Below are 72,089 nucleotides of genomic sequence, written 5' to 3'. Positions count from 1 at the left end.
TCTACACACCTACACGGAAGTCCTTTGCGGCTTATTAGCTCGTTACCAAACTGTTACCCGAAAGGTCCATTGTCGTCATACTCGTAAACAGGCGTCAGTGAGACAAACCCCAATTATTTGCACCCGCCGGCAGAAGCAACTAACAATCACTTCCCTAGACTCTGTATGCCTTCTGCCTGCAATAAAAAATTAATCACAAGACGAGGCAAACTGCGGCTAAAACGTCCCAAAAATAACGCTGAATGTGTGGAACGCAGCCCAACCTCATTATCTCGGGGATGGCAGCTCTAGCTAATGTGCTAATGTGCAATTTCGAAAGGTGCTTACGTTGTCAAGTAGTGTGAAGATGAAGATGGGCTCTCCCTTTTGCTCTCCATTTCTACATTCTCCCATTGCTGCCCCTTCATGCCAATTGGCCATTTTCACAATGAATCAGAAAACGGACAACATATGGTACACACAATACTTGCCACAGGGGCACAGTTCAGTCTTCTGCACTAAGAAAAAATATATAACCTCGGGCTTCGATATCGGCATCAAATCAAAATTGCCCTGGAAACAGAAATATTGTAATTAAATTTCGAAAAGTAGAAATGCATGCCAAAAATGGACAATTCCAAAAATATATTGTTAATTTTTAGTTTCAAATATGGCCAATATATACAAACCTAAATCTATCTTGTTGTTAGGGTTGATAAGTTGAATTTCCACTTTTTAAAGATTAAGGTGATTCCAAGACATTTATTTTTCCAAGTGTGCCTCCGTGAACGGGCGATTGGCTCTTTGAACTTAGCCAGGCTTATTTGTTGGCAGCGCCCGTGGCGAAGCCTGGCAAAAACTGCAATTAATTCCCAAGCTTAGAATGAAATCTAATTGCTCGTTAGCGGACTGCGTTGTCCTTCGCTCCGCCACCCGCGCCCAAGACATGAATCCTTTGTATGTAAGTGTGTGTGCCCTGATGTCCTTTTTTGTTTTTATATTTTGTTAACTGCTGATTACAGCAGTTGTTCAGTTGTTGTTGGTTGCTTCAGCGGGGCAGCTTAACACGCCTCCCCACCACAGCCTTTGTGTTCAACCTTGAATGCAGGATGTTTATCTTGTGTCTAAGTTGTATTTTCTTAATGCTCCTTATACCCTAAACACGATAAGTCAATGGGTACATTACCGAATATCAAGATTCGATTAATAATAACAATTAAAAATAATAATAATCCAAGTTAATACTTTCTAGTAACTCATTTTACCATACCATACTACTTAACTTGCCAATATGTATGGGATTCATGTCGAAGCCGTTGAAACTTTTCACATTTTTCCTGGAGAGTTTTGTTTCACGCTCTTTCTTTCTGGTGTATGACAGACTAATATAATTCTGTGATTTATATGAAGCCTATTGATCGTTTTGTACAGTTATTGTATACTTATTATCATATTTAGCTACAGGATATATGCTAGTCGTTCACTCGAGTTTTTATAATAGAGTTTTTTTTTGGTTTTTTCTTAAGTTTTTCTTCATTCTTCCATTGTGTTTTTGTTTTTGCCGCCTGCAGCATTACGGAAAATGTTTCCCAGCAGGTTTATAAAGAGAAATTAACGGCACTTTTTCTTCTTTACTTTTGCGTTTGCTTTCCCCACTTCGTTTTCCTTATGCTCGAGGCTGAAAATCATTTAATGGGCATGTAACAGTAACTGTGACTGTGACTGTAAGTGTGACTGCGTAACAGTTGCTTAGACAATCAAATGTGCTGATGTGGCCCAAAACGCTACTAGCCATAATATGTGCATGTTGGCCTTTTTCATTTTCGTCGCGTCATCCGATTGATATAATAGTATATCATTTCATGGAATTGTTCAGAATGGACATGGAAATGGAGTCGGGATAAGTTTCCCATAAGCTTTCTCAATTGCCATTTGGCTGTGTGTGGCGGCCTCTGGCGTAACGTTTCAAATTAATTGAGTTGTTTTGTCGGCTGCTTAAATATTTAACTTTGGCCATGGCCTTTTGTTGCTCGACTGCCTGAATGGTTAGTGGTTGATCCCTTTGCTGCTTAGTTGGTCACTTGGGAGCGCACATAGACACATACACAGCTCCTGCTTATAGCCACATATTCACCTGTGCGAAACTTTTGGCATTTTGGTATTTATGGCTCATGGGCCGCTGTTGCATAAATCACTGACAATGTAAGCATGCGTCTCTGCCCCCAACCACTCAATCAGCCCCTTACCTGGCCAAGAATTTGTGTATGTATGTGTATGGTCAGGCCAGAAATGGCCAAAAGTGTTGACCACAATTAATGTTATGAGATAAGTTTATAAAAGCGCACGGCTCGCTGCGCTTGAAACCTTGTCAAGAGACAGAGAAAGAGAGAGAGAGAGAGAGAGAGAGAAAGAGAGAGAGAGAGAGAGATCCTGACTGTCCTGTTAATAAAATGCAAGACAAACAACATTGAGGGCTGCTTTGTGGGGCCGGGAGGAAACCGGCACTGCCAGCCACCCTTAACTCAATAGAAAGTACAACTCGCCACTCGCAACTCGCAAAATACAACGGAAATTAGGTATCGCTTACATGGACGCCGTTACCTTTTGTTGCCTCCTTTGCAGCACATTTATCGGCCACACTCACACCCAAGCCCACACTCAGACATTCACATCGACATCCACATCAACAGCCATCATGCACCTTTTTAGTGTCTGACCTTTCGTACTTTCGCTGCTCACAAAGGCGCATAATAACTGGTAGATTTGTCAAAATGGCTCAGCGACTGCCATTTTAAACCGGATGTTTTTTATTTTCTTCTCCCTCTCACACTCAATTTTAAATTTTTTTTCTTTTGTATGTTGTTTTGAAATATTGTCCATGTCAATTTTGGCTAGAACATGGGCTAATAGACTCGTCTGACATTAGTGTGGTGGGAGAGGGAGAGGGGGAGGGGGGTAAGGTGGTGAAATGATAAATACTCTATAAGAATTCCAAATGTAGTTAAGTGAACAATCTTCAAGGGATGTGCAAAAAAAAGCATTTGTACTGTGCAACAGTTTTTTATAGTAGATTCAATGAATATAAAACTATTCAAGACAACCTCATTAAACTCAAGTGACAAGACGACTCAGTTCACGGTAGCGAAAGTTTCGTTTACTTCTGACGAGGCTTGTCTATTAAAAGGTATTTATACAATTTTAAGAACAAAGTAAGCAATTTAATTGATCCTAGCAACTATTTCGACTGGTATTCAAAAATATAGTCAAATTTGCGTTAATTTGATGCAATGACACTTTAAATTGTTGCGACAAGTGCAGTAAGGCACACAGCCCTCAATAAACACCCCCTTCCCCTTCCCCTTCCCCTTCACTGAGCCACTCACATAAAACCCAAAATTCATATGGTATACCAAAAATGTGCCGACAAAATTGTGGCAGCAGCTTCCACTGCGTTGGCGGCGGCAGTCAAACAAACAAAGCATGGCCAGAAATGGAGATGCGAAATGTTGGAAATGTTGTGGTGGAAACTAACTACATACATGCAGGCGTAGCAAAATAGGATGCTAAATAAAGCTGTCTGCTAACACACAAATACACACACACACACAGTCGCGAGTCCTTGTTGCCGGTCTCGGATGACTCGATGGCTGTGTGACTAATGTCATTTTGGCATGCCAAACGCGCACAAGCACGCAACAATATCAAAAGCTATAGCGATACAACTAAAGCAGGCATATGCCAAGCATACATATTATTTGGGATGGAGGTTGGGGGTTGGCAGTTGGGGATTGCGGATAACTTGAGACATCACCCACGACATGCTAAAAATTTACAGCCAAAAATGATACGCTTGCCACATTGCCGCTCATTAGAGAAAACTATGAATGAGCTGCGCGCTTGTGTGTGATCTGGGTTAGGGGTAGAACTCCACGGTTGGCATATTAAAAGCTATGCCCTCAGGATGGGGGTCGTGGGTACGGAGAAAGATTGCCGACTGTATTTACCTTTTGCCAATGATAAAGTAAATGCGATTGGTGAATATGCTCTTATGCTAAGGAGTTGGAGATAATGCGTCCAGGGCCTGGGTGGGGTGGTGATGGGTGTGTGGTGAACATGTAGGAAAATGATGTTTAAGCTTCACGCAAAAAGTTTTTGCTCAGAATGAAAGTGAGTCAAGTGAGGGGCAGGCAAAAATTTGATTTAATTATGAGTGGCATTTATTGCTAAGAGCAGCTATCAGTTAACGCAAACACACTCACACACGCACTCTCACACATCTGGAAAGGTGTTAGTCTGTTGATAATGCAAACAAAACGCCAACAAATAAAACGGGAAAAACTTTAGCAAGCAACAAGTCCACGAAGTTCAAATGCTCTATGAAATTGCTTGGTGGGTTACGTAAAACATACGTACAAGAAATAGTGAAAGATTAAAAGATTAAGTAAACAATGGTTATACAACGGAAAGTCTAACTTATTATCTAGGGCAGTTTAAATCAGATAAATAGTGAGAGAGATTTCCTAGTTTGTGAATTACGTCTTTTAAATATGTATGATTGTTAAATATAGCTTGACAAGTTTTTAGCTTTTGTTCTTAATAAATGTAATAAATAAAAAAAAAATGATTATATATTAATGACGGCTATGGTTTTCGATGTATTTTGAAGTTTTTTCATTCGAAAACTCCATATTTAATTATTTTTTATTTGAAATGAGTTTGAGAACCATTGAATGAAAAACAAAAATTGTACAGTTTTTCAAAATTTTCTCACGGTCGGGAATTTTTTACTTTGTTAGTTTACTAAGCGGTTGGCAAGTTGGATATAATGGTTGTCAGATCCTCAGGAAGAGCACTCAAAGAAGTCAAAAGTTGAGTGAGTGGATCTAGCTATCTGTGACTGCTTGTCAAACACAAACTGACAGTTGCCTAAGTGGCAACTTAATTTCTTAATTGTCAACTCGAAACTTTTATCGTGCACCTGCCAGTAAAGCAAGCCCTCCCCTAGAAAACTATTTGGATTCAGAGTGAAAATGTCAACTTCTTAGCCGTCAACTTTTGGCGCTTTTGGCTTCACCTGCGGTTTGCCTTTGAGCTTGTCAAGTTACTGCGTATGGATAGTTTATCAAGTTGGCAGTTAATTTCTGGCCAAACACATATATATATATATATATATATATATGTATATATGCATCGCCTTTCTTTGACAGCCCACAAGAAGAAGTCACAAACTGGCAAAGTGACATGCAGCCAGAAAAGTTTACCATTTCTGTTTCAGTTTCAGTTTCAGTTCTTGTTTCAGTTTCTGTTTCAGTTTCGATTCTTGGCTTTAGTTTGTGTTCCGCCACTGAATAATTGAGGAGCATCAGTGTTGGGCGTTGGTTCATTGTGCCCGGGAAATGTAGTCTTTGGCAAGCACTTAAAAGCCGCCCTTATCTTTGTGCCTCTTGCGGAAGTTCTCGCCCCATTGCCCGTTTAATGCCTGTATAATTTAACGCCAGTTTAAATTTTAATTGTTTTAATGAAAATGTCGCTTGCGCCTTGTCATTTTCATAAAGTTTTCCACTGTCGCGTCGTGGATTTTACACATTTTAATTGCAAAGCTACCACTCACCTACCCCTCCCCTAACATCCCATTTCCTCGTAACCCCGTTGACAGCCCTCGAGCCGCCCATTTCCCAACAATTTGTTACAAATAATTATCATAACCTGATTAACATGAGCTCAGCAAGTGTTTCAGCGTTTGATGGCGGACGGGGACTGCTGTGGGGGTTGCAGACGGAAATAGTCATTGGCAGAGGCAAAGCCCCTTCCTCCCCTCACCATCGCTCACCGCTCACACTTCGCATGTCTTAATTTGTAAAACTTTTAAAATGCCGTTGCCGTTGTCGCTGTTACTTATTTTTTATGCATGTTAAGAGTGACAATCTCAGCAACACACACAGTTGCCCACACCCACACACACACACACACACACACACACACAGACACACTCTTAATTATGCCGAGTGCCAGTCGAGTTGTTGTTGCTGCTGCTGCAATTTGTTGTAATTTGGCGGTAGACGCGGCTGCATAATTAGAATTGTAAAAACATATTTAACATTTTTGTTAATGCCAAAAACAGGACAGGCAACTTAGCAGACAAGTCGCCAGAGAGACAGAGAGAGACGCGTTGAGGCAGCTTTAAATGCATCACTTACGTGTATTTGTAGACAAGAGCCAATTTTCGACCTGCCGAAAACTTCACACCTTTCAGACCTAGTACAACTGTGCACATTTAATTTAAAATTATAGCTAGATAAAACTTTATATGATAAAGTCGAGCGGTGTTGATAATATGTTCCTTTGTTGAAATGATTTTTTGTGCGGTTCTCACTTTAAAATGGGGTTGATAATTCTTGAATACATTTTTATATTTTTTAATAAAAGAATGAAATATCAGACATGTTCTAATTTGAATTTAAGCAAAATTTGTTTTATTTAGGCTAAAAGTTCTGGACTCTCTTCACAAACTAGTAATAACGATAGCAATGTATTTGCAACAGGCTATATCAGTTAGCTTAGGTTTAATGGCTGTCGACCAAGGTCGACACACTTAAGCCATTTACCCGTTGTGATACCGTGTGGAATCTACTTCCTTTCTTATGCAATCATGCGGGCATGAATCACAGGGTAGATCAGCCAGATGCGTTTATGAATTTCGACAAGATTGTGATAAGAAATAGGTTCCCATTGTGGTGAATCTTTTCCTTGCAAGTACAGGGCAGAAGAGTTGAAAATATTCAGAAGATCTTACCTTCTCCTCATCTCTACAACTCCTGCAGAAATCATTGTAGTCATTGTGCTTGAAGCCTTTTGGTATGAACACCCACTAGCCAATATCCGGTTAATGTACGTATTACTAAGGAGCAATTTGTGCGGCTTAGTCTACACAGTTTAAATTAGGCCAGGTTTTGCGTGCTATTCGACCACAGTTGTCACTTAGCCATTTGTCGTTTGACTTGAGTCTATTTTTTCATTAATTTTGAGTTTGCAGGCAGCCAGTGGCATACCTTCCTTGTCAGGGAGAAGGCGTAGTAGAGTGCATCTCTTGGCTAGCTCATCAGCTTTGCAGTTGCCATCTATATTGTATACTGTGGTGCCCAGGCACCCAAATTAGGCCAATAACATGCTGATTTGCCACGTCGTGTAGAGATTTACAACAGCTTGTTACAGACATAGAGTTTGACAAAATCGTACTGATAGATTTGATTGCCGCTTGGCTATCAATATATATGTTGATGTTGCACGAACTAATTTTAGACCTCTTTAGGCAATTAAGTGCCTCCTCTAAGGCTATTACCTCTACCTGGAAGACACTACTAAGCTGTGCGGAGTATACGCCTCCACTCCACGCTTGGCGGTGGACCGGGAGTTCCGTAAATCCATTCCTTCCTCTGGGGGAAGTATGTGCTAATGGATGTATGGAGTTGTCCTACTGGCACACAGTAGTATAGTTTTGTGGGAATCATTACATTACCCACTAGAATGGGGGCATGATCCTTGTTCTGATTGACCCATACTGCGGGTTCTCTTAGTCCTATGACCGTAAGTGTAGCCTATTCAATGCCTCCTGATTCTAGACATGGAATGTCTAAGAATGTCTAGCGTCTCATTGGGCGTGGTGCGAAAAGCACTTGAGATGCATAGTTTAGCCATCCGCTGATCCTTGTTAGGTGTTTCTGTCAGCATTCTTAGCCCGTAGTTAGGTATTAAGATGCCAGTCTAATTTCCTGTCCAGTGTCAGTCCCAAAAAGTTGGCACTGCTACAGAAGGAAAGGTTTGTGCTGTTTAGTCCGGGAGGGACTATAGTAGGAGTTGTATCTTTCTTGAGAAGGGAATTAGCTCTGGTTTGGTGGGGCCTACATACAATAACCCACAGTTATTGGCCGAGGATGATAATATTTTTAACTTACATATCATTTGGTCACATAAGGTTTGGGTGTCCTCTGAAGATAGCAGCAACATCCGCATATGCGACAGTCTGGTAGCCGCTTCCCTCCATGTCCTGCAGCAATTCATTGACAGCTATGTTCCATAAGAGGGGTGACGTACCTGAAGAGTGTTGAGGACCCAAGCGTAGACTTCACAATCCTGCAAGTGAGCAATTGACTGATCAGTCCCACTAATCCGGCGTCAACCCTCAGGTCCGGCAGGGCTCCAGCTATCACGTCTAAGATGATATTGTTGAAGGCACCCTCGATGTATAGGAAAGCAACAAAGATATATTCCTTGGAGTATAATGATGTTTCTATTGCATTGACCACGGAATGCAGGGTAGTAAGGAAGGGTTTCATTGATGTGATCTCTTCAAACCTCATAAAATGTTGGGTTGTAGGTAGCTTTGAGCACCCTGGGAAGTGAGTATTTAGGAGGATATCTAGTGAGACTTCACTGCAGTCGGATTAAGTGTTGTCATCTCATTTCATTTTCATTTTTTTCCGCATTTCAGAAGTCTTTCCAGGACTTCCCCCGCCAGACTAGCCTTATACTGAGACTAGTGAAAGGTCGTTATTCTGCAATTTCGGATCTACATGGAGCGGGAGCGCCAAGTTGTGGTGTCCACCATGGTGGCTTCTTCTTAGGCTTTGATCTGCCAATGGGACAAGCTGCCTTGAAGGCACTTTCGCACGCCCTTGTGAAGGTGTCTGTGAGTTTGCACAGATGCTCAAGAGAATGTAGATCCGTCGGAGGATTCTCCGACAGGATTCGATTCAGATTCCGTTTATAAGCATCCTAGTTAGCATTCTATTGATTCAAGAAGTGAACCGGTTTTGGGGGCTTAGAGAAATCTTATACTCAACATATCTATGATCAGAGAAGGAGGGTTCGTCGGCGACTCTTCATCCTTTTAATTTATCACTAATGATATGTGAAACGAGGGTTAGGTCTATAACCTCTCTACGATTTTTGATAATACAAGTTGGATCATTTTCCGTATTGTAGAATAGTATTAACGCCAGCCAGGAGGAGCATGAGGGCAGGCTATATCAGAATAGTCTGACTTACACTAAACTATGACTACATTGATGTCATTCATTTCTTCAAATAAATATCAGATATATTAAAATCTAAGACCTATACCAATGAAAGGAAATCTGAAAGTCACACTCTAAAGTTGAATACCTTAACTCATTCTCAATCCAATAATATATCTGCACATCTGTTTGGTCCCTTCCATTTACTCACTTCCTCTCCGCATCTCCCCTCGATGTCCTTCATTGCATGTCGTGGGCTTTCCCACAGCTGTCGCCAGCAATTTACAATAAAATGTGGCAACTTTAAAGCGAAACATTCACCCACTGAACGAAAACTCGTTTTCAGCAGCACCCACATTCATAAAGAGTGGTCGGGTGGGGGTGGATCGGAGTCATGACGTCGACAATCGAAGTCATTTAACCAAAAAGCGATTAATCTATAAACACATAAACTACATGCGCTGCATCGGCTGAAACACAAAAAAAATAGCTGAAAATAAAAATCAAAAGCTCGACACTGAAAAATGTGCAAAATCAGTGAGAAAAATCGAAAATCAAGCCTTGTCCTGCTGCTGGCTGCAGGGTGCTGGATACAGGCCAGTTTCATTGGCAGCTCGTTTGGCAGACGTAGTGGCCGTTGCGGCTCCGTTCTGGCATTTTATGCAAATGTTTGGCCTCATGCAGTGTCGGAGCCGATTTCCGGCCATGTGTGACAGTGGCCAATGGACAGTGGCCAGAACTCAGATCCTGCCAGCGGCCAAGCAATAAAAGTAACGGCCGCCGCATCAAGCGTCGTAAACAAAAAGACAACAACATGGAGTCGGCTACCAACAGCTATCGATATGATTAACAATTTTTGTATACCCTTAAAGAAGATGATTCAAATTAATGAATACGAATGTATACAAATAATACAAATGAATTCGTATCAAAAAATAAACCTATATGTTTTACTGTTTCAAGCCTTTACAAGTTACAGTTGCCATTTTCACTCTGTTCAAGCTTTTGAGGATGTGAATTAAAATTTAATATTTAATTTTTACCTTTTCATATTAATCAATAATAAATTGTTATTGCTGGGCTATAAATGTAATCAGGAATATAATAAAAATTTTCCATTTTACGATTTTTAAAAAAATTCTATGCTTTTTCATTAATATATTTTTTTCTTATATTATTAATATTACTTTCCTGTTCCATCCCATTGGCGATGGAACTCTTTCGAACTCTTTCATTTGTATTTTCCATGTTGCAATCGTTGTTGCTGTTGCTGTTGCTGCTGCTGTTTTTGGGGCCGGTGACCATTAAACGGTATTTGGCCATTTGCAATTTATGAGCACCCAACAATGACTACACATCCGGGCATGTAGTGCAGCGCCGAAACGTTCGAATCGGTATCGAGGGAGTACTCTACTATGGACAAAAAAAAAACAAGTCGGCTGTAACCGACTGGGAATACTCTCATGCGAGTGTAATACCAACTGACAACAGGGGAGACAGCACCGTTTAGGGGTGGGGTTGTCTGGGTGGCGGTGGTTGATAACCCTTGCTCTAAAACTTTCTGAGAAATTGGTTTTCGAGAATTCTAAAAATTCTTACAATATAACTCCCAAATTTGGAAGCCTTACCTCTAGCATTATGGAAGATAAAGACTTTCTCGATTTTTATAGGCGGCGAAATACCAGAATTTTTTTTTACCAATATCAGAGGAGCTTCTTAATAATAAGTTTGGCAACTTTGCCTCTTAAATGCCTGCTTTTCAATCATGGTTTGATCTCTATATAAATATAAATCTATGCAAGTCTAACAAACCAAAGCAGAAATAATTTAAACATCAACGGGCTCAAAATAAGTTTGTTTTGCACTTTGCATATGAAATATTAATACTTGATTATCCTTTATACCTTCAATTATGTCAAGCAAAGCTTGAATGTGTCTTTTTGAACTTTGTCATACTCTACTCTTCACACTTTGTGGGCTTGATACGACACTAAACTTCTTGATTTTTTCTCCCTGTGTAATATACAACATATAAAGAATTCGAGCTTAGCGCTAAGTAACAATTTAAGTACGAATTTCATGCATTCATGGAAATCAAGGGCTCAGGCAAATTCAGCGACTATGACAACGACATCGTCATCGTCGTCGCCGTCGTCGTTATCGTCGTCGTCGTCGTCGTCGTCAGCCATCGTCATGTGGATGGCTCATGGTCCATTTCATATGCGCGCGATTATTGTTAAATGACTTCGGATAACAACAATGCGACTATGAGTCCTGTATCTGTTGCTGACCGAATGAAGCGCAACGGTCATATTTATACTCTGACGTCGAAGAGAGAGTATATTGGTTTTTGTACGATGTCTGTCCAGCTGTTTGTCTGTTGCCAGAGTTAAAATTGGAGTGGTACGCCCACTGGGGTACTGGTAAATCGGTAATATCGATGAGTGCTAATCGATAAAAACACATATCGCCCACATTTTCTAAGCCAGAGTCACCAAACTGAAAAGATAGATTGATTGATTACAGTGGTCGAGACACACGCAAGGAGTTTCTCTACCGCCAGTTATCAATTGGTCTGGCAGTGGTACCAGAGTATTCCGAAGCCGGTTACGCCCGACTGCAATGTTCGTACTTGTTTTATATGCATGCTCTCCTCATGTAAATGTTCTTCTGCAGACAACAACAACCACAACACGAGCAGCTGCTGCAACCACCACAAACATTTTTAAATACATTTATATGTATGCATTTTATTATACTCTGATACCGAAGGTATCATAGTATCTTGCTTTTGTGCAATGTTCGTCATACTGTCTGTCCGTCTGTATGAACGCAACTTTTTTCGACACCGTTAGAGATGGAGACCAGAAACTTGTGGCATTACTAGGAACCTTATCTCATAATTGTTTTTCAGCCTCGTCCACTACCCCCTCTAAAATTCCCAATGTCCATATCCCCCGTAATTTAAGAGTTACAGCTAAGCCCACGCCCAAAAATTGCACAACACAACATCTACCGCAATTTTAATGGGAAACTTGGACGGTAGACTACTAAAAATCTCCTTTAAAGATCAGTGTTTCTTGGTTACACCCACCCTGTTCTGTAGCACCGGCTATCAGATGGTATTACTTATGGTATCAGAGTATTTCGCAGTCGGTTACGCCCGACTAAACGTTCTCACTTGTTTTTTTATTTAGAATTTGTGTAAAATTAAATGTGATAAAAGTGGACGAAGGAAGCGTTTAATGTGCCAAAAGGATTTAAGAATCTGTAAGGAAGCAAAAACAAACTAGCAATAAAGAAGAAAACAGAATAAATAAAAAAAATAAGAATGGGCAGACAGGGAGCAAGTCAAATGCCGGAAATATTTGGCCCGCTTGGGGTAGGCAAACGGAAATCACAAAATAAGCAAATTGTCTGGCAAAATAAAAATTACTTCCGCAACGCACGGACGCTCCACGTCTGCGATGTCCTGCGAAGGACAACAGCTTAGCAGCCGGCATACTTGTTGCACAAAACCAACAAATGGGAATCGCAGTAAATGAAGACTGCAAAGCCGAAGATCAAATATACTATGTATTTAAGGCTATAGATTCGACAAAGAAAGTAATTGATATAGCAAAGAAATTTAGACCGAAATACTTAAAAAGAGAAAAAGAAAAATATTATTGCATAAGCCGAAAGTGGTGGAAGTAAAATAAAGCATCTAAAGTTAACAGAGTCTTTTATGTAAACATAGAATAAACTTTGTTTTATGTCAAACATTATAATTAGTATAATAATACATTTAAATTGAAGCCTTGTACTCCAACTCGGGCTTATTCTCTATTTTGATGGACATAATAACTATACATAAGGAACAGTAACTTCATCTGATTTTAAAGCTGGTTACTTTCTCAACATTCGTCACTCAGATTAAAATTGTTTGTTTGTTTCTGTTCAGGTTGTGGGCCCTGGAGGCGTTCTCTCTGCCTCCCTCGCCCTCTCTGCATGCAGCTTTTTGTACGGGCCATAAATTATACTACAAATATAAAAATGGCAAAAGATAATGGAATCAGACAGACTAAGGCACCTTTAAACTATCTATCTATAGAAATGTTATACATAGGTACTATTGAAAAGTTATTTGTTAGAGGTTTTCAAGTTTGAAGGGCGTTATGGCCTTGTATCTTTATTATTATTGGGATATCTGCACTGTTATCTATTTGCCCCTTCTGAGACTATAGCTCCTCCATCAACCTCAGCTCCCACACGAATGCGAGAATCTTTACTAGGTTGAGGGCTTTAATGCTTTGAAACTCACAACATGCATCTCAAGGTTGCTGTATCTTCTTCTAGTTAAGGCGACAAACTCTGCTGGGATGTATATTGAGGATTGAGGATTCTTCCTCGGTTGCACAAAACCTGCACAGTTTGTTACTACAAATACCTAGTTTAGTTAGGTGACTTCTAAGTCTACAGTGTCCTGCAGGAGACCGGTGAGTATCCTAAGCCTGTTCCTCTTGGTTATTACTTGCATAAATCGACATCTTGCTTGTCAGAGTCCTTCTGTCTCTGCCAAGCTCCGTTGCCGCCTCTGCCTTTTTATTTCTAGGCTGCAGTCGTATTGTGTGCCTTCCTATGCTACAAAACGGCTCTGGCCCTTTTAGGGGCGCTCTGTACCCATTCTCGCTTGCTCATCAGCCGCTTCGTTCCCCACTATGTTCCTGTGGCCCGGGATCCATCTTAGGGTATGTCTATTGTGAGTCCCAAGTTGGTCAAGCTTGGATCGTACCTCATGGACTACTTTAGATGTTATCTTCGATAGGATGGATATATCTGTATTCCGATGAAATATGCTGGTGTGCGTCCCCAGGGATTCATGGTTTGATATCCTGGGGCCCACCTCTCCAAGGCCTATGCTCTGATTGGTGAGTGATCCATCGGTGAACCATTTTATGGTGTGCGGATTCATGGGACGTCATCTAGAGTCGTCCATTCCCATTTGCTAATCATATGAACTAAGAAATTTTGCTGGAATATGTATTCAGCTAACATTTCATCGCTAAGTTGCATCAGTAGGGGAAGATAATCTGAAAGAAGTTGGGCATCTCTCTGGCTTAGGGTATGATTGCCCCAACTCCCCAGCTATACTTCATGCGATCGGGATATATCCGAGGGCTAGGCCGCTTAGTAGTGTTTTCCTAATACGGCAGAGGAGAATGTCCTGACCTATTTGAAGGAAAAATGGCAGTCGTCAATCGACGGTCTATATCTACTCTTACTTTCGATAGCACCTTCCTGTAGGGGGATACTACATGCAAAGTGCATTTCAAAAAGGAGTTCTAGTTTCTGCATATTTTTTCTCGGAATGGAGTTAACCCCACATTTCAGTGTTAAATTTGCATCCGGCACTCGTTTTGCCAGTGCTCTATGGAGCCTGACGCCTTCACTTTTTGCTCACTATGCTTTTGCAGAAATATGTAATTCTTCCGATTGGCCTTCTAATCTCCTTATTATAGGAGGTGAGACTTTCACGGTACTGTTCCCATACTCCGTCTCTCTTTGTTTTATTGAAGAGGCGACATTTGAACATGCGCAGCCTTTCCAGGCTATCGTTCCACCAGTCGACATCCTTCTCCATAGACTTTTTCCCTTCGGGGCACTCATGCTTTTATTAATATTACCTACGGCCCTCTCTAGTTCCAGTGGGTTTTCGGGGTATACCAGATGTTCCAATGACCAAGTTGGGCTCTAAGGTCGACTTGAATCTTTCCCAGTATGTTTTCCTGGGTTGGTGGCTTGGTATACTGTTATCCGTATTTAATTGCAGCTTCAATGGTCAGACATAGATTCTTCTGAAGAAACATGCCAGTCCCTAAGATGAGGTTTTAGGGACCGACCGATCAAGGTGATCCGACATTACCGAGTTCCAGATTATATTTACATCTAAAATCTGTGAGGCACGTATTCCTCATGTTGAGGTCGCTGCTGTCCCATATCAGCGGCATCTTCTCTTTCCTGCAATACTCCACCATTTTCTTTATTTCTAGTGATGGGCAGGCTCACCTCCTGCGAAGGTTGCAACCTTGCTCCAAGATTCTTCTTCAATCCACTTACGGGAATGATCGCGTATCGAAAGGAGATCTGGTGCCCCTTTCCACAGTCACATTCTTGGATAGCTCGTCTATCCCGATAAGTAGGAGGGCTCTATCACCTTCATTTCTCTTAGATATCATCTTCCATGTGTCGGTCTCGATTGTTCTGGTTCCTCAGCAGAATCAACAGGGATTCGGGTAGTTCAATCCACGCTTCTCGGGCGGAATATCATTATGCAGTGGCGCTACGGTACATCGTCTCACCCTTTTTAACTTTAGCATACGCCTATACAACTATATATCTCCAAAATTCATTCGAAAAATTGTGTGTGACCTTTAGAAAAACCCTCTCATAAAAATCGAAGAAAAAAAACAATAGCTCCCAAACTTAGAGAGCTAAAGTTAATAAAATGTAAATGTGGTACTGGTAACAAATTTTATTGATTCATATGTCGAGCTAATATCTTGTAGACATTTAGTTGATCTGCGACAAAGTAACTGGAAGTGTTATCCTCGTCAAAGATGAGAGTCATATTAATTATTTCAAGTCAGAGAATATTGCAGTTAGCTTCGCAAACCCCCAACTGTCTATCATCGACTGATAATGAAACCTTAGCACTGTTGCTTTGATCTAACAAGCAAATTGGCACACATGTGCAGGTGTAACCAGAACACATACGGTAAACAGAAATACAATTGAAACTGGTCGTCAACAAATGACAACAACTCAAACAGCGTCCCACAAAATACAGAACCCACAAAATTATCGCCTCCAATTATGCTAGGGCGTGTTGTGTTGAATGGGAAAGGGGGTAAGGAAATAGAAGGTAGTGGGTATGGGGAAGGTGGAGGTGTTGGGTAACTGGGACTATTAGCGCCCTGTGGAAGCCAACATTCTAATGAGTTGCCTGGCAGCCGTTTGGCCATTGAAATGCGAGTGCTGAAATGTTTGTTTCCTTCTCTGTTATTTTGACGCCTCTCTCCTGGCTGGAGGGTTGTCGGCTGCTGACTTGCGTGGGGCTGAGGGTGAGGATGGGGATTGGAGTCGAGGTAGCGCTTGTGCGGTATGCGTTTGTTTTGCATGTGTGTGGGTGTGTGTGTTGTTGTCTTGTTTTTCTGGTTTATTGGGCTAATTCAATAACCAACAACAGCGTCAGGCAAGCAGTAAAAAAAAAAATGCCAACAAGGACAACGTTGCCACTGAGGTTTTTTGGGGGTTCTGCCGGTTGTAGCTAAATGGCACACACACACACACACAAACACACGCACACACATTTACAGGGTTGGGAGCTTGCCTTAATACATGGCAGTTATCTGCCCACAGGATTTCCGTTTTAGATCATCGCACAAAAAACATACACACAAGCAAACACAAACACACATTCATACAGCTAAAGAGAGAGACACATACATGCATATGCAGTGAGTGAAGCATCCTGGCCATGTCCTGGCTGCTTGACTGCTAACTGGGAGTGTTGAGACCATTGGCAGTTCGCACTCAATCAGATAACTTTCTCCTGCCGCAACCACAAATATGATAGGTGTGCGTTTACATATGTGAGTGAGTGTATATGCTTGTCAGCATGAGTATGAGTTGCTGTTGTTTTTGTTATTGTTGTTGTTGTTCAAGCTGCTCAAGGTTTCACTACCTCCGAAAATCAGACACATCCCCAAGCAAATGTTTTGATTATTTTTTTTGGTAATTTAAAGAAAAGAATTGTTAAAATTCAAGTAAAATAATTTTGAAAATAAGCCAAATTTATACATTTTTTTATAAGGATTCTAACATGTTGCACTTTGAAATAAAATCACATAAAATATAAAATTTGGCAAAAGATAAAACAATAATATTACATAATTCTATTTGATATTAATATTTTTGAACCAATAACGAAAGAACCTGCATGAAAAAATTTGGTAATCAAATCGTGCATATTTTTAAACCGAAATGTAAAAATAAAGCATGGCTCGTACCTAATTGAGATAAGCTCAATTCGTATTTTAATTTATGTGTAGAATTTTTATAAGCAAAAGGAATCGAGAGGTTGAAACGGTTTAGAGCTGCCAAAAACCGGTTCATTTATCCACCCCCTGCCCTCCAACCCCATCCACATAATTTGAGAATGTGTGTGTTGTGTGGAAATTTGGAAGGCAGTAAATCAATTCGATAGGCAGTAAAAGGACAACCCTCGCTGCCAGCACATACGAGTTTATAACTTTATCAGGCATAACGAGTACATTATCCTGGCGCAGGCTGGCACACGTTCGTCCTGGCAAACTTCTGCCTCCCAGCCAGTCAGCCAGCCAGCCAGCCAGTCAGTCAGCTAGTCAGACTCCTGTCTTGTTTTTTGCGGCATTTAAAAATAACTTTAATGGAAAATTTATCGATCAGGACACGCCAGGGAGCAGGACTAAAGCTGCTGCCCTCGCTCCTGCTGCTACTACTGCTGATCCCTGCATTGAGATAAGCAACGCACAAGCACAAAGCCAGCCAACAATAGCAACAAGAACAACAACCACAAACAACAGCAATAAGAGAACACAACACAACGCAACGTGTGTAGGCAGTAAATCGCCCGAAAAGAAATCAACAAGGATATTATGTGCCAGGCTTGTCCTTGTGTGCAAACCGTTTACCATTTTACAGGTTGCCCCGTTTACGTCGAAAACATATTAAGACATTTTAGTGCCGTTTTCACTTCATTAGTTTTGATTTTGATTTGGATTTGCTTTTGCTTTTGAATTTTGAATAGTACGCAACACAACACAACAACAAAGCAAATAGTCATAAATACTACATTGCAATAGATACAGATACATGTAAACGGTTAAAACCTACGAACGATGAGCTTGAAGGTTCTGGTTTATGTGTACAACTTTGAGCGACTCAGCATTGAAAGTATTTGTGTGTGTTAAGCAAAAATAATATTCTTAATATGGGTGTTTTATTGGATGTGTGGATTTCATAATTTGTTCGATTTTTTAGTTTATAGATTCCATTATTATATTTATATTAAAATTTTGATGGATAGGTTTTATAAGAACATTCTTATTGGGTTAAGGGTTTCTATATCTTTCAAGCTAATAACATATTTCCCTAGCACTTCCCAAACTTGAGTATATACATGATATAAAACTTTACTTTTCAGAGAGAAGGTTTAATAAACAAAATTACATTTTTAACTGCTCTTGTTTCCAAAGACAATTATTACAACTTGGATATGTCCAAGAACTTTATTATTATGTCAAATTAATAATTAATAATGAACTCATATGTATTTACATATTTCTAAAAAAAAATTAAGAAATGAATCGCTACACTTCAATTTATTGCTCAGTTCTTCAAATATTCATAAAGATGAGGTCAAGCTTTCAAATAAATTTTTTTTCGTTAATAACAATTTTGCCGGAGCTGTGTGTGATTTTTGCCCACCTCAGACTTATAGCTTTTCTGCTTAGTATAAACGCTCGTTGAAGTTTCAGCGCTTACGTAAACCCAGTTAAGAAAGCAAGAGAAATAGAAACAGAGAGAGAGAGAGAGAGAGTGAGAGAGAGGGAGGGGGAGTGAGTAACAAGTTTCATGCTTCCGCACCAACGCGCATCTTTAGTTCCCCACCGGCCCCACATAATCAGTTAATTATGCGACCGCCATCTTGAGAGAGCCACTGCAACAACTTGCAAAAACTTTTCCCAAAGAAAAACTCAAAGCTCAACTCTCCGCTTACCTCTCTCCGTTCTCCTCTATTCCTTTGGGTTGGGCACTTAATCATGGCGCGGGAATTATGAAATGTGCTGCGTAACATCGTCAACATCATGCCATCAGGCTATGCAATTTCTTTTGCACAGTTCATTCTCCTCGCTCTCTTTCCCTCTCTTTGTCTCTATTTCTCTCTCATCTCATCCTGTTTACTGTGGCAAAATCATTAAGCTAATGTACTGTTACTGTAACGGTTACTCCTTACTCGAAACAGACGCCGCGACGTCAGTGATAAGTTGAACTGTTTGCAAAACTGTTGTCTGCGTTCACGGCGCAGCACTGTGAATGAATAAATGGAATGAATGAATGGAATAACTTGATGGAATGTTTGAGTGCATTGAATCAGGCATCCAGCTATTGGTCATATTTGACAGTGCATAAGATTCACTATATATGTATATATATACACATATATAAGGTGCAAATGTGTAATGTACTCGAGTGTGGTTCTTTTATTTTTACATAAGCTATTCCCACCGGACTAACCTTAAATGGTCGGGTCTAGAGATACGCGGATAGATTTGCCAATCTAAGAGATCTGTGTATTGTTCAGGTTCGGATTGCACACAATCACAATGGTCGGTCTTAGCTCGCCAGATTCTCGGGGTTATTTCTTGCCCAAAGAATATAATTGTCACTGACACATTTAAATAGTACGCGGTAATAAAACAAAATAACAACCTGTGTTACTGGAACTAAATATTCCAATCTTACTGACGCCGACCCGCCATATAAACTATCCTGAGCTACTAGTTCTATTCGAGGAAACATAGACGGTGGTTGTCCCACTTCTCACCCTACCATGATAATGATATTACTTTTCTTCATTATCCCTACAAGTCTCTTTAAATCTAATCACATTTTCTAATATCTTAGCGTGGATACTCGACAGACAAAAGATTCATTACAAGCTTCATGTATTATTCTTCATTAAATATCTACTAAGTTCCAACATGATTAAATTCTACGATCCATTAAATAATCAAGATTTGACTTATAAGTACATTGTTAAATCTAAATCTGAGTTAGGGATTTTTTTTATCAACTTGATTTGCTAATAATTCATTTCAAAATACATTGCTTCCTTCAACAACCAATTCATATTCAAATTTCTGTTCATGTTTAAATGTGGTTACATTACGTTAATATAGGAATGTCACGTCCAGAGCAGTGAACTTTTATGTAGTAAATACATAGTAGTAAATCATTTATGCATTAGGAGATATATACATATATATATATCATTTAAATTGACCATCCACGTATCCATCCCCAGTACGTATAATCCAAAATATTCTATCACATAGTCATGATGAATACGCAGTTCAGAACTATGAGTCTGTTATGGTCAACCACTCCAAATTTCAGAATTCTAAATATAGATTCAAGGCGTGAACTGATACTGTCATGACTTTGTGAAAACTGGAATAAAAAAAAATGTAAGTTAGCTATTTGGATGGATCAGTGGATGAGCTGGGGAACCAATGCAAACTTTGTAACTAATTACTAAAAATCCAACTTTAATAGTATTGTTCTACAAATGTGGTCTAGAATTTACAACTAAGCTGCCTGGTCCCTCATAAGCCTATGGAAATTATTAATGATTGTAACAAAAATTTTTTAGAAATTTAAATTTTGTATAAACTCTACTATTTCTGCAATTTGCATTTGGCGAAAAAATATAATATTATTAAAATAATATGTGCCAATGTTAATGCAAAGATATTATATTCTTGTCTTTTTAAATATGGTCGAAACTTCTTTCTATAGACTCCTGAGAGTTATAGATGCGAAAACAGCTAAAACAAGGAACAGGAGCAGGAGCAGAAGCCGAAACAATGGCAGGACAAAGCACTTAACCTAATAACGAATCTCATTGGCCGAGTGCAAGACGTTAAGTAAACGCCATTTGGGCGTAAAGTTTTGAAGAACTCGCATAAAAATGACAAACGCAAACAAGTTGGCTGAGGAAGGCAGGGGCGCGGCTCGAGTACTGAAGACGCTTGGGCGTCATTGTCTAATTTTATGAAGACATGGCCAAAAGTAAACAAACAAGTTGCAACCAGCCAACAAACAAAAAAAAATTGAAATTTTTTGACAACCAACAAGACAAAGACATTCTTCTCCCAGGCAGGGGCACAAGAATACCGAGCAAAGATGCAAATCCGCGTAAGTATCCGGCAATGATTGCCGTCAACTGCCCGCATAGGGTTGAAGGGCAGGCAAAATCGTAAAAGTATAAAAAAGTACGCGCGAACCACTTAAAGCGATCATGAAGGATTCACAGTTTGTAAAATGGAATTTTATGGCTTAGTTAAGGATGGGCCAAAAAAATCTCTTTTTACTGGCGGCGGCGCGCGGCCAAAAAGGCAAAGCCAAAGACAGCAACAAGAAGAAAACGAAGAAGATGGAAAACAACAAGGGAGCAACAACAGCGAGGAAAAGTGTGCAAATCACACCCCATTACAAGATACGGAGTGCCGGGAGGGGGGCACATCTCAGGACACACATAGAGCGCCTTTTCAAAAATTCCACAGCATAGGCACAGACTTGTGGCAAGAATGCCAGCACAAGGACACAGCCTTTAAGCGCAGAGGGGGGTGGCAGTTTTTCCAAGATTTGGAGTCGGCTTATCGCGCGACTTCATTTGAATATTTGCTGTCCTCAAGGAATCTGCTTGTATTTTTTTTCTCTCGCTTCTTCAGAGCTTAAGTCTTGGCATTTTTTCTCCTCACTGTTGCTGTTGTTATTGTTGTTGTCCTCTGTCTTCAGATTGTTCGTTTGGCGCTTTGTTTGTGCGTTTGTTAATGTTGTATCGGAGATTTTTACGAGTGGAGCTCTCGGCATAATAACAATAATGAAAAGCTATTATGAGCCATGAGGATAAGCAGTAACAAGGGCCGTGAAAAATGGCACGCCCAGTCGACTAAACAGGGCCCAGCAGCCAGCCACAGTTCTGGGAACGTGCCTCGTGTCATTTGGCCATATTAGGCGAATTAGAGCAGCTAAAGGAAAGTGGAAAGTGCGATAAGCGGACAAACAACAACAACAGCAACGGCAACAATTCAAATGGGAGGTGGCACACTCCAAACATCACTGCACGAGGGGACGGTGTGGGAAAAGTGGTACAACTTCATAATTTGCCTTTATAGCGCTAATGGCAAATTAGGCGACACATTATGCATTTGCTACGGTTCTTTTTGGCATTCTCGCGAAATTCCGAAATGATGCAAAAAATTACGCCTGTGGGTATGAAATGCTTATGAATGGGAACATATATAATTTTTATATCGTTTCAAGTAATCATATACAATGTATCACGTAAATTCATATATTTTCATTAGAAACCGCTGGAAGGTAACGACAAAAAACGTATATTCCAACAGCAGACTGTATTTAGATTTAAATCAACTCTGCTGTTGATGATAATCGAGAAAATATACTTTATGCGATCAGAGATGATTTCTTCTTATTCTTTTTTCGTGGTTTAGTGTGTAGGGTTAATCATACGATTCCATTGAAGCAACTATACCTGTATTTTGTATGGGAAATACAATATAATAATGCGCAGCATCGCAACGCAGTTTTAAATTGAATTTCTGATCAGCTTAAAAATAAATATAATATGAATTTCATTTATTTGAGTTGGCTTGTCTCAAATCGTTCTCTAATAATCCCAGGCAAGTTGCTTTCAACACATCTCTTTGAAGCAGTAAGTTGTTTGTGAGTGCTTTTAACATTACACATCCTTTGCTCGTTCTCATTTTTCATTTGTATTTATTGCATTTTAAGTATGTCTCCTGGCAAGCGCCTTGCTTAGACCCAGCTGGAGCCAGGTGACGTTGTCTTTCCTTTGGCTCTGACCATTGTTTTATCTGCGCATAAATAAAATTAACTTCATGGCGTTGCTTTTGCCGTTTCCATTTCCGTTTCCGCTCGCGTCGACTTGGGCACTTGAAGCCCTCCAGGTCCGGGTCTGGGGAGGTCTCGACTCTGCCAGCTGAAAGTGAAGTGCGCATAAAAAGCCACTTGAATGCCATAAGAATCATTAAAAACAACAACAGCAGCAGAAAAAAGCAGGCAAAGCAGTAAAAGAAAAAAAAAACACATTTGTTTTTGTTGATTCAGTGCGGCAGGGAGTCAAGAGTGGATTTTGTGGTAATGAGAACAACAACAACAAATAATACGGAACAACAGGAACAAGTGCCAAAGAAGTAAAAAATATCAACAAAAGCCGAAATGAATTAGACAACTTAATTATAAATGAACTCGGCTCAGTACAAAAGGATTTTGTTTTACTTTCTTTCATTCACTCATTGTTACTGAAATCAAAGACTCGGCTGATGAGTTCCCGCCGAAAATGTACCGAATTTACAAAATTTGACTGTTTACTCACTCATTAGACGGAGTCTCGAGACACCAACTGCGATGGAGACGAACACGGGGAGGAAGAAGTGGGTGGATAACCCGGCTAGAGACGTCTGCAGACGACTCCAAAAGAACAACAATAAAATTAACAAGTTAAATAGTCGACAAGCAGAATCTGAGCCGCAAATCCAATTACCAATTATGCACCACAAGAACAAAAAAAAAAAAAACAACAAGCGGAAAAAGTGAGCACTTTTGTCTTTAATTGAATTTCTTCGATTGTTTTTGACGAGACGCTCGCAAATTGCATTAAACGGGCAGTAAAATTGTTTCTTCTATTTATTTGGATCTAAATTTAATAATATTTTGAATTTGTCAGTCGTTGAGTTGAACTGTTTCCTTCCATAACTTGAATCGGTCCATACTATTTAAAATATTTTCCCAAAAATTAAAAAGAAATTCGATGCATTTTAAATCCTCTTTACAGAATACATATGTATATACAGATATATACAGATGTTTAGATATTAAAAAATGTAATAATTATCATCTGATTCAAATTCGGAGGGCCATACATTTTACATATTTGGCTTTAATAATTAAAAATATATAAATATATTAAAAAACATTGTCATATTAAGTACGCGCTTTAAAGTCAAAGACTTTTTACATCATTTCTTGCACATTTTTTTTAAAACTTTAAGATTGAAACGAAATTGAAGTAAAACTATTTGTGTGTATTTGTTTTAATTTTCTAATAACATAGTTAGTGCTTCAGATGGCTACAGTTGTGCACGCAAATGAGAATTCGTAAAATATAAATTATTTACTATTCGAAATGAAATTGAGTGAAGAGAAGAAACGAAAAAAAAAGCACTACGATTATTTGCACAGTACATAGCTGCAAAGTAAATGGTATATCTGCTAAGTATATATATATATATATATATATGGTATATCTGCTATAATATACATATCCAGAGTTGAGTGGCTATGTAAATGTGTGTACATAATGTGCATGTTTGAGCTTTGTTTGTAGTATTTGTATACTAGTAAAATGGGTGGAGCCAACAGCAGCGCAGTATACAAAATGGCGACGCCCCTACAGCAGGAGCAGCAGGAGCAACAACAAGTGGAAAACGCTCGGCTCTCATTGTCGTAGCCTTTGGTGTATTTGTTGTAATTGTTGCTGCTGGTTTTTGTCATAAAAATCCCCAAAGCTAAAGCGGCGACATAGCACATAAATGTAGGAGGAGCTTTTGCCGAGAGAGCCAGCTGGCGAAACAGAGAGAGGAAGAGCACGCGAGCGCAAGCGAACGCCAAATGGGGAATGAGAGTGAGAGCACTCGTAAGAGATGGAGACAGAGAGAGTGAGAGAGAGAGAGAGAGAGGGAGAGAGGGAGAGAGAAGGGAGAGTGAGAAAAACTATGCACACTACGACAAACAAAGAAATGCAATCTAGTTGTTAAAGCTTTTGATTTTGCTAGAAAGTTGACTAGCAGCTTGGCAACTGACATATCGAGAAGCAACCAAATTGAAAAGTCAGTTGCAAAAGTTTTCAGCCTTCTGTTTGCATAAATGTTTTTTAACAATGGCAAATACAGCATATAAGCACATCATCTATATGGGCGCAAGAGGAAGACGAAGAAGAAGAAACAGAAGTACGCATCTGGCAACAGGCAGCCCAAAGTGTTTGCCGTTTGGCGACATGTGTGACGGGCGTCATAAGTCCACACCATCCCCAACCCAATGGGACCTCAAAAGCAGCAACCACATCAGCAGCCACCTCAAACAAACTCATCATCATCAACTATGCACAGCCGTTACCATTGTCGAGGCCACTCGACAGGGAGCAAGCAGCAAGAAGCATGGAGAATGGAGCAAGGAGCTGCCTGGCAGTAGACAGGCATTTATCTTTGGCTGGTCCTGCTGCCGCATGTCCTGGCAGCTGTCGAGAGACAACTCACAACTCGCAGGTTCACAGCTCGCATCTCGCAAGGCGCAACACGTTGCCCCAAAGACGCTGCAAGGTGCCTGGGTCCGTTGGCCGTTTGCAGTAAATTACATTTTGTTTATCAACCAACACACATGAAGATTTGCATAAGGATGTGCTTATGATGTGCTCGAATTATGGGCACAATGGACTCACAGGGTCCTGCGAATACGAATCAGACTGCGACCGGCTCCTGGTTATCTCTAGACATCTACATAATATTAAGACAAAGCTCGTTGAGCCGTAAGACGATTTAATCGAGCTGAAATAATAGACTAACTCAAACACAGACACCAAAACACAAACATACATACTCACACACATACAGACACATTTGTAAGCCTAGCAAGTTCACTGCACACGTACAATACAATTTTCGATTTGGGTGAAAGACAATCGAAGACTGTCCAATGATAATAATAAATGTGTTGCACATAATTATTACTTTTATTGGAACTTAGTTATTCATTTGATTTCAAGTAGATAATGTTTGGCGCCATAAACACACAGTTAAACTATATATAAATATACTTGCAGCTAAACACAAATCGATCTTGATTTACTGCTTAATCAAATGTGCATTATGTACACTAAATGGAAAAGTCAAATGTTATTGGAAAGGTAAGAAACTGCAACTCGATTTTTTCGAGTTTTTCGTGTCAACAAAAAATATGCAACGATTATACAAAATTAGGCTTAAAATTAAATTCAAAACGATATCGAATCGCAACTTTATCAAATAAGGATTTCCTGCATTAACAGGTGGATCAAGAGGCAAATGTAATCAAAACGAAAAAGACTTCACAAAATTTCCTAGTGATAAAAAGTTAGAGCAATGTATTAATTATAATTAAAAATAGGTCAAGCTAATTAGCTTCATATGAAACTATGTGAAATATTATTATATTATGCACCTATGTTATTTAATATGAATTTTAAAAATTGCTTTTTGACTTATTAAAATGTTTTTGGAGAATGTTTTAAGATTCAAATGAATTGAGATATTAAAGTATCCAATTCAAATCCAAACTCTGCTATGCATTTAAAATTAGACTTTAAGTATATTAGGAATGTGAAGTTAAGTTAAATTCAATTTTTGTGAGTTATTAGTGTTTTTAAAATTTTTATATTCATCAAATGATTTTAAATTTTGGTTACAGTTTTGAAATGTAAATATTATTTAAATATTTATACACTATTAGGTTACTTATTAAGTGATGAGAGGGCACTCGAAAATTCTCTCCTTCTTGGATTTTCTATCACTTTTTTTTTATCTTAATAATGGCTTATCAAATCCGCAAATCCAAGTTGAATAGTTTTCTCATACAATTCAATAAGCAGTTTTATTTTTGTGGCTTGTTTGATTTTAAGCAAAGAAATGAGTAGCATGTTAAATATTATAAATCTTTTGCTAAATAGCTTCAGCGACAAGCAACTTACCCTTTAACTATTAATGTTTAGCGAGTATTTAGCTATGTATCATGCTATATCCACTTTTCTCAATCTATATTCACTTCTCGCTCTCCCCCTCTCTCTCTCTCTCTCTCTATACTTATATCTGTCTTTATCTCTCTTTCTCTCTCTCTCTCTTTCTCTTTCTCTCTTCAAATTTTTGGCTAACGTCTCGCTTGGCAGCGCTTTAATGCAATCAAAACATTTATAAAGCTTTAGACGCGGCCCAAAAGACAAAAATCGGTGGTTGTTGTTTTAATTAGATTTTCAAGGCTGAGCCCAGAAGCAGGACGACTGTCTAAATTGCCACAGCTGTAAGGGGTTAACGTTAACGTTAACTCGTTCAAATCGCGAGCCAGAAAACACCCAACCCCCGACCCGCTTGTCATACGGTCACCCCAAGTAAATTATGTTAACAGCAGCATGTTGACTATGAAATACACTTCCATAACCAATTATATAAGGAACAAAAGTGAAACAAGTAAAACAAAAAGTGTTAAGTAAATGTCACAGTCATAGTTTAAATATTGTTAGCTTATATTTTTAAAAGAAAAGTAAAACATTTGATAGATAGATTGATAGAGCATGTGCATATCGATTCAAAACGGCCTAGTTGTTATACACTTTCTTTGTAAGGGTATCAATAATACAATAATCTGCCTTTGGCAATCTCAGCACTGAAGTGTGCCTCTCTGACGCTGCCGGCGTCGCTGCCAGCGTCGACGTTGCCGCTTAAATTAATGAAGAAATAAAGACGCACGAGATTTACGCGCTTTAGGTGAGTTCTCTGTTGTTCCTCAATGTGTATTGTAGGTGTATGCGCCTTGGGAGTGGGGTTGGGACGTTTACTGGGGCTGTGGGGAGTGGCATGGCGGAAATATGCACAATTCTCGAAACTCGTGAAATGCCGCACAATGACTCCCAGGGGCACGATAAAAATCGAATTAATAAGAGTTCAGCATAAATGAGCCCGGAAAATGTCAAGCGAATTCGTTCTTTGGGAAACCCTCGACGTTAATATAATTATATACATTTACATATGTATATATAAATATAAGTGCATGAATATTAATCTCTATATATGTAGAAGTAAATGTATTTATAAGTTCGAAATTAAATGAATTTTTTCTTATTTTAATTGCCAGAGAGATGGCGATAGACAGAGAGTAACGCACAGTCTCTAATTGGGTCTAATACAAAAACGCTTACTGAAACCGCAGGGTTGCATTTGAAAACGCTTAAAGTCTGTAATGTTTCCATGCACTGACTGAAAGATTCTTGAAATCTGAAGTGCCATCATAAAATTAGTTTAATTTGTACTATAAAGAAAAAACCTCAGACCTTTCAAAAAATATTTCAAAATCTTTATAAATATTGCAGTGTTATGTTGTGTTATAAAACAAAAAGTGAGCAGAATAATATAACATTAAGCAATGAATCTTTTTCCCAACTATCACCTAATTATTAGTTTAAGAAAAATTCTTAAAAAGAATAAAGATATGTGCTTAGTCTGCAATTAGTCGAAAAGAACGCAGGCCATGTGATGATGTGTGGCAAGCACCGTCATCACGATCATCATCACCATCAGCATTTCGATGATTATCATTATTCACAGTGATATAAGGAGAATTAATGCAATATGAGTGCTTGTGACACATCCTTATGTGCCACAGGTGCTTAAACCAATAACGGGACTGCGTCACAAGCCATTTAAGCCAATGAACACAAATCACACACAAAATACACACACACACACACACACACACACACGCATAATGGACAGAGGCAGAGTGTATTGCGTAGTTGTGTTAGTAAATGATGACAAATGTGCTTGAAAGCGTTGGCGGCCAGTTGAAACCCTTTTGGTTGCTGGGGTGTTGGGCGCATTTTGCGGCAGCTGTAACTAAACATGCAACACAACAAATTAGTCACTTATGAAACGAAGGAGTAAAAGACACTGAGAGGAGAGAGAGAGAGAGAGAGAGAGATAGATAAAACAGTAATCGTCGATTATTGGCTGCTGCTCCTCTATATGGGGTATTCAAGGTATCTTAACTTTATTATGTTAGAATGTTAGAATAGGAATCTTAAATGTCATATGACTCAATGAATGCATTAGAACTGCTCAGCATGATCATATTATGCTTATATTGCAGTTGCTGTTTTTGTTGTGTAAGTAATTATTCAATGGAATTAATACCGCATACGCCTTTGGGCCCGGTGCTCAGTCTACTGACGCCGTAGACGCAGACCGAATCATTGTCCAGCAGTCAAATCTGTGTCCGTAATTCCGTTTAACGCACACACACACACACATACACACACGCGCACTTGCGGAGGCGCTCATGTGTGTCCTGTGTGTGCTGTGACGCTCTCTTTGGGTCAGTTGTAATGTCAGAAATGCTTTCAACGAGCCTCGAGCAGTATCAGCTGCCGTTGCCACAGGCCACAGGCTCCACACATACAAGGACAACAATTTGCAGAATGCCAAAATAGCAAAGGTCTAAGTGGGACTGGGGTGTGGGCAGGAGCAGCTGTAGCCCGGACTCTGGCATTAGGCCTTTGTCTCAACTTTGAAATTCTTTGCATAGTTTTAACGTCCAGTTTTTTGTTTCACTTAGTTTTTGTTTTGCGGCCAAATCCTGCTAGGCAAATCCTTTTTGAATTTAACCAGCAACCAGTGCACAAATTTCATTTATTTTTTAATAAAGTTATATTTGTTGTTAGCATTAATCCTGTTTGTCCTTATATGTGTGTGTTTGTGTTTGTGTTTGTCCATGTTCAACAATGGCCGCATCCGTTTCCGCTGGGCAGCGGGCTAAAAAATGTTTCAAATAGCTGCAAAACAAACGGAAACTGCAAATAGAAATGTTTTCGACCAAAAGTTTTTGTTTAGCCAGTTATGAGATATCCTGGTTGGATTTTTGTATTCTACTCTCGATGAGTGAGTGGGTGTATGTGCGTGCTCTCTTATCATTTCCGTCATAAATTTCATTTCGTTTTTATTTTTCTATTAAAAACTAGCCCCAAACAAAGCCAAATGTTAAACAATTCCGGACCGGGAAATACCAAAGAAAAACGGTAAGGTTTTTTTGCTCATATTTTTGTTGTTGTTGCTTTAGATGCGTATGTGCCATAAATCAAAAATGATGCAGGGAAAAAAGAAATTGCAAAAAGGTTGAGCCCTTGCAACTTAGGGATGCTCTGTAGCGATTCAGCGAACAAAGAATCAGTAGAAGGAATACATATTTGTGAATATTAAGACAATTCGGACTTAAATAGTTACTTACTGTAAAATGATGTACATCAACAGTTCTATTGGCTGTTGTAAGACATCATTCGATAGGTTTGAAAAAAAAAACAGGTAAAATATCTTTAAAATCGAAATTGTCGCTCAAAATAAAATTCACAAAATTACAATTACAAAAAAGGTGTCTTAAATATTTCACGTTCTTTGCATTTTTATTATTCGACAATCATAGCATACTCTTTGCGCAATAAATCACCACTTTGTAATAGATAAGAAACAAAGGTATCCATGAAATAACAAACTGGAAAAAAATTTAATTTCTAATAAGATGCAAATAAAAAATACAAATAAAAATCCAAATCCACTACAAAAGTCCTTCAATGTAGAGTATGTTTACAAAGAAAATATAAAAAAACTAAAGCGCTATCATTTGAAAAAAAAGGGCGACTGTAAATATATATTTCAGTTGCCTCCACTAAACACCAAACCAATCCCAATGCAATCTGCCACGTGCTACGTGATCTCATACATACACACACACACACACACACATGGATGCAAATGTGACAACATTAGAATTTTCAACAGTCGAAAAACTTGGCCCCACGAAAAGACTAACCGATAACCGCAATTCTTTATCTTTGCTGCGGTTGTTTTTTATTTCTTTCTATGTTTTTTCTTTTTGTAACTTATTCTTTTTGCGCAAGGAAAGAGGAGGATGTCAGGTTTTGGTCTGTTCTCATCTTTGACTTCGGCGTGCGTCGTTTGTCATTATTTAAATTCCTTTTGACAAGGCACGTGAAATCTTCTATGAAGTTGTCTCCAGACACATGTGCGCAGGATAAGCATATCAAGTATGTCTGCAGGGAGGTCAGGCAGGATGAGGGCTACTCTATTTAGATATATGTGCGTGACACTTTATCCTCTGCTCACTTTTCAGAGAGCTTTGTCCCAGACTTGTGCCAGTCAAATTAAATTAAATGACAAACTCAACGGCTCAGTTTTTTTTCTCTTTTTCCGCACGGTAGGAATATTAATGGTTTCATATATGACAAACAGCGGCTAATAGATATGATATGTTCAAGAAAGATAATCAACTGTGGAAACGGCCTTTTCATGCGTCATTTAGTATTTATAATATATATAATATTTAACTACATCTAAGTTTAAGTTTAAAAATCGGCTATTCATTGAAAATACAAATATGACTTATGCATCAGCCCAAAAATAGTCAAAAAACTTTCTTTACCGCTTTTATTCATGATATTCTCATTAAAAACAGTCAACACTGTTGAAAATTAGCAGTGTAAATGATATCAAATGGAAGAGCTGTGCTGCTGCTCCATCGACTACTCAGATACTCGTTATGGCCATGTCTCATTTAACATGCTGGCAAGAAAAGTTGTTACATAAAAAAGATAAGACCAGGCCGTTGCTCTTCCTTCCATCCCCCTATCCCCACTCATTTTGGTCATGAATATGCAACAATAAAATGTGACAGCAGGAAAAAATTAAATATGACACTTATCTGGCGCACAAACAAACTTCAAACACATTACACAAGCCCTGGCTTCAAAATGAGGACGCTGGCACAGGGGTTGAGTTGATGACTGGTCCTGGTCCTCTTCGTGTTCCTGTTCCTGGTCGTGTACCCTTAACTGCTACTCATGCCGATGCTGGTTCAGGGCCTGCTGCTAACTACCGCAGACAATGCCAGGTATCATGAGCGCAATCAGCGGCCCCAGAACATTGTGAATTGCTGTCATTAAAATGTTGACAAAGGCGCAAAAGGTGTAAAAACCACAGTGCGACAAGACAGATGCCGAAAACCTTACCCATCTCCACAACCACACCCCCATCCAATGCACCACCACCAAAATAATCCGCCAACCAAGCGGCCTCGTAACGAGTTTTGTTAATGTGCCGGCCACAAATCTGGCCGAATGGCCTGATAATACAAGTAAATATTCTATATTTAAAACAGTCGACATGGTGGAGTTGCAGCTGCAAGAAAGTATGCGTGCAACCTGCAAGTAGGCAAAAATTGTAAACAAAGAAAAATGAAAATCAAGTGACAACTTTGCAGTCGGTCGAATTTGCAAGCACTCTAATTTTAGTGTAATACCCAACTAAAATCAAGTGCAAATAAGCCGCCTCTCTAGGAAGACCTTTGGGAAATATATGTTTGAAATATTTGAATGGGAGAGGCGTTGTCCATAGTCTATATCTAAAATTGAGTGACTCCAATTAAATTTAATTGTAAAATATATATATCTTTTATCGATTTCCACTTCGAAAAGAAATATTTTAAAGAATGTTAAAGTTAAATAATTTATAGTGTACAAACCCCAAAACATTTGATTTGCTCAAACACGCGGGACCTCTGAAAACGCAGAAATCGATATTTAATTTATTGACTGATGGTTGATGCATATTTTAATGCAACTAAAATTGTCGGACGCTTTCGACAGAAAACTCTACCTAGTTTTTTCAATGAGCGCACTCTGGTTAAGCCAAGTAACAAGTACCTGTGGAAGTGTTTTTTGTCTTTAAGACACACATGGATGTGCCAACGTTTGAGGAGAGAAAACCCTAACTCAGTATATCGGAATTTGTTGAAGAAATGAAAATCTTGCGGCTTTGTGTCATAGCACTGCTAAAATTTTAAAGTCAACCTTCAATTGCAGTTGGAGAGGTAAATGTGAACCAAGAACAGGATCAGGATCTGGACGACGACCAGGCGGATGGTTTCAAGTGCGAGTGTGACCCTTCAAAGTTCCAATCAAGCGGCAGGGTCTACATGTGTAATTTGCACACCAAGTGGACCACGTCTCCACAACCACCCCCCACCCCCCATCGCTGCCCGCAGACAGACTATGCCACTGTCGGTCAAGTGCAACCCGTTCCGTCCCTGGGTTCATCACGCGATTCGGCCGCAGTGTGGTAATTAAATTTCGCAGTTGGGCAACAGCCCGGGAAAGTGTGAAAATCATAAAAAGCAACGTGCATACGCCGTGAGGTCCCAAAAATGTTAAACAATTCACACGACGAGGCTAATTAAGCGCTCGTTTTGCACTTGAGACCCACAAGAGGGTGTTTCAAGTGGTTGTGTGGGTGTGTGTACTTGGGTGTGATTTTCATATTTTGATAAATTTTATGATGTGCAGCAGTCCGGCCAAGCAGACCGACCAAGTCCAAAAACATTTGAGGCAGCATCGCATTAAGTCAACCGGAAATTATCTTAATAATTAGTGGGAGTGGCATGTGTGTGTGGGTGTGTGTGTGTGTGCCTGTTGGTGTGTATGTGTGAAACTGTGTGTGCTCAATTCACATGGAAACCCAAGCAATCATAAACGCATTTTAAATTCTGAGTAAACTACTTGCCACTGCTACCAAATTATGAACTATTTGTGAAAGCTGATATTTTGCCAATATAATAAAAAATCGCTTTCAGATAATGTTTGTTAATTCTCATATGTATTTTCGACATAAATTTAAATTACTCCAATTGCCAAAAAAGTGTTTAATATAAAAATCAATTTCTTTGAAATTGGACCCAGTTGATTTAAGATTTTCTTTGGGAAAACTGAAATCAATTTTTCAGTACCACCTGAGATTTAAGTTTGAAGTATGATAAAATGACCAACTTACAAGTATTCAATTGGGTTTATGGAAATTAAATCTTACAGATAATATTTTTCACAATAATTCACGAATTATATTGAAGGAAACTTAGTCCTCAATTGCAAAGACGAAAACAATCTCCCTGTACTAAACCCGTTCAGCACCAAACACGAATAGTATTTGACAATGAGAATTATTACACAAAAATTTAAATGGGGTGACTTAAAATACTAGCTGACTAAGGGTCTTAAAAAAATGCTTTGTGTATCTAAATATATTAAATAATTAAAGCTTAACGTTTTTGGTTGATAGGAAAACTGTTGTTGGCCATGGCTGCTACTACTTAGCTTTATGCGTATTATCTAATCATTCGCTCATTTAACACCCATGCACACACACACACACACACATTAACCCTACCATGACAGAGAATTGACCAGAACATGTACAACTATGTGCCATGTATGAATGTATTTAGTTACACATGTATATTTAAAATTAATGACATCATAAATTAGCCTTAATTATTATAATGAGCCCACAGGCATTAATGAGACAGCCCCACACACCTAGCCTGCTGCACACTGCACACTGCCTGCTGCCTTCTGCTTAAAGCTTAGACAATTCAACTTAAAATACATTAATTTATGGCCATGTGTTAGGGCCAATTAGTGCGAGGCCAACGTCGCGTTTTCTAGTGGGCGCGAAAATCGCGCAATTAAATGCACCTGATGACAAGCACAGGACACAAGCCACCAGAAGGGTGGGCACTACAAGACTCCAGCTCACACACACACACACACACATACACACACACACACTTTAATGCAGGCACACATTAATCACACACACACACACAAGCACACGTACAGCAGCACGCAGCTTATAGATTTGTTTATGGCATTTGGCTGTCTATTAAGGGTTGAATTGCAGTCCCTGTCTCAAAGGATCTTAGCATAGATGAATGGTTATGCGTAGCAAATTCCAAAAAAATAATAATAATAACAATAATAACGCTTCAATTTATGATTAATGTTGTCAATATACGAAACGCTTTTAAATATTTTCTTTTTTTGCGAATTAGAAAAATACGATAAAAAAGGAGTTTACAAATCTAACTACATATTCAGTTACCGACTTTTTAGTTAATAATGACGCTCAGATATTTTAACTATGTTTGTATAGAGAAATTTATATATTTAGCTATATTATTTTTTTGATCATCTTCAAGAAAAGATGATTTGCGATTTATTTTTATCATTTCCCAGACAATTTTATTTCGACAAGGAGATATAGTTTTGTAATTGCATACTGTTATTATAGCTCCGACATATAATGATATATCACCGACAGTCGCCCCCACACATTTTTTCTCTGTTTCGCTCTCTCTCTCTCTCTCTCTTATATTTCCCTCTTTTACACACTTACTTCTCTTTGCCACTCGATCTATCTCTCTCTCTCTCTCTCACACACACAATTTTTCTTCATTTTCATTTCCGTCTCTTTCTCTTTCTCTCTCTCTCTCTCTCTCACACTCTTCCCTCTCTATCTTTTTCTCTCTCTCCCTTTATCTCTCTCTCGCTCTCTCTCTCTCTCTATCTCTGTATGTCTTATATACTGTTTTAAGAATACTTGCTGGCCAAGTGTACCTCCATAAATTCTCATGCAAATCAGTCTAATCGGCAATTTAATCGGCTGACAAACATTGGAAAAGTTGACAGCAAATAAATTACGAGGGTCAAGGAAAAGTAAATACGTAGCTAAAAAGGCAATAAATTAAATTTACATCAAATTCGGCAAACTCTAAATATAAGATAATTCCAAAAAAGAAAAAAACAGTCGACAAAAAAAAAAGAACAAAATATAAAATAAATAAATAAATACCGGCGAAAACGGCAAGCGACAAGAAATTGTTTTCATTCGGATTTGAGAGTCGGCCTGAACAGGCTGTTCAGGCTGTTGAAGGGGGCGGTTCAATATTAAGTAAACAAACAAGCAAACAACAATGAAACCAAGCAAACAACCAGACAGCCAAACAAACACAAGGAACAGGCACAGGCTCAAAACAAAACGACAAGCAGAACCAGAAGCAACAAACAGCACGCAGAGGCATTCAGGCCATGGTCATGGCCAGCAGTCGGATGCGGAATAAGGACCCCGCCCTAGAATAATCTAGTAGTCGTACCAGAGCCAGCGCCACGTGAGAATGAAATTTTAATTTTAATTTTTCTTTCGCTTTCCTTTTTTCCTTTTCTTTTCACATTTTATTTACTTGTTTTTTTTTTAAGCTGCTGGCCAAGAAGCGAACTCACCCAAGCTGCTTCAGATAGAAACGTGGGAATCACTGTAGCACGTTGGGTCGGGGTGAGGGGAGTTGAGTTGAGTGGAGTGGATTACGCTGACTGTTAGCCGAGTGGCGATTATGCACGGTAAATCATTTCGACATTTTCCCGTTCATAAGCACGTAATTTGACTTGATTTTTTAGCCAACAACCGTCGACCATTTACTTTATTGACTCTCGCCTCAAGTTGCGGCCAAGATGTTGGACGGCGATGGCATAGACATTGCCACGGGCTGGAGAATAGGAGAGGGGATGGGAGGGGTGTTAAGGGAGTCATGGCACGCCCACGACTCCGCACATAATTGCGGTTAATTAATGCGTGATTTTTTCCGACATTTTTTTGTACTTTCCTGTTTTTATTATTTTTTTATACTTTTGAGGGGAGTTTTTTGTTCAACTGTGCGGTAAAAATTGGAAAGCCTCTTGCGCTACATATTGTGAAGGCATTTCGATTCCACAGAAGTTTGCAAAGTATTTCCAATGCAAGTTATTAATGGAAATTTATAAATATTTTATAAGTGATTGGCTGCAAAACGACAAGATTGATTTTATTTTAAGTGCTCATCAAGCTAAGCAGTTTGATAGGATGAGCAGTGTCCTCTAACTCCTTTCCTTACAAATTTGACTCTGATTTGACACACTAACTGATTGCGGGGTATTCCGATTAAGCTGCTGGCCTACTCTGACAGTGCACATTGGAAATCTTATAAGTCTTCGCATTCGAAATTGAATGCACCCTGCATTGTAACTTGTTGTACCTGTGTGGGGGTTCTGCCTTTTTGCCACATTTTTTCTTTTCACATGCACATTTCAAAATTGATTATTAATGACGGACGGCATTTGGCGACGTTTGGCCTCATTGAAACACACTTTGAATTATGAAAATGCGTTAAAAAAGGCGGAAAAAGAGCGCAAAGAAATTAATTATGGAAATTACTTGGCCTGTCTACCAAAGGACCAACAAGCAGCAACACCCTCTTTTTTCCTCTCGCTCTGCTCAAAGACTAAGCAGCTTGTGGTCTGATTTATCTAAAAATTTCTTTTCGGTATTTTCTATTTTGATAATTTTTTTCCTTCTTCTCTCAAGTGCCGGCTAGGACACTTGGCTATTATTATTATTCCTCCTTGCCGACTGGCACTTGGCAAATAACAATTTATTTTCATTAATTTGTGCTTTAACCCCTTGACGTTGGCTTCATTAAAAATGCGCTCTGCATGAGCCACATTAAAATTAGGCGGCGCGGCAAGTTGATTGCCATTAACATTTTAACCCTTTCGACGACCATTTAGGGGGAGGGTCGAGAGGAGGACTCTCGCGTTTCCTTGTAATTATTGCAATCTGTTCGATTTTAGGACACTCTGCAATACCCCGCAGCAGGGCTACCACTCTTTCCCAACTCTATCCACATAAGCCAAACTGCAAGCAGCGACCATTTTGCAATTTAAAAATGCAAATTAATTGCCACATGGCCCATGACAGAACGAGGACTTTGTCTAAAAGTGTTATGGCATTATGTCTTGGCCATTAAAGTAAATTGTAATTGGCGTTTGCTAACCATGTCACTTTCAGGGCTGCACTGCACGTGCTATAATCGAACCATTTTCTGAGCTTAAACCGGTTTGCATAATATTTAAATAATAATATTATTTTAAGTTTTGTGGCGATCTCTTTGCTGTTAGCTGTTTTGCTTTTATATTTGCTCTGAAAAAGCGCATTGAAACTGAATTGATTTTCACATTGAACCAGTTTACTGACAGACTATCCATATGAGAGGAGCCGATTTCAAAAGTTCTTATTATGGCAAACCATTTCATACCAAGTCTTATTTTAAGCAACCCGCTAAAAGCTAGATAACTAACGATTGATAATTGCATTGCAACCCTAGGAACAAAAATTCTGCGAAATTTAACAAATGTCTGGGGTTGGTGCGGTATGCTGGTTAGGTGGTTGTGGTGGTAACGGCAGTGGGGCACGTAAAATAGCGGTGGTCTTATTTTCATTTTATATATATATTTTTCTTTTTTGCCAATATTAAAAGTCATAATTCAATTTTATTGCAGAATGGTTCAGGTGCCTTAATCATTTCTAATATCCTGGCTGGCTTCCCAGGACGCCTATTTGATGTTGACTGCATTGTATCTGTCTCGAGTCTACTGGAGTCGACTGCTGCTGCTTTTGCTCATGGACTTCCGTTCGCTCATAAATACTAATTTCACAGGCAATAAAGGCGAAACATTTGCCAGGACTCACGTACTTCTGCCATTTTGATCGCTGCCAGACATTTAAGAGATAGCCAAACTGTGAGATATCTCCGACGACTGACAATTTCTAATGGTATTACAATGCGATTGCCAAAAGCAAATGTACCTCCCCCCCCCCATCGCCCCCACCCACTACCTAAAGAAGCATATTTTACTAGTTAGAGGAGAATGAGATTGAATTGTGAAATTATTAGCCAGCGCACTGCCTTTCAAACATGTACATAGTTCCAGGTCCCTTATTAACAGATTTTTCAAGCCCCCTCCCCCACCCCTCCCCTCCCCCCTCTTTCCAGCACCAGTTGTTCCCATACTAGACGCAAGCAGCGGCTTTTACCTACATCAGTTGCAGTCAGTTCAAAGGCGATAGCCTCAAGTGCCCGCGTTACAAACCACAAATAGCCAATGGTCAGCAAACTTTAGAGAGTTAAACAGATAACCTAATTGACTTAACGAATTGCCTATGCTCTATTAAATGTGCCAATGAGAATATCGTTTGTTCCGTAAAAATGTATCCTAGTAGCTGAAACGAATAAGTAGGCAACATATTTTTTTTTAATTAAGCAAAGAATATTGCGTGCAGAAAAAAATGTTAAATCGATTTAAGTACAGCCAATGTCGACTCGATAGTCCAGTAAAGAATATAATTAAATTGAATAATAAATATATGCGTAGATTAATTAGAATTATAAATTAAAATCATTCAAAGATACTTATATGAATGCAGTAGGCAGTAGCCAAGCTAGGCGTACAGCTAATATGCCCTAATTGCCAACGTATCAAAGCGATTCATTTGGGGTTAAAGCTAAAGCCTTTGGGATGAGTGTGTGACGACTGCCTGTGTCTGACTGACTCTTGTTTGTGTGTGTGTGCATGTATGTGTGAGTGTGGTTATGCATAACGGTTCATTGCCTGGTTATCAGCCTGGCAACGAACTCCGTCTAATCACTGTCAAATGCAGGCGTCGCTTACGCATTCAAAGCGAGACAAAAGCCCAACCTCAATGTCGGGACTGTGCCAGGGGGAGGGGCAAGGACTCAAGACAATGGTCCTGGACAATGCAGTCAATGCCGGATCAGAGAGTGGGTGGCGGGGTAAGGGACGGCGCTTGGGTGCTGGCTTGCTTGTTAATTCGATTAATTACAACAATCAGCGGCATGTTTCATGTACAGCGGCGTTAGTTGTTGTTGGTTCGGAGGATGGCTGCCTGTGCTTGTGTGTGTGTTGGGGCGTGGCACATTGGCCAGTTGGGAGAGGCTTAACAAATTGCCCAATGCTAATGACTTTGTTTTGTGTGCGTTTGCGTGTGTGGGTGTGGGTGTGGATGGCAAACAATCGAAGCATAATGACAATGATAGATTTGGCAATATCTGTCATGTTTACTAGCGAAAACAAAAGCACCACAAAACGCACACACAAACATCGACAACAAACACTAATACAATATAGTCGAACATAATTGGATATAACATTTATACGCAATCATCGACAGATTGCAAAACGATTAAGCAACCCTCGTGTGAGCATCATGGAAGAAAAATGAACTAGAAGAAATCGAAAAAAAAGAAGGAAAAGTAAATCTAATCAGGCAAAGACAGCTAACAGTGCCACACAGTGCCACAAATGGGGCAGGGACACTCACACATATACCGCTGAGCAATGCGGGCTTCACATAAATACATATGTACATACATACATACATACATACGTACAGAGAGTAGAGTTTGGGTTTTTTCGAACCGATCTGAAACTGAAACAGAAACAGAAACAATCAACTTAATTTGCCGCCCGCTGAAAGCCCTGTGGCAGATAAATTAAGTCATTAGTTGGAGCTGCCACTTTGCTGGGCTGTGGGCGCTGTCGGTTGGGGGGGGTGGGCAGGGCGAAAGTTTTTCCCCGCCAAAGTGGAAAATAAATTGGCGAACGTTTGTTTTGAGATTAACCGCGATTAGAGACTGTGGGGCGAGTGGAACTGGAGTGAATCGTAGCAAATGTTGCCATTATTTGATAAGCTCAAACATAGACACGAATAGCCACGTTTCACCCAAACACCACCCACCACCCCGGTCCTCATCCAGTTTCGCCACGCGCTTCTTGCCGCCCTACCCCTACCCTTTGCCTTCATGTGTTTGTGTAAACAAATGGCAAATGCGAGAATAATCGTAGGAGATTAAAAAGTTTCATGCGCCCGCACAGCACAATAAGATCGAGAGGGGGGTGGGGGGCGGTGGTGAGGCAGTGAGAAGAGGATTGGCTGACGAGAGACAAATGAGTAGCGGACGTGAAGCGCCTTCCTCACATCTCCCTCCCTCCCTCTCACTGTATCTCTCTAGCATTCCCCAGGCCAAGTTAAGTTTTTGGTCTGCTAATTTATGGCGACTGCATACAAATTGGCTTTGAGCTTTCGGAAGGGGAGAAAGCAGACAAAGCCTTTGACTAACTAGCCCAACTAACTGCTAACTAAGAATAGAGTCATGTTGAACCCTTGAGACATCTTGAGCCTTTTTTAATCGCACTTAGATTTTAGATATTGTTATTTAATGAGTTTTGAAGCATTTCAGCTTAATTTTTGGGGAAACTCTTTTTGAATAGTGCAATTGAACTCTTTGAGTTTTAATCTATTGCAACATGTATGAAGCCTAATCTATTTTATATTATTAACATGTTCATTATCATTGTGCAATGCTGTATGAGGACTAAGATAAGCAGCTCAAGCAGACGTCATCTCATAGGAGTGCCAGTTACTAATAACATATTTATTTACAATGATAAATTACAGATTATTTTTATTTTCAAAACAAATCATATTAAAGCGATTGAAAAGTATATACAAAATGTGTTGACTCATGTCAGAAAATCGCCCTGAAAATTAAAAGCACTTTCTTGTGTTTTGAAATTATGTCTAAATTCTGCATTTTCCAGAAATATATTTCGTAAGAATAGAAAATATTTCTAAAATGTAGAAATACAGACCCCCACTTAAAAAACTATTTTTTTTATTCAAAATTATCTCCGTCAATCAACTAGAGAGAAAATAGCCGTAAAATATAGATTTTTTGTATTGCAAATTATAATATTTGCATTTTTAAAAACTATTTAAAATATTTGTGTATGTGAAATCTTAAAATTCGAATGCTTAATTATAATATAAATATCAAAGAAAAGGTGACACAATATAAAATCAAGTCTATAAAGTTTGGACATATTATTCTAAATTTTACACTGGACTTAAGAAAACCCTCACCGGATTTTGAAAAAACAATTGAAGTTGATATCTTGACAAAAAATGATCGGGTCTAAGCTGATGAAGCTCTTGTACTTAAATCAGTAATTCTGAACCGTTAAAGTACATAAAAGTCTATATCGATAATTTCACCTTATCGAGCTGAAGCTATGGGAACCAGCAGGCATTAAGCCAGATTGTTTAATACATAACTACATGTACATGTTGTACATAATAATATTAATAAAAAACTTCATTGAGCCGAAATCTGTATATTAATCTTAACTAACGAAATTATGGGATATTAGCTTCCTAAGATAGCTTACCTTAGTAGCTTCTTCCTTTAAAGATCTTTTAAAAAATCCCAAACTATTTTAGAGGTAAGGTCGACAAATATGTAAGGTAGATTACAAGTCAGCTTCTCCCAAGAATGGTAAATACTTTTAAGGCCATCCACATTTTATTTTTAGCACTTCAATATCATATAGCTTTTATATACACAAAATCAGTCGGTTATTTTTCAATTAATATTTATATTGCAATGTGAACAGGTGTGCTTAAGGTACTTCTTATATTTTTTATTTATTTGTTTTTAAAGTATTTATATTTTTCATGCTATTGTTATTATATATCCAATGAAGAGTTTATTAATAAAACGGGCTTTCTTAAGCATTTTTTTGTAAAGTCAAACTGCTAAAGAAAAGACTTTAAAAAATTATTTATGACTATACAATCAAAAGTTGCGATAGTCCGTATTTAATTAATCTATTTCAGTATATTCAATGGAATATAGCCTGTTTGGTCAAACTAATTCAAACACAGCTGATATTGAGTGATCAGCTGTTAATGTGTCAATTTATCGCTGCTTTGCATAATTCTGTTGGATCTTATTCACTTATGTTAACACTACTTGTAATTTTTAGTAAATATCGATAGTTCACTATCGAATTAGCCCAAGTTGTAATAAGAACAAAACAAGCAATACGCGCACCTTTGTGTCAGAAAAATAAAGTTGTTAATTAAAATAGTTTAAATACCGCCCAGACTTGAAATCTCATGTTTGCATAAAAAACGCTTTGTGCAACGAACATAGCCTGTAACAGGATAATGCGCCTTGAAAGCTATAAATATATACAAATTACAATATGGTAAGGCAAAAATGCTTATATAAATTACCTACTTTTATTAGTCATTTGTAAAATATTATATAACTATTATATTTAGTGGCTTTTTTGCATGCAACGAGTAAAAGTTTTAATTAAATCATGGAAATTACTACACCAAAAATGGGGAAATGCGTGAATAGAATTGCAACAGCAACGGCAACGTCTGACAAGTGAGCAAGACAAATACCTATAAAATTGGTGGGTAAGGCAGGGGAGGTTGAATGTGCCCCCAAGCTCGCTTCGGATACACCCCCATTTGCTTAGTTTGTCTGCATCAGATAACACAAAAACGCAACAAAAGCGCAACATCAACAACAACAACAACTATTAAGTTTGTGTTGGCAACGCCTACAACAGCGTCAACAGACACACAGAACATAGTATTATTTAACATAACGCGGCACTGTTAAACTTAACATAGCACTTGACTCTTACATTTCTTCTTTGGCGCCTGCCCAACTGCTGCTGCCTGCTTTTTTTATGTGTATGTGTGTGTTTGTGTGCGATGATGGTGGTGTTTGTGGTGGCATTTGCAGCAACTTACAAGCAATAGCGAAAAGTGGGCGTTCACATTTTGCACACAGTGCTCTCGCTCACCGCGCGCTCTCCTTTAAGACGTTGACGACAACGCCAACGACAACAACGGATATACATTTAACATTTGGCCACACCTACGCCCTCGGGCCCAAAGCACGCCCCACTCTCTAGACGCCCCCAGCCATCAAGCAGCTTTGGCTTTGATTCTGACTCTGACTCTGACTCTGGTCCGTCTTTAGTTATGTGCATCACTTGACATGTGGGTCAGATTTGTGTTGTCGTTGTTGGTGATGGGGTTGGTCGTCCTTTGATTGTGGCTGGGGTCGAGGGGGGTCTCTGCCTGTGATTGGCCCTTGCGTGAGTTGTGGGCTGTGTATATTTTTTATGCTCCCAACTATAGTCGCCTTACATTATGTATCTGTATCTGTTTGTGCATTTACTCAAAGCATACATTCAACTCCAATTTTAAACACTACCCCAAACTTTAATCTACTTCTAACTAATGTATTTCTGTAAATATTCCCGGTGCACTGCAGCTTTAGAAATAAGGAATATTAGGACTCGCCTGTTCTTCTCATTTCGACTAAAATCTTAAACCCATTTTTTCTCAATTTTAAACATCTCATTTTGGTCTTTTCTTTAGTTTTTAGTTCGGTTGCCTACTTTCTCCACATTATTTCCCATTGGCAATCGTATTTTCCAAATTTTCTGACTTAAAAGCCAAAAGCTTAAAAATTCCTGCAAAATGTCATTTATTTATTGCAGCTTATTTATTTTGTGTTGTGCACTGGCTGATCTTATCCTTAAATATGTAAGTTTACATTTTTAAATATTTTTAAAAATCTTTACTCCAATCACACTGTTATTAAGTAAATTCACAAAATGTTTCTCAAATATCAGCGTTTCCCGATTCAATGCTTTCATAAGGATGATTCATTATAGACTTTTAATATTCGAATGTGCGATCGATATTCAAGTATTCAAAACTAGAACAATTTTAATGCTTGCAACATTATCCGATGCTGAAAGGTTCATACAACATGTTTTTGTTTGAAAGTCGAAGAAAACCAGATGAACGAACAAAGAAGCAAACTAAAACCTGGGATCAAGTATAACTTAGACTAAATCGTACAGCTGGCAAAACTAGATTGTTAAAACTCCAAAATATTAAATTAACTAATAATAATTAAAGTATTGAATAGAAACCGCATATAATATAAACATGAATGAACGGTTATATTCGGCACGTCGAAGATTACATACCCTAGCAAAGCTGAGATAATGGGCTGAAATTTGAATATTAGTCCACAGTTAGAAATATTATTATAAATATGTATACGTATTCGAATTCATAACTGATATTGACCTCAAAGCACATCATGACAGATTGAGTCGTCTAAGAGAGTAGCGTTCGTATTGAGCAACTTCTCAGTGAGGTACCCGACCTCGAAGAGAGTACATTTTATTATTATTATTATTATTGGGGGGGAATTGCACCGCGACCTATTTGATCTATTGTGCCCCCTTCTGAGCCTATAACTCTTCCATCAGCCCCAGCTCCCGCACGAATGTGAGGAGTACATTTTATCACTTGGCTCTTAATTCTATAAATTAGTGTTTACATTTGTTTTACAAATATTTAGAAATGAATAACCCTCAACTCGACAAAGATTCTTGCATACGTGAAAAAGCTCGGACTGATGGAAGAGCTCAGATGGCTCAGAAGCGGTACTATGCAGCTAATAGGTTGCCGTGCATTTTGCTCCCCAATAATATTAGACTACACAACAAAATGATAACACTGGAATCTAGAAGGGCATCCAATTTGCTCGCTCCACACTCCACATTACTTAGTGGCTCTCTGCACAAACGGTTCGTTAAGTTGATAGAGCAGTTATAACGGCTCTTGTTCTTGTTTCGCAGCTGATCGGTCATGCAGGTGGACTAATTACTCAAACAATTTGAGCAGGAGTAATTTGAGCGAGTTAAAGCGGAGCGTGTGTGGGGATGGCAACTTTGAATTTTGACGACATTCCCGCTTTGAAGTTGTTCGCATTACAAAGGAAATGGCAAAGCCTGAAAGCTTAGACAAATTTCTATCTCATGCATATTTTGTTGCTCTTGAGCTTGATATTGTTATTGTTGTTGTTGCCATAGTCAAAGCAGAATCAGAAGCAGAAGCAGAGCTGAGCTATGCTGAATATTTGCGTAATTAAAACATGAAAAGAGTTGTGCGCAAACTCATTTAATTAAGCATGCGGCGGCAGCGCGGAATTTGTCAAGTGTTTTTTTGCGAATGACTCCTTTAGTGCTGGGCCGGGGTTGACGGTTAAGGGTGGTGTTCGTATTCGTGTTGGTGTTGCTGTTGGTGGGGTGTGCAGGCTGGCTTGAGGGTTGTGGCATTCAGTAGCAACATCACAATAATCATAATAATTATGAATTTAATTGCTTGAACAATGCTTTTGTTTGTTTTAAATTAAAACGGTGGACACTTGGCACTCCTGTTGTTGTTGTTGTTGTTGGTGATGTGTTTGCTGTCGCTATCCTCTTTTACAGAGGGTTCAGTTTACGAGTGTGAGTGGTGCATGAGTGTGAGGTTGGAGTGTGAGCTTGAGCACGAGTTGCGACCAATTGACATAGAGCTGCAATCTCATTCAATATCAGCCGTTTGCTCAGTGTCACTGTTTGTATTGCTCGACTTGCTGCCACTTGGGACACAAGTCAACCCACGCTGACAACTTATTTTCTCGACTTACACTTTTTCCGGCACTGCATTCAAAATGGGTAAGCAGAGTATTGTGAGGCTGTGCAAATACACACACATATTCACATTCTTTATATATTGCAATTCGATTATGAGTCTCCGCTGTCGTTAACATGTGAGGTGTAAAAATTCCGCTTGATTCAAATAAAACAGCTGATCGGTTTTTTATTATTTGTCTTTGCGATAAAAAAAATAAAACAATTAATTAAAATATAAGAGCGGGCAAAAACCATCAGATAGAAAAAAATAAACAATTTTTTCAGCATTAATGTATATTATATTAGAACAAATTAGTCAAGTCATAATTGTATTTTACAAAGAAGCGCTTACCTTTCTTGAAATGTTAACTGTTTATGACATTTACCACATTTTTCACAACATCGAAAATACTTGTGTATTTTCAGCCATTTTCAGAAAACATTCATCCAAAAATACCTGCCATTAAAAATGCACACTTGCTTAACCTTTTCTGATAATATGTGGCAATAAGTGTTGATTAACACTTAGATACAGGGTATCTTCTAGTAAAGCACTGTCGATTGCGGTATTCTTACTGGATTAATACATTAAATCATATTTGAATTTCGCACATTTGGGAGTTTTTCTCTTTACAGCATATCTTAAAGAAAAATGTATCCTACTAAAATATTCCAAGTCGCAACTAACCTTCAAGTTGTAGAATTAATTTCATTATTTCATTGGATGGTAAATCAGTGTAGCTAAAGCAATATAAGTTAAGGTATGCAACATTTATATGTCTTTCATCAAAGTGAGCAAAAGAAAATACATCACCTCGGATGATGTGCATAAATCAAACTCAGACTAATTTATATAATATATACAAGTAAACCAAACCGTTCTTAACAAATGGTAACAGTTTGGTTAAATGAATTTTAATCTTGAAAACATATAGTAGCTAGAAGAGCAGAATACAACATAAATATTTTGGAATCGTTCCTTATTCCTAAGTAACCCTAAGTAATGGAAAACAATTTCTACTAAACATTTAAAATGTTGATAAGCGTAAGGAGAAAACTTTAGAATAAGGGCTTTTTATATAGAGAATTTCAACGATTTGTTTTTATCATACATTTCATCCACATTTTTGGTGAACACATCATTTTCATCATTTTGTGATTGACAGAGAGTAAATGAGGCAGTGCCCGGGATGGAAGGCGTACCAAATTGAAACATTATTTTTATGGATTCCGATGGAGCGGCGACACGATGGAGCCGTAAACAAAAGGACGATGAGAACAACGCTCCGTATTCGCTACGTATATTTGCTGATAAGCGGCAAACGGCACAAAAGACATTTTCATAAGCATTATACTGATTATGACACCCAATGTCGAAAACAAAGGCGACTCCCCCGCATCCCCTCCCTCCAGATACCAGTTTCCTCTTGGCCCTAGGAAACCAACATTTTGTGCTGGCCCAACCACCAGCAGCCGCAGCAACCACAGCAGTCGCACACACAATAAAACAAAAGTGCTGATAAGCAGCCTAAAACTATGCAACGTCAAACTTATGCCTCTGATAGCAGCGGGTGGGGTGGGTAGTGCAATCTCCCCAGGGGCAGGGCAGGGCAGGGTATGTCTCACATATGAGCGCGTCGCACAAATCGAAATCTATAAATGACTTTTATTGTTATGGCCTGCAGCGGCGACGCCAAGTCCCTTTTGCCTCTACTCACATCGAAGGGAAACCAATAAGACGCCAAAACTTTTCGTCGAGTACGTACACATACACACATACACACACATATAATCTTTGTGTATGTGTATATATTCTTCATGGATATATTGAAAAGATCGCTTATCTGAAAGTTTTTGCGGTCGCTGTAGTTGCGCGCATCCGCTGCCACAGACAAAAGCGGCACAGCAACAACAAAAAGGACGCGTGTTCCCTTTTAAAGTTTCATTAATCAAGTGGCAAGTGGCAAGCGGCAAGCAACGGCAATTGCAGGCAAGTTGGGTGGGGCACAAACCGTTTTATTATTTCAATTGCAGTCAGCTCCAAAATATGAAGCATCATTTATCAGACAACCCCCGGGCTAACACAACCCCCTCCTTCCAATGTCTGTGTGTCTGCGTGTGGATTTGAAATTGGCAACAACAATGCCGTGATTAATGGCTGTCAAAGCGAAAGAGTCAACAAATGTCAAGCACGAGCATGCAAAGCAAAATGCCAATTGACAGCGCTGGCATCAACAGCAACCAACAATAAACAACAATAGCAATAGGAACAATAACAAAACCAGCTGCACATTTAAGTGCAGGCAATGTAGCTAATTTCACGCCAAGCCCCATTTTGCAGCAAATGCTTATAGCTTTAAAAAGCAGGCCAACAATTGAAAAGTGTAGATTATTAACCATTAGACCATATCAATTTCACTGTTATTAGTAGTTTTTCTTGAATTTTGTTTGGCTTATGGCCTGGTTGCACTATAAACACATTTCTTAAAAAAACATTCTTAAAATACAAAAGAATTTTTTTTTTTTTAATTTATTGCTAAAAGCAAAAAAAGGAATGAAATCAGTTTCATTTTTAAATTGGTCCCTTAGTTATTGGGTTTGCCGAAAAGTGGTTATAGAGTGTCTTATACTTGATCTAATTGTTTTATTTGTGATTTCGCACTTTTGAAATCAAGTGGCAATTTGATCATAATGGAACCGCGAAATGTAATCAATGTGAGTCTACGATAGTTTAATCAATTTGTCTCCAAATTCAATTGTACTGTAACCCAACCAAAAAAAATTCAACTGTTTTCAATGTTTGTTAATTACATTTATTTTTATTTTTGTTTTGGTTTTCTTTTTTAAAACTTGTGTTTTGTTTTTTTGTTTTTTTTTTGTGTGTGCTTTTTTTGTATTTTGTCAGTTTTGATTTCTTTGTTTTGCATTATTCTAAAATTAAACGCAACGCGGCGTACATTTTTCATTCAATACGGTCCTATATCATTGTATGTGTAACTTAAATTTTAGATACTTTTGATTCTTGACGTTGCGCATTAAAAAAAATTTTCGCTTATGCATTTTACATTTATTTAACATGTAGGTAGTATTGTGTATATATAAGTATTTAATGCATATTTATTGAATAATTTTTTTTTGTTTTTTTTTTTCTTTTTGCTTTTTGCTTATACACACTTTGGTTATTCTTTTCACTGCTTTTGCATTTCGCTTACGGCTTACAAATTGTATTAATTGTTTTGGATATATATATTTTTTTTATTAATACGTAAATATTTTTACTAGTTTACGTTTTTGTTTTTTTTTTTTAGATTTCTCATTTTTAATTTAACACTTAGTTTTCAAGTATTTATAGATTATATGGAATCGCATGAGTTGCTGACAATTAAGTATGCATATTGAATAATTATAATAATAAAAAAAAATTGATTTATATCATATTAATAAATACATTTATATTGTAACTAGTTTTGTTTGCGTTTGTTTCGTTTTGCGGTTTTCTCATATATATTTTGTTAGTTTATACACATATCATATTTTACTTAATATTTTCTTATAATCTTTACACTTGCATAGTCTAGCCTTTATTTACTTCATTTGTTATACTTATTCCAAGGCTTCTTTAACTTTAACTTCTGTATTATATTTATATTTTGTATTTAGCATATTTTTTCATTAAGTAAAAAAAAAATGTCGATTTGTTGCAATCTTTTAGCCTCGCACTAACTAAACTTAAATAATAATCAACAATGTGGCTCTAACAGACTTCAAAATGAACGTGAAAAATAAGTTGTAGTACACATATAGAAAATATAAATATTTTAAATATTTACACATTAAATAAAAAGCCAATTTCTCAGCTTATTTTACATCTGGCGGCCATTATATCGAAATGAAGTTCCAAACCAAACAATACATAAATATAATAAATGTTTAAAAATATTAAAAAAAATAAAAATAAAAATAAAAAATGGTCGGTGGGGATTTTCAACAAATTTCTTTCAATTTGAACAGTCAAACTTATCTATAACGAACTCGAAACAACTCTCGAAAGATATTGAAGCCGCAATGAGATTTTTTATTGAGAATCAACTAAGTAATTTGATGCAGAGCATACATTAGCTAGAGCATATTTATTCAGAAACAAAAACCTTCAACAGCAATTCGAATATCGTTTTGAATAGTATCAAAGTCTGATGACACGTTGAGTAGAGTAAGGATGCGTCAAATGCGGTCCAGTTGTCTTAAGTACAATGTACTTAAATTCGTCATAGAGAAGCTTGATTGTGCTCTATTTTGTTTTCATTTTAATTCCTAAATAATAATAGCAAAATAAATATTTAAAACCATTTAAAATAGTTTTTATGCCGTTAATAAGTGTTTTTGATGTTTTCGTGTTTCGTTCTTTCTTTGTTTATTAATTAATATTTTTATTTTTTTTTTTTTTGGCACTGCTTTGAGTTGTTTTGGCACCGCACGCTTCGAGCGTAAAAGATATTTAAAAAAAAAAGTATACATGTCTATGTATGTATATCCCGTACATAGAGCGGTGCTGTGACTTAAAAATGTACAGAAAAAAAATATATAATATATATTAACGGCTTAACAGTTTTGTTTTTCATATATGTGATAACTAAATACATTACATTCTTCTTAGCACAAGCTGCACGCAAAATATTTACAGAGCTTAAGGGAACACTAAATCAGAATAAAAACAGTTTTCTTCCTTTTTGTTTGTTTTTGTTTTGTAATAATTAAAACTTATGCATATTGTCACTTCAATGTTAAAAATCATGGTGATACAAAGAAAAATGAATCGACGCGTCCAAAACTGCAGATGGGACGTAAATATATTATAGAGAATATACATACTCTTATAGTGGTAGGTAGCTAGAAAAAAGCCAAACTAATTAAAACTATGAAACTTCAACTCAGTCAAAGCAAAACGAACATTTTATGGTTTATATGAATATTATAAATATATATCGATATATGCTGTGTATTTCCATATATCAAGCTATAGTGTTTCATTCATTGAGTGCATTTGGGCTGTTTAGTTGCGATTGTAGAACTTTCTTTGGTAGCGCTTGCAGCTGCTACCCATGCTGCCAACGCCTCCGCCTCCGCCACCACCCCCAACGCCACCCACGCCCACGCCCATCCCCACTCCCAAGCCTAAGCCCAAGCCCATGAACTGCTGCTGCTGGTGCTGCTGCTGCTGCTGCTGGTGATGTTGTTGCTGCTGTTGATGTTGTTGTTGCTGCTGTTGATGTTGATGTTGTTGATGCTGCTGCAGCTGCTGATGATGATGATGCAGACCAAAGCCGGCGGCTCCATAGAACTGCTGACCAGAGCTGCTGCTGCCGCCGCTGCTGCCGCTCATGCCCAGGGCTTTATTTTAGCTGGACGCCCCCAGCTGATTCTTCATGTGCGCGGCAGCAGCTGCTGCCGCTGCGGCGGCCGCAAATGGTGAGCCGCCGCCACCTCCAGTGGGCGTTTGCGGTCCATTGTTGTTGTTATTGTGGTCGCCCGGTGTACGGGGCCCATTTATAATGCCAGTGCCGCCATTTACATTTGCGCCGCCAGTAACGCCAACTGGCCCACCGCCCAGCAATCCACCAGCAGCGCCAGCGGCGCCCGCAGCCCCAGTTGGCGACCCCTGGCCCAGAGACGAGACGTGACGCTTCAGCATCGGATGATTGGCCATCGAGGCGAACACCAGACGCTCCTCGTAATCGTATTCGCAGAGTATTTTATTCTCGCATAGGTAGAAACGATCGCCAACGCAGAATCTGAAAGCAAGAGAAGCAAATGATGTGAGCTAGTTTTAGCAAGGAATCGACACGAATCAAATGGAATTTGAATATTATAACTCTCCCAAGAGGTTCATTAGGCATATTATAAATTAAAGAGAGTGTTTCCATTATCAGTAGTATTACAGTATTCCACACAACCATTGAATATGAATGAAGTTATCAAGTATAAGGTTAGTTTCATTCTTGAACTGTTTTCTTCAGATTTCCAGCATAATATCATTCTTGAAGGTGAAGGAGTATTGCCAGGTAGAAGGAAGCTGGAAGTAAATTTCAAGTTGAACAGGAACTAACTGGAAACGATTTTTCCACATGCTTAAGCCTGTAAGCGACTGACAGCACAAAGATGGCAATTGACAGCGGTTAACGGTGAATGGAGAATGGTGAATGGCCAGGAACTGAGTTGGCTGAAACAAAAGAGCAGACGAAGACAAGCCTGAAGGACAGAAGCACAAGGACACAAGCCAGTAAGCAAGGAAGCATGACAGCGGCAACAGCAATAGCAACAGCGATTGTTGTTGACGAGCGGTTTGAGAATCAGAATCTGAATGATGACGGCTCAAAAGGAAGTCAGATAAGCATTTGAAAATGTCACGAGGCAACAGGCGGAAGTGCACCACAGATCTGAAATTGAGCATTGCTACTGCTGCTGTTGCTGTTGCTGCTGTTGCTGCTGTTGCTGCTGTTGCTGTTGCTGCTGTTGCTGTTGCTGCTGTTGCTGCTGTTGCTGCTGCGAAAGGTATAACAGAATTAAGGGGTTTGAGTTGGGAAGTAGGGGGTGTCGCGGAACACAGGAGTACAACAAGTTCCGCCCCAGTGAAATGCAGTGTGCATTCAGCCAGTTGCAAATAAAGTCGCCCATTTTCAGTCGAGAAACAGTGTGTGTGTCTGTGTGTGTGTGCTACATGAAGCCCTTTGTCAAAATATTTATGTTAGCACCTGTACAGTAACAAGAGTCAGTGTGGAGAGTGAAGTTGGAACGCAACTCTGAAGTAGCAGCTAGGAAAAAAGGGAGGTGGGGGGGAAGGGGGAGGAGGAAGGACGGTGTCTCCGCAACAGTTGCCCAACATTCAGCACACAACAGCTCGCATTACAATCCAAACAAGGCAGAGTAAAAGTAGTAACAGAGCTACGACCAATTGGATACTCTAACCTAAGGAATTGAGTATAATTTCCTGCTACAAAGGAAGAAAGGTTTCAATTATTTGCATAGAATATTGGCATCGTTGCGCTTAAAAAATGCACAAAACTGTCGCTAACTATACCTAATAAATCCGAGTTTGATTTATATTTTGATTTATTTGTATATTTATATTTTATTTATATTATATTTAACATGTTGGGATTTAGCAGAAAATATAACTTTTCAGAGTCTGACTTCAACTTTGTGAAATTCCATCTTTTCAGCATAAAAAATTGAACAATTTTTGATAAATATTAAAGAACTGTTTTCGATCAGAATGTTTCATTAAAAACTGTTAATTTTTGTAATACTCCATTACTTATAAAAAATGCCCAAATATATAAATCCCAATCAGTAGCTAAGTCTCCATATACATGCGTATATATTTCTTTAGAGTGTCCAACTTGTTGCCTGTTTTAGCATTACTCGATGTGTTGCAGTGCATCATTTTAATGTTTGACAAGTACATGTACCCCATCTGGCCAGAATGGGGCAGTGAGGGAGTCTGGGTAAAGCAGCTTACAGCAGACTTACAGCGGATACGAAATTTGGCTTTTGATTTACGTCAACTTTTTTTGGTTTTGTTTCATTTTCTTTTTGGCTGCTGGCGTTGCAGCAAATCGATTGACGGACTGACTCTACCATATGTATACGTATATGTATCTGTATGTGGGCTGTGTGGGCGTGGCACGCTGCTGCTCTTGTCGTCTACGCTTCGTTTATCTACCAAAACAACAAAAAAAACGGCTGAGTCAACAATGTATACAAATGAACAGCAAAAACAACATTTTTTAGCCATGGCATTGAACGCACCTGTGACATCATGCACACCATCACACACACACATGTGTGTGTGTGTGTGTGGGTACAAGTGTGTGTGCAGGAATCATACATCCGGGCAAGCGAAGACCACCAACAAATTGTCAACAGGAAATACAAAAATTGTTAAAATGGCGCACGCTGCTTTTTTCTCTCCCTCCCTCCCTCTCTCTCACTTTTTCTCCGTCTATTTCTCTTTCTCATTCACTCTTTGCTCTTTCTCCTTGCCGAAAAGGAAAGATTTACTGTCAAACTTTGCGCTGTGTTTACTCCACTGCCACTCCAACTGCCCGCGCGGCCACAGCTGCCACTCAACTAACGACGTCGTCGATGCTGGCAGCAGGAAATTATGCAAACTTTTCAGCAACAGCTTACAAATAACAAATAACAAATAAAAATAAACAACAACAAAAAAAACCAACAGCAAACATTTGATGCACTTTGGTTTACACAAATACAAATGAGAAAAAAAAGTGCAAAGCGACATTTTGTTGTTGCCGCTGCTGGTTCATAATGTGGCAAGTGAAGGCCCGCATATTAAATTTGAATTGCGCGACCAACAACAACTTTGGGAGCTGACTTGATAAGGGGGTGGTTGGGGTAGGGGTAGGGGTTGGGGTTGGAATTGGGGGTGAGTTGTGCGTGGTTGCGTGGACATTGCAGACTACCCGCTGGCCATGCGGCCACGGCTCAATGACTTTTTTGATAATTGAATTTATTTACGTTAGAGCCACGTACACATTACTGCAAGAGCCCGAAAGCTTTTGTGGAATGAGGTGCAAAGAAAACAAAAACAAATATGCTCCAAAGGGCTCAAAGAGCGGCGGTCTCTTTATTGCAGCAGCATGCCGAATTTAAGAGTCTGCCAACAGATAACTCTTAAAAATACCACGACAGCCACCAAAGTAGATTCACTTCTGGATTTTCAAAAAGACCCAAATTTAATGGTCAAATTGTTGTGGTCAAAAGTGCAAATTGTGCTGGACAGCGAAATGGGTGTGTATTGCATAAAATGGTTCTATTTTCAACAGGTCTGATTTGTCTATTATCCTTGCAATAAAGGCTTAATGGAACTCTCACGTAATGTTAGATAGGTCGAGCCCATCACTACAATGCTGAATAGAGAATATATTTGGGTTTGGGGATACTTTTCGTGGCAAGATATGCCCGATAAATCGATTTGATGCTGTTTTGGATAAATTTGTAGACAAAGAAAAAAAAATGTTATGTTATGTTGCCATTTGTTGACGAAAATATGCGCCTTATATAAAAATTTCAGCAGGACAATAATCGAAGTTTCAAGGCAAAAATTTGGGGGTCATTAAGTCAGTCCCCCGTCTTGAATCCCATTAAAATCTTTCGGCAACTGATATTGTCTATATCTAACAGAATAGAAGTAATGCTCAAGAATTAGGGGATACACAGGCTGCTATATATAATTCACAAACTAGAAATTGCACACACAAAATCAAATAAAACCAACTTATTATAGCAGGCCACTGCCCATAGTGGGCCAGTACTAAGACTGTAATGTAACATAACATCTGTAATTTAACATGCAACTATGTACTTAACATATGATATCGATATCGATTGATAGCATTCATCTGATCAGCAGCAGCTTGAAGAGAGAATTCAATCGTTGTGAACAAAGTGCGCACTTTTAAATTATACTATTTTCTGATTGATGTTAACAGTTTTCTTTAAAAAAAAAAATACGTGTTTCGTAGAGAAAAATGTGGGCAATTATGAAAACTATGAACAATATTATTTATATTTTTATTAATTATATTATAAAACACTAGCACATACATATTTCTTGTGCATCGAGGGTGACGTCACATCCAATTTATTGTACACAAACAAATCTTAGTTGCTTGAGTCTGTTAACAGATTAGTTAGTTGTCCGTTAACATAGATCATATATAGTTCATATGTACATGTGTATATATAACAACAGCCACCCAAATTCGTGATTTAGTTGACTCGCGCAGACTCTAAACTTCATACTTTTGTATAATACTGTCATTGGAAAAAAGAATTCTAGATTTACACGCAATAAATACAATTATCAGATTTTGAACAGACAGTAGCCAGCTGAATGTTAATGTTAGCAGGCAACTGTTAAAAACACTCTTCATTTCAATTGGATTTGAATGGAGCTAGTTGCATATTCCTGGCATCGAATCAACTGGGCCTCGATGCAGCTGGGTGCACGTGCCACAGCCCACGTCACCTCTCCCTTGAATTTTTATTTCGTTACATTTTTAATGTCAATTTTCGACAATGTAAAACAAAAGCATCATGGATTGCATTCGCAAACAGTCGGATAAAATGAACTCAATTGTATGGAACTGGAAGTGGAACTGAAACTGGAACTGGAACTGGATGGCAACGAGCACAATTTGGACAATGTGCCAATATGTTGTAACATTTATTTCAATATTTTTGTACGGCAATGCCGTGTGGCGGCATTTTTAATATTTAATGCGATTCGTTGCACGAGCAACTCCAATCGAGAATGTAGACAGCCTGGGCAGGGGCACAAATTGGCTGGGGTTGAGACGCCGGCATATGTGTGGCCGCATTATTGATGCAAACGGCACAAAAGAAAAGAAAAAAAACAAAAAGAAACTGTTGACCAGGCCCGAGGTGTACGCACTTTAAAAACTCTCTGGAGTGACATTTAGCGAATTGGCCAAATGCAATAAATTTGTGAAACAAGCAGTTGGCCTCATTGCACATGAACAGCATATCCATAAGGTACACACACACACACACATACACACACACACACATACACACACACACATACATACATGCATACATACATACATGTATGTAGATGCCAATGTCGATGACTAGTTGATGGCACCCAGAAGGGTTTCGAGAATCAAATATGCCAACGAAATTTATGCGGTTTTCATAGAAACTCAACGACACTCAAAGGGGTTGGCTGCCTCCGCCTGCTCCCCCTTTCCTGGCCCGCTGGCAAACCAAACCCCTGTCTTCGTGTCTGACTCTGTCGTTGTAAGAAAACAAACTTGTAAATGATGCCAATTTGTTGCTGTTATTGCTGATGTTTCTGTGCTGCATAATAATAAAATTCCAAGTGCCATTTTGGCTTTGTATATTGGCCAAAGATTAAAAAGGGATTTCTTTGGCGAGGGTGTGTGAATTTTGTAGAGCTGCTGATAGGCAAATGGCCTATAAAAATGCATAAGTATTTTATGTGAGTTTTTGTAGACGACGGCGGAGGAGGTAAAAAGGAGATAAAATGTGCCCTAAAATTAGCAAATGTGGCAGGTGATTTCTTGAGCGTGTGTATTATTATTATCCGATCTTGATCAAATTTTCACAATTGATCAATAATATGTCAAGTTATATCATGTATCAACTGGACTATTCTATACCATTCACTTGGCGGTTTTTATTGCTATGAAAAACTTTATATTGAAATTCGCCAAACGGACAAAGTTGTCGATAAAATAATGTGTACTTGATATGCACTCGTATATCACGAGATCTTATATTAAATCTTATTAGTCTTCTCTTATAGTCTACGAGATGCACTTGTTCATTCAGACGGGCGGACGGAAGGACGGACACACGTGGCTAGATCGCCTCGAATATGTTTACTTCATGGGATCGAAGATGCTTTCTTCTGTCGACACACTTTTGCACAACTTCAACTTTGGATATCCTTTATATGCATTTATACGAGTATACAGATATGTACACACCTGAACATTAAAATAGGCTTGAAGACGTGGCGATATTATGTCAAAAATATACAATATATTCATTTACAAGTGTGGCAACATTGTTTCCTAATGAAAATGGAAAGTATCTGACTTTAGATAGCGTACGGTCAAATTGATTGGCACATTCCAATTTTAAAAGTCCATTTTGATCTGGGGACAGTGAAATAGATGCGAGGCTTAACACAGCTATCAAATAATAATACTAAAAAAATAATATTTAGTGCAAGGTCATCTAAAGTTCCTTTGGTCTAACCAATAAGACATTTTAAGATTGGGGCAAAGTTCATGAATGATGAAAATCAGATAAATTTGTTTGGCAACGATGCAAAAGGATATGCTGGTCAAGCTATTGTCTTCGCACCTATTTTACTGTCCAGGTGTGTATATATACAAATATATATTGATAGCTCACCTATGATTGCATTGCTGGCATGCAAAGCACTCCAGATGATAAACATTGGTGCGTGCACGCATCACCATCTCGAAGGCTGGAATGACTTTGCTGCAGGCGGCACAGTAGCCCGTATTACCAAACAATCTGCAAGAGAATAAAGAATTGCATTTGACTCTCTCACTCTCACTCTCGCTCTCTCCCTCTCTCTCTCTCTCTCTCTCTGTCTCGCTCTTACCTCAAGTAGTCACGCTTGCAGAGCATCAAATTGCCCTTGGTGTAGAGCGTGGAGCCGACCTCGCCGAGGCGGCAATCACAGCAGCCGCACTTTAGGCAGTCTTCGTGCCACAGCATGTCCAGGGCGCGCAACAGATAACGGTCCTGGATGTGCTTGCCACAGCCGGCACATAGTTGGCTCCCGTTGTTGTTGTTGTTGTTATTGTTGTTCGCCGCAGCGGCAATGTTCTGCACGTTGCTATTATTATTATTGTTGTTATTGTTGTTGTTGTTGTTGCTGTTATTGTTCACCGAATTGCCATTGCTAAGGCCATTGTTGTTGTTGTTGTTGCCGTTGTTATTCTGCCCGTTGTTGTTCATGTTTGCTGCCTGTTGTTGCTGCTGTTGTTGCTGTTGTTGCTGCTGCTGTGCTGACTGCTGCTGTTGCTGATTGGATGAAAGCCCGACAAGTCCGGGTTCAGATTTGGTTATATCCATAGTCATCATCTGCCGAGCGAAAGAGACCGAGAAAGAGAAAGAGAGAGAGACTGATTAGTTATGTTTACTCTCCGTGTGTGTGTGTGTGTGTGTGTGTGTGTTTGTGTGTGTGTGTGTGTGTTTGTGTGTGTGTGCGTGTGTACATTGGGATGGCTAATCGAGGCAAAGTAGATTTCATAGACCGATGGCGGTTTCGTGTTGATCTTGTTGAGGCTGTTGCTGATCTTTTTGTTGTTGCTCATGTTGTTGTTCATGTTGTTGTTGTTGTTGCTGCTTTCGATATGATCGAATGGCGGCGGTATTAGGGGCACAATGAAGCGGTTACGAATGATGTTGTTGTTGTTGTTGCTGTTTTGATCAAAATTGCCGGACGTAGGTCCGTTATGCGGTACTACGGGCACAATAAAGCTGTTAGCGGCGCTCAAGTCTAGAGCATCGTCATCGTTGTCATATCCAGCGTTGAAGTTAATATAGCAAATCATGTCGAACGATATTAAACAAAGCACAATAAAAGACGCGCTAATTTTGATCTACGTTTCAGACTGAACATAACGGCATTGAGCAGCTGTAAGTAGGCAAACAGTGCTGTGTAACCCCATTCAGACATTAACTTTAATATTTTTAATATAGCATACTCTTGTGCGCAACGTATATCTATATATGTTTACTGTGGAAAATTCTACGCGAGACTGTTGTAGGCGCATATTTGAGAAAGTGCGTGTAAAACGGCCAAATGAAATTTTAGATAATATAAAAAGGAAAAATGTTAGGCACACCACTTAAAAGCAAAACAAAAGAAAGGTAGGGCTCGTCCGGGAGTTGAACCCGGGACCTCTCGCACCCGAAGCGAGAATCATACCACTAGACCAACGAGCCGCTGCCACCGGCGCTGGCGCAAGCAAAATCTCAACGACAGTCAGCGAAAGCGGTGACCTTGGCACGATCAAGCTGTCGACGTGTCGCTTCAGCAACACTTTCGTTACGTGCTATTTTTAGCAAAACACAAGCTTCGATCGCTGTTTACGACTAACCATTTTGTTACGGTTCGTTCGTATTTGGTGCGGGGGCGTCGGTCCTTGTCATAACTGAGCTAACTATTGATGAGTTGGCAAATCGCCTCTTTAGCTCAGTGGTAGAGCACTGGTCTCGTAAACCAGGGGTCGTGAGTTCAAACCTCACAGGAGGCAAATATACATTTCATACACTTTTAATGCTTTTATTTTAATTTTTTTGCAATTTGAGCAGTGATTTGAATTCAGAAATAGATCTGATTTGTAATAGCAATTTCGAACTATTTTCAAAAATTGTACAACAACTTATGATAACATTCCTGTTGAATATCATATTTTTTCTCTTTTTTTTGTAGGGTATTCTCCAGCAAAACGCAACCGTTATAACTGTCATCCAATTGGTGTCACTTTTGCTTTATTTGTCACTGCAAATTGCTGACTGCAATAGCTCGATAACGATAACAATGCATGGCCAAGGCCTCTGTCAATGGTCAGCAGTGGCATCAACAACAACAACAACAACGACATTACAACAAATCAATGCACACAAATCAATGCAAGCATAACGCAGAAAAAGCCACCAACAATTTTAAATAAAGAGATTTATGACAAATTGGCAGCAGAAGAACATAGAATGAAACGAAACGAGCAACTTTCGTGTGTAGAGTTGAGTGCGTGTCGTGCTTTATTCGTGACACGAACTAAGTCCACCCAACAAGTCAACAAATTGTCAATTCCAATTGGAAGCATCGATAAAACAATATGAATTATTTAAATCTTCAATTAAAACATAATTTTTTTCATAGTTTAAGCCTTGTTTGAATTATTCGAATTTCACTTTTAAGCCATTGACCATCTCTAGTTGATGGCCTGTGGCATGCGGCATGGAATGGCCAGCCTCGAATCAGGCCAAAACCAAAGCGCTAAATACTTAGTTTGTTGCCAATTCCAGATGCCGGCCGAAACCCTAAAATGCCCAACCACGCCCCGTACCCCCTCCAGCCTTGCCTCTTTGGGTGCATGCTTCATGTGTAACGCTGTCTGGTCCAAGCGTCAATTGTCGTCGTCTATGGCCAAATGCATTAAGCTACCATCGTGGATGTTGTTTGTTTCTGCGGTTTGTTTCCATGTAGCGCCAACTGTGACCCGGCCCAGGGGGCACACACACACACACACAGAGAGAGAGAGAGAGCGAGAGAGAGAGAGAGACAGAGAGAGAGACAGAGAGAGAGAGAGAGAGCAAGAGAGTGGGGGAGAACGAGAGATGACTGTGGTTGAGTCTGCTGTTGCAGCTGCTGGCAATGACTTTAATTAGACATTGAGTGGCAGTTCGTGTGCGTGTGTCTGTGTCTGTGTGTGTGTGTGTGTGGCCAGTGTCAAAAACTCATCAAGTGCTCTCCCAAGCATCGGGCAACTCACTCATAAAAATTCAATCAAATCAATTTATGTAAATTCAACGCCCGCTTTTCCCTTTTCCCTTTTCCTCTACCCCGAATCCAATGATACAATGATACAAGTCAGCAGTATAGCACACACACACACTCGCAGACCCCGGCCCCCTTCCCCAGCAGTGGCAAACTGCATTGTTATTTTAGTTTAGACTAAATTGAATCGCGAAATGGAATTCAATGGCACCAAAGCTTATGAGCGAGGTTTTGGTGGTGTTTGGGGTTGGGGTTTGGGGATTGAGGATTGTAGTGGGGGGTTGTGAGTACCCAATTTTATCGCAGGCAGCAGAGCATTCGGTGGACATTCATAGTTTTTGAGCTGTGCGTGGGCGATCAATTAATTTATGCATTACATTCAAAACCAAGCCTCCTCCTTCCAAGCCTTCCGCTCAAAAATCGCCAGAATTGCATTGTGAATGTGCATGGCGGATTTTTGAGCAGATTCGCCCAACGATTTAACTCGTGATTTGTTCTTGCTCAAATCACATTTTCATTTTGTTTAATTTCCATTCCATTTGATTTCATTCAATTCAGTTTTAGATTTTGTGTACATTTTATCTCTCATTCCAAGCCATTTCAGAATAATTTGTATTTAGTTTTCAGCTCGAATGTATTACAAATGCTGACATTTTGTTTTAAATGTTCACATTTTCTATTATTATTTTTTTCTTTATTCCATAAAAGTATTCTTTAATTCTCATTCAGTTTTCAATTTGGGCTTATTACATTTTTAAATTCGTAATTTGTAATTTTATTTACAAGTTGATTTTATATATTTCGTGTTTTCAAAATGTATAAGTTTTAAAGCCGACATATAAATCCCATGGCAGCTGTATGACATAGTGTTCCGATGTTAATAATTTGTTCTCCAATCCAAATAAATGTCTTATACAAAATCTCATCTCTCCACCGATCATTCTAATGGTAGCAATATGATACAGTGTTCCGCGAAAATTCACAAAAAATCACTTTAAAATTGAGAGAGAGAGAGACTCAGCTGATCAAGAATTTATATACGTAATGGGAACGGAGAAGTTTGCTTCAATGCCTTACAAAATTCAATAACCATACGTAAAAAAGAATCTCCTGTTTCATTCCATTTTGTTCCAATACATTCAACTTTATTTGGGTATTATTCCGTTCCGTTTCTGCTTTGTTTAATTTAATTTCAATGATACGATTTGAATTAAGCAGTATTTCAACTATTCATCAATTCTCAAGACACAACTGCTGATTTGGGGAATTTCTTTGATTTGAAGTCGTCATTGATATTCTTTATAACTCCGTTCAAATATCTATAATATCAATTGTTTTTCGAGGTGTGTGTCGTGTGTAATTAGGATAATCAATAATTTGTAGAGTTCAATTGTATTTATTATTTATAATAAGCTATTGTCGCCATTTAAATACCTACTCCTCCTTATTCAAATATGCTCCAATAGCACCCTAACTGAACTAAAACAATATATTTACAGCGGCTGGGGATCGCACTCTTTCATTAAGTATCTCTTTTTGGTCGAGTTACCGTGAATGTGCTCAAACCCGCAATCACCCCCAACCCCGTCCACCGCCTGTTTTTTACTTAGTCAACACTGGTTGCCCAGCAGGCTTCCGTTTCCGAGCCTTGTCGCCTGTGTCGCCAGCGAAGTGAGGCAAACGCAAACGCAAACGGAAACGCCACCGATACCTTGCCGGGCCAGGTCAGCTAAGCTGGGGTGGTCAGTTGGTGAAGGGAGGGGGGAAGGGCATACTAATTGCGCGACCAGAGCGCTCATTAAACCCAATCAATATTCAAATTTTCATGGCAGTAATACCCATAGACTTAGAACCCCTTTAATTTTCTATTTTTATTTTTTGGTAACATTTCCCGCGGGCTTTTTCACAGTTTAGTTTGCTAAGCGAAGGCCGTCCAGCCCTTGACCAGCCCAAAGGGGGTGGAGGGGTGTTTCTTTTCGTATTTGGTTGCGACTCCATAATTATACAGACACACAGGCACACACTCACACACACACACACACACAGATACATACACATATGTATGTTGGCTTAAACCCTTTTTAACCCCAATTGCGGTCGCGGAGACTCGTTGAGCGTGGATGTGATGGAAGTGGGGGAAGGGTAAATTACAGGATTGCACGCAAGTTAACGGAAGTTACTTCGGTTATAAGAAACTCTCGCTAGTTTTATACACACACTAACCCCCTCTCTCCCCCCCTCCCCCACCCAGTCATTCTTCCATGTGCAGTTTTTCACAAATTTTCCGAGTTGATTTTGCGGTCAGTTATGTTTATGGTTTTTTTATTTGGCGACAAAAGTGGACTGCTGCAATTTTGTGTCATGTTTTATGCATGCGCTCCACAAAAGTAGGCGATAGCCACAGCAGGGGGTAAGCGGGGGGTAGTTGGGGGTGTTGGGGTGTTGGGGGTAAGGGGATTGTTGAAGTATTGCAAATGTTGTCGCATGTCGAGCATGTGGAGCGCATTTAATGACACTAATTAGTGGCCGAGGCTCATGTGACAAACGCGTTACGGCAGCCCCTTGTTTGCCACACACACACGCACACAATCACACACACAGACAGCAACCCCCTTTTTTTGGGCAACAACAACCCCTCGAAAAGCCGAGAGAAAATTCTGCATATGCCTGCAACAGCTGCAAATCGGGAGCCCGAACTTTTGACTGCGTTTTTTGAAGGGCCTGCTGTCGCTGCAGACTAAAAACCCCCCTGCCCTCCCCCGGGCCCAACTCCACCCCACGTTCACCCCCTTAAAAGGCGGCGTGGCTCACCCTTAATTGGTAATTAATTTATTTTGCATAATTTTTCGAGCCGTTCGCTTTTTGCCATTGCACATTATGTTGCTGACAGCCTGCATATGGATTGGGGGCAGGTAATAGCGGCCAGAGGAGCATGGGGGGGGGGGGTATGTGTGTGTTGTGTTGTTGGCGTTTTTAAGGGCAACGCATTTCTGTTTATTTTGGTTTTTGGGCTTTTGGGTTTGCGCTGCGTCGTGCAACTGACCGACAGCGAAAGGTGTCAAAAAGTGCGAATTAAGTGCGAATAAACGTGCTGAGCGTGCAGAGGCACCGCTCCCCTACCCCCTGCCCCCTGCAGAGCTGCCACCAGTCACCCGCCTCCCCCCACACCTGTCTGTCTGTCTGGGCTGGTTGGTGGGTTGGCGGGTTGGCGGGTTGCGTTACGTCAATTTGCATTGGCGCAAACAAAAATCACATAAATTAAATTTGTGCACGCAACGAGCGAAGAGAAAATTTATGGCAAAATTATGGAAAATAATCATGAGAGTGATAAAAAAAATATTAATATTGAAATGTGCATTTTTGTGGCTACAGAGGCATATGTATTAACGTATCACTGAATTGTGCCACTTGCACTCAATAAGCAGCGTTAATTAATTCAAACGAAAACTCTCTGCAAGATCATAAATATGAAACGCACAATCTCAATTTAAGGTCGAGTTAAAGAGGCGAAGTTAACAATTTTATATTTTCTATAGACGCTGAGAGATCGAGTTGACTTTATGAGTGAGTTAAGGGTTACCAGGGTTGCCAGGGTTGCACCAAAAAAAAGCAAACAGGCGCCGATATACGCGTTGCACAGATAACAACTATTTTGAACGTTATCCTTTTGGAAACTTAGCATTTGAAATTTGTATTGCCTACTTTATAGGGCAGACGCATATACACATCGGGACAGTAAAATAGGTATAAGGATATATAATAATAGCTTGGTGGCAAGCAGCATGCCTGACTGCTTTTGAAGTTCATTTAATATAGAGTTCTTTGCATTTTGGTGACCAACATCTCTTTTGGCATCGCAGCCAAGCAAATTTATCTGATTTTCATCATTCAAGAAACAATGCGAACTTTTTCCCCATTTTAAAATGTCTTATTCTGACCAAAGGAACTTTACTGGGTATTCTAACAGTTGACCTTGCACTAAATATTATTATTTTTTTTATTATTATTATTTGATAGCTCTGTTAAGCCTCTGTTATAATGAATATATTCAAACTTTACCAGCTCAATATCAATACGATATCTTAGGCGAGAGACTTCTGAGATTAATTGAGAAACAGTGTCGCCTCACTTATAAATTAATATATTGAATTTTGTACATGATGTTCAACAAAGTGGCAAGTTGTTGTCCACACATGAATGTAGTTATATATACTTATATTATACTTAAATTATGTATATTTATACACACAATATTTGTGCTTAGCGATTCTTAATGCAAGATACGTTTAAGTGTTGCTTTAAGGCCACATTGCCCTCAGGCGTACTATTCAAAAACACCTAACAAAGTCCAATTTCAATGTCCTTTGGCCATGCAAGGCTTCCGAGCACAAATTAAAAAATACGTTCACCAAACTTATGCAAAACAAAAGAGACTCAATACAAAACAAAATTAAAGCAAAACAAAACAAAACAAAACCAAATTACGTGCAACAAAAGAGGCGAAAAAAACGTCAAGTGCGCAATATGAAAAACTAAAACAATGCCACAAAAATATATATAACAAGGCACAAAGAAACAGTACAGCAAGACGTCGGTCAAAAAACAACAACAAAAACAAACAAACAATACAAAAACAAAATTCATTTTTAATTTTTATGCCATAAAAATGCAAACGAAGTCTTAACACGGCCATAAAAAGGGCACGGGACAGTTGAAGACTGGCGAATGGCGAATGGCGAGTGGAGAGTGGAGAGTGAAGAGTGGAGAGTGCGGGAAGGAGAGAATGGCCACCAGAGCTATGCAAAGCCAAGCACGAAATGGAGTCGCAATGGACAGACGAGTGTAGGCATGGGAAGGGAGTGAGAGAGGCAGAGCGAGAGAGAGAGAGAGAGAGAGAGAGGCGAGTTGGTCTTCAGAACGTAACGCCAAACATGTTATGCGACAAGGAATAAGCCAACTCGCCACACTCCTCGCCACAACGTCGCGTCACGTCACGGCTGCGATTGCCGTGGTCCATGTTGTATATTGTATGTTGTATGTTGTATGTTGTATGTTTTATGCTTTGTTTTATGTTTTTCTACACATACATACATTTGGTATTTTTGCATATTTCCAGCAAAGTTGTGCGACATAAAACAAGCTTTTAAGTGGCTGAACGAACAATTAAATAGCAACGTTTACAATTTAAACAGTTCTGAATATCCTCGTTGTTATTTTTGTTGTTGTTGTTAAGTTAACTATGGAGAGACCAAGTGTTCAGTGTGTTGGCCTTTAGCATTGGCTTCGTCCTGTCAGCAGCATGTGCTGCTCCAACAACGACAACAAGAACAACGACAACAATTTGCCAATCTTCGTGTTCTCAATGAATACTTGAACTGCCATAAATACCAATCAAAATCAAATGCACACACTCACACACACGACCATATAAAAGAGAGTGCGACTATAGCCATCTCTTTCTCTCTCAGTGACTCTGTCACCGAGCAAGCAGCTTTTTTGGCACTTGACAATTTCCGATGTCACTCGCAGCAGCAGCTTCAACTAAACTCCCGTTCTTTGTTTATATATATATATATATTTTTTTTGTATATGTTTTGGTTGCCAGTTACCGATTCTACATGCATTTTAAACAGGCGACAAAATGGCTGAAATCGTTTTCTCTGTCGCATGAGGATTTAATAATTGAAATTGATGTAAATACACATTAACATATTGCATTAAGTAATATCGCAATAATTAGTATTATATTTTTGGGCATTTGAGAAATCATTAGTCATTTATAACAGTTAGCATAATATTTAAAAATGCATTGATAGCAACAAATACTTAGTGACAATTTTGTCGCCTGCATAGTTAACAAAGTCTGTTGAAATAGTGTTCAAGCGTGGTGGGTTTGTGTGTGTGTGTGCGTGTCTCTGTGTGTGCCTGTGTGTGTATGCGTGCGAGCTGTGTAAGTGTCGTGTTTGTGTTTACGCCTGTTCTAGTGCCATCGAAAGTTGAACGTTATTGTTATTTCACTCAATCTCAATAACTAACAACAACAACAACAACATTAACAACAAAAAATTGAGAAATAAACAAGAAAAAACAACGAAGCACAAATGCTGCCATATGCAGTCGGAATCGACAGCAGCCCCCAGTCGAACTGCTTGTTTGATTTATGCGCGTTGCTGCTCTTGTTGTGGTTGTTGTTGTTGTTGTTGTTGCTGATACGGTGTTTATTATTGTGGCAACATATGTACGTATGTATTGGACTGGGCATTTGTTTACTGTTGCTGTTATTGTTGTTATTGTTGCTCTTGTTATTGTTAATCTATTTGTACAGATTTTCCTTTTCTGCTTTCTGCGAATCTAAGTGAGATTTATGCTTGACACCACCCAACCCCACCTCCTCCCGCTCCATTGCTCCATCGCTCTGTCAGCGACACATTGCGCCAAAACGTTTTGATTTGTGCGACAATTCCCATTGTTATTATTTGCCCGCTCTCTTTCACTCAGCTGCCGCCGCTATCATCCCAGACCCCGCCCCCGCCCCGCCCCCCTTGAGACTAAACTGATATACAACACGGCAATGGAATTTTTATTAAGTTGTTTTATGTATTGTGTTGTAGTCTGCCATTTGCTGTTATTTCTTTCTGCTTAAACAATTACGACAAATTGCGCTTTTATAGACTAAGCAACGCAGACGCAGACGAAGCTGGCTACTGAAGAAGGACGCTTACATCGACTGCGATTGCGACTGCGGCGCTGACGCTGACGCTCTAGTTTGCAGTTCACGTACTCATTGTCATCTGCTCAGCGACAAAAAAGTTCAAATGCTTGAGCAAACGCTGGGCGCTGCTAACTGCTAACTTCAAACGGAGCTTAATTGCTTCACAATGCCGAATGCAGTGGACGTCAAGCGGCGTTAATTAGTTAATGAAACCATCCACATCACAGAGAGCGCTCTCTCTCTCTCTCTCTCTCTCTCTCTTATGTGTGTGTGTGTGTTGAAGTGAGCAAGCGAGTCAAGCTTAATAAACAAAACATGCGCTTACTTTGTGCCTATCATGCATAGTACAATGAACGCCAAAAATATAGAAACTTTTCAATTTCGCACCAAAATAAATAAAAATAAGATATGTGCAAGTAAACAAATAATTATTAATAAATACACAAGTGAACAATGTCACGGTACATTCAAAAGTTATGATTTTATTTGAGTTTAATTGCAATAATTTCTAGACAGCTTTCAACTTCAAACTGAGAAGGAATTTAAATAATTCCAAGTAAATACACTCCGAAATTTGTAATTCAATGAAAATTAAAAATTAAGTAAGACTTTATTTTTAATTTTGTATTTTTCCGTGTCGCCACGAAATAAACTAGGCACACCTTTAGTCACTAGTTTATTTTTAATTACTTAATTTAGCTTTTTAGCTATTTAGGCAGACCTTTAGTCATTAATTAGCCGCTCTATCGAAGTAGATGTGCTTGTGTGAATGCGTTCAACTCACTTGAAATTGCACGTGCCGCAACAAGTTGATTAAATGGTGCATTTACCAAATTGCAGGCAATCATAATGATGCTGACGATGATGACGAGAAGGATGGCCAGCTTAAGCGGCATTTTCACTCGATTGCAACTTGGGGCACTCAAGTTGCGCTAATTAATGTGTTTTCCACAAAATTAGCAATTTACGCTCAAATAGAAATTGCAAACGATCACATCAATCGAACGCTGATCGCAGATCGCTGATTACTGCCACAAAAACCAGTTGCACTCGCATTAGCCAAAATCAGAAAAAAAAAACACAGACAAACAGAAAGAGACGGAGAGAGAGATAGAGAGAGAGAGAGGGAGAGGTAAACCAAGTAAAGTCGGCCGCACGCCCGGGCCGGACGCACAATTAATTAAGTTGACGCTGCCAGCTAAAAAAAAACAAGTAAATAAATAAGAGAGACAGAGAGAGAGAGAGAGAGAGAGAGAGAAGAAGAAGAAAATAAAAGCGAATGCAACTGCAGCTTTGGCATTGGCATTTCCACTGCCATTGCAAGCAATCGTCTAAGAATCAACGTAATTAAGTGGCTCGCAGAACTCTCTTGGCTAACACAGATCACAGCTAACAGCCAACAGCCAACAGCTCACAGTTCGCAGCTGCAGATGTGTGCCTTGAAATGCATTTCCTTTTGGTATCACTTATGATTAGGTGGCATGCCGGCAGTTAGCCAGGCCAAGCAGCATCATTTAATTACAGAGAGCGAACGCATTTGGCCAACTGGCAACTGGCAACTGGCAACTGCAACTTCGCATCCGTTACCAAGTTGGCCAAGTTAATTGATCGTAATTGCCAGCCACTTGAGAGCTAACAGCGCCCCAAGCCCCAAATGGAGATGGCCAACTGAAGTTATGAGCCATGGGTATCTTGCTGGCTAGCTGGTGTTAAAGCCTAATTGAAACTGTCAACTGACCAAGGATGGCAGCGCCGTAAGCAAAACCAAAACCAAAACCAAAAGCAAATCAATAACAATAATAATAACAATAACAATAACAGTAACAAATACATAAATAAAATACATAAGTTAAAGCAAAATCCGGTCTATCGATGCTATTATTGTTAATAGCACGACAAAGGTTTGATAAACGTTTGGGCATAGTTTATCAATGGCTCATGTACACTGTAAGAAATCATGCACACATTTAATTATCGCCGCACTAGGCGCTAAACGATTTCGAAAAATTAATAACTTTAACTTTTTAAAAAATGATCTCAACATTTGCCGATAGTCTTTAATATTTCTTTTATAAATAAAATCAGATAAATTATTTTTATATTGTGAGAGGATTCAATTTAATTGTTTTTTTTTTTTTGTTGGTTTATTTTAAATTTCCATGCACATATTTCGCTCAGTGTAACACGTAAAGTGCAGACTAGCTTATTCTTGTGCATTCCTGTTAGCTAATTAAAACAAACATTGTGCATTGGTTGAGCGAGTGAGAGTGAGCGAGTGAGCACGAGTAACAGTTACTGAATAGATAGATAGAAGAAGCCGAGGAAGAAGAGGAGGCAAACTGATTGCACTTTGTTTTCTTTTCTTTTGCACTCCCCATTGTTATATTGTTGTTATTGTTGTTGTTGCTGTTGAAATTGTTAGCTGTTGTATTTGTGTCAATTGTTGTTTGGCCAACACTTATGCATGTATTTGCTGTGTTGCATGCTCCAACATTGATGATGATGGCAATAATGATTTTAATTTGCTTGTTTGAAGACGAACCCAGATAAAACGACACTGGCCAACAAAATAACAACTGACAAAAGCAATGTTCACTTGACCAAACAGCCGTACACACACACACACACACACACACACGCACACACATATGCAAACATATGTATAAGTGTATATGTATGTGCATATATTTGTATGTAATATTGATACACTGACCACACACAAACGCTACTCATTACAGTTAATTACATTTGTCGAGCCGCATGGAAATTACATACACATTGTCAGTTCGGAGCCCTTCTACTCAAGCGCACATTAAATAACGGTTAACTGCCTGGCATCATTCTCACAATTAACAACAACAACAGCAGCAACAACAGCAGCAACAACAGTAGCAACAACAGCAACAGCAGCCGCAAAGACAAAGGACAATGTGCTTCTCTCTCTTTCACTCTCGACATGCTGCGACATCATTAATAACAGAGCAACCGTTTCCAACATGGACGGCAACTGCACACACAGCTGCACTGCAATTTACACAACACACGCATGGCCCACAAGCACGTACATCTGCATACACACACACGCACACACATACGATATACGATATTTGCGAGACTATTTACATAAGCGATTTTATGCTGCACCGCCTCAAAAACGCATCTCTGCGGCGACTTTTGCATGCGCTGCCTGCATGCGGGCAGCAGAAAGACAAAAAGACAAAGAGACAGAGAGATAGAAAGAAAGAAAAGAGTTACATTGCATATGGTACTTAACAAGAGCAGAACCTGGTAATCAATAGTTGCACGGCATAATGTATAATAATGAAGTATGCATATATTTATAAATATGCATATATAAGTATATACATGCCTTAACCACTAATTGGCTAGTATAGTCATTGACCGCATTGATCAATAATTGCCATAATCAATAATTGCACACACACACACACACAAACACATGCACACATACCCATACATCGTTTGCTCTTAAGCGGCAGTTTGTCACACCGAGCTCTGTTAACAGACAAAAGCTGCGCTTAAACCTTTGCACCGGCACTTATGCTGCTCTCTCGCTCGCTCTCTCAGTGGACATAGGAGGGCGGCAACTGTCGTCACAGTCGACGTCGCGACGTTTGTGTGCTGCTGCTGCTGCTGCTGCCGCCCATTCATTTCTTCTATATAGCTGAGCACGAACCGTTTTATCAGCACGTTTACACCATATTTACTTCATTTTAATAAAATTTCATGAGACTTTAAACGACGACGCATCCCGTCTGCAAATGAAAAGCCCAACAGCAGCCAATGCATATGCATATCTATATGTATATGTATGTATGCATGTGTGTATGTGTGTATGAAAAATGCACAATTGCTCATTCAAATGGAAATTATTTACACATTGGACACTGATTTACTTGATGGCGCTGCAACAGCAACAGCAACAACAAACAACTGGCAATGGCAGCCACTTGTCCATGTGCACACAAATGTAAGCGTATGCGTCTGTGTATCAATGTGTGCGTGTGTGTGTGTGGGTGGTTTATGTCGGTTTATTAATATCCTTTCTACTCGGTTATGTTTTATGCGAAATTACTCAAGTGCAAGCGACTGTTATTTACGCCGCACTTTGTTTGAGGCAATTTTTATTATTTACTGTCCTATCTGGGTTTTATTTTTATTGAAAATTATCATATGCGTATTGTGCTTGGCCCCGTCGATTTATAAATTGCATTTATCAATATTTGCAATCTCAATTTATCGCGTCTTTTTCCTCTTTTATTTATTGAACCATTCAAAAAAAAAAAAAAAGACAAAAACAATAGTTAAAAAAAATTGCGCTATGTTAAAAGTGAACAGTTGCGATTGCTTAACATTAACATTAAAATTTAACAGCAAAGCCAATTAACGAACAGCATGCGCTGTTAACCGTTGTATTTAATTAGTTTTTGTGCGAGCGGGGGTGGGGCGATGACAATA

General features: G+C 39.1%; 1 protein-coding gene and 2 non-coding genes across 3 annotated transcripts; 1 reads left to right on the top strand and 2 right to left on the bottom strand.

Annotated features, from left to right (window-relative positions):
* Positions 1–50,715: 50,715 nt before the first annotated feature.
* Positions 50,716–58,954, bottom strand: LOC6564874 (paxillin-B). Its single transcript, XM_001990940.2, is given in 4 exon segments — positions 50,716–51,572; positions 57,772–57,897; positions 57,989–58,473; positions 58,608–58,954. Coding segments are annotated over 4 exon segments (1,689 nt in total). The 5' UTR covers positions 58,947–58,954; the 3' UTR covers positions 50,716–50,833.
* A 314-nt stretch (positions 58,955–59,268) lies between these two features.
* On the bottom strand, positions 59,269–59,340 carry Trnap-cgg. The gene has a single exon. It is a non-coding gene; the product is annotated as a tRNA-Pro (tRNA).
* Positions 59,341–59,579: 239 nt separating this feature from the next.
* On the top strand, positions 59,580–59,651 carry Trnat-cgu. Its single transcript has one exon. It is a non-coding gene; the product is annotated as a tRNA-Thr (tRNA).
* The last annotated feature ends 12,438 nt before the right edge of the window (positions 59,652–72,089 follow it).

Source organism: Drosophila grimshawi, unplaced genomic scaffold (assembly GCF_018153295.1).
Source record: "Drosophila grimshawi isolate 15287-2541.00 unplaced genomic scaffold, ASM1815329v1 contig_1006, whole genome shotgun sequence".
Taxonomy (NCBI): domain Eukaryota; kingdom Metazoa; phylum Arthropoda; class Insecta; order Diptera; family Drosophilidae; genus Drosophila; species Drosophila grimshawi.
The sequence above is the reverse complement of the archived record's forward strand: the minus strand, read 5'-3'. Positions and strand labels throughout refer to the sequence as shown.